Consider the following 72089-nt stretch of genomic DNA (forward strand, 5'->3'; position numbering starts at 1 on the left):
CAAGAGCATCTTTTTCTAAAGGACAATGCCAATGCTGAAGGGGGTGGGGGGGGAGACAACCTACAAGCAGGAGATTCATGACAGCTCCTTATGCCCAATTTACACCTTATGAGTCAGCTCAAGTTCCTGGAGGTTTCTGGAATTGTCCAAAGCCATGTGACATTTCTGACCCTTGAATCTCTTCCTTACAGACCACACTATTGTCACTGTTGCCTACACTTCCTAGTTAAAATGACCGCCAGATTCTATTGTCATTTAAATGTTTTATAAAAGAAAAAAAAAACATACCTCAACCATAAAAAGGGAAAACTGAATTCTTTACTGGTGTTCTGCGTTTGAAAGATGACCAGATCTCTTTTTTGTTGTTGTTGTTAAAGGTTCTTGTAATCGCTTGAGTAAAACATGGCTAAAATAATTTAATAAAAAAATCTGACAAAGATTACCCCCCTTTAGAGTTATTTCCATGACCTCTTTTTAAAACTTTTGACAATAAGCAGAGCATGTAATGAAGTCTTCTACAGAATATTTGCAACTACATGAACTTGGAAAATACTGTGTTGGGCAAAATCTGGTCACTGGGCCATTGGTTAGAAGGCACAAAATATAGCAATGACAGATTACTGTAACCTTTGCAGTTTAAATACTGTTGTTTCAAACCAAAGGTTCTCAAATCAATGAAGTTTCAAAGATGAGGTAAAATGGGAATTTGAATTATGCATTATGTATATTTTAAGTTAAATGCCATTGGCAAATCTCTCAGATGTTTAATCGTGTACAATCTGGGAAACACAAATATTTAATTTCACACTCTCATGTGTTCTTTTTTTTTTTCTTCCATCTACCATAAAATAGAGCCTCGTGAATGGAGAGTTTACCTTTTTTATTACAATGTTAGTTTTTCTCATAGCGATTTTGTGGATCACATTTTCAATAAAATCTTAGAGCATTGAAAGTTATCCTTAAAGGGAAAACTTTAGGGTTAGAAGGCTGTTGATGGTAAATTTCTTTTTATTTCCTAACTCAATCAAAGGATGCACGGTGTTTTAATGACAATTATTTTGAATATAGAAAATATCTTTAGAAAACTACAAACAAATACTATATTAAAACTTCCTTTTCACCACCAAGCATAACTTTTGTAAGATTTGCTTCCTAACTTGTATCTGGAATCTCATCCATTTGCATTATAATGCGTTTAAGATAGTTAACAGCGCCTAAGAGATTTGGATTTCACGTTGTATTTCCCTGTAGTAACAGGTGACACGATCTCACTATTAGGTAGAAACACAAGTCTATCTCTGCACATGAAAATCGTTTCTATCCTATTTGAAAACAAGTGATCAATCAGCCTCCGATGATCAATTGCTCCCCTGGCTGTCCGTCAGCGCGGATTCGCACCCGCGGAGGCACTGAGAACATTTTGCTGGAAGGGGACAGGAAACCCAAACTTTGCAAAAGCATCTTCTGCAGCGTCTCAGACTTGACTGGAACTCTCTGGCTACTCGGGCTGAGGCTCAACGTTCGGGGCCTGGCAGAGGGCAAAGGATGACTTCACTTCGCCAGTGCACTAGAGTGCCTTTCAATTCGGATTGTGTATCCTCCCCCACCCCTCCTTCTATAGCACAGGGGCAGGCAAAGTAAGCCCTGACGAGGTGCATGTGTGTTGTAAGGCACAAAACAAGAGCAAAGTGAGTCCCACCCCAGTACCCGAGGCGGGGACACTATCCCAGCTCGGGCGGGACTACTCACCGCTGCTGGTAGGAGGTGATGCCCTGGACGTTCTGCGGGGTGCCGTTGGCCGCGGCGCCGGCCCTCCCCATGCCCGCACCGGCCGGTACCCCAGCGGCTGCCCCGCCGGCCGCCGCGGCCGTCACCTGCACGCTGAAATCCGGAAAGATTCGGATCATCGCCGCGGCTTGGAGCCCCAGGCGCGGCTGCTCTGGGCTCGGGCTGGCGGGGGCTCGGGCTCGGGTTCGGGTGGCGGCAGCAGCAGCGGCGCGAGCGGCGGCGGCAGCAGCGGAGCCAGGCACCAGCCTGCAATCCCATTAGTGAGCCGCGGCCACTGTGCGCGGCGGAGAGGCGCTTTGATGTGCGCGCAGCGGGCTGAGGTGGGGGGGGGGGTGGCGAGGAGGAGGTGCGGGGGGGGGTGGGTTGCGAGGGACTTGCAAACAGCAAAACGTGTCAGGGTGGGGCCTTTTCTCCCTTTTGGGGGGCACTGTTGCTCCCCCCTCTTTCCAGGATGTTGCTTTCACTGGCTGCTCCAGCAGTGCCGCGCGAGCCCAGCTGAGAGAAGGGGAGGGGGTGGAGGAGGAAGGATGCACCGGGAGGCTTGGCGAGCACTTGGCCGGTGCAAGGGAATAACGGGCAGTGGAGGGTGCATTTTTCCCTCCCTCTTCTGCACACACACACACACACACACACACACACACACACACACACACACACACTGCACTTCCGACCCAAAGTGCAAGACTGTGGTGCGCTCTTTCTCCTCCTTTCTCTGGAGAAATAACCACCATCCGGGCTGGCTACAGCCTTCGGAGGCTGCCAGAAACCAGGATTCCAGCCTGCGGGTGTAGGAATGGGGCGTCAGAGCCTCCTGTTTCAGCCTGGACCCTTCATTGACACTACTCTCCACATTAAGCAGAGCGAGTGTGGCCAAGCGCAAGTTGGGTTCCTGGAGAACTTGATACTTATCTAGAAGAGGTGGTTTGCAAAGGCGGAAGGGGGGGAGGCGGGGGGGGGGGGGACTTGGCGCTTTTGTACAATGGAGAGTTTGGGCCGCTTAAAAGAAAGGGCTCTTCCCGCTCCTGGTGGGCGGAAGAGTTGGTCTTGGGAAACTTGTGAGGTGGGGGTCTCGGTCCAGCTAGATCCTAGTTTGCACTAGTGATCCACCTCTTAACGCCCCCTTTGACCGAGGAAACGAATAAATTAGTAGCCACAATTGAAACGAACTCTGCGAATTCCAACCACCAAGGAAACAAAAAGAGAAAACACGTGCATTTATTTCCTCGCGCCTTCCAGTTACTTCACATTGTTACGCCCGCCTTTCATTAGGGGGTGAAGAGGCATCCTTGCAGTTTAGATGCGTCTTTTTAATGAGACTTGCATTGGGTTTCACTGAGCTGGGGGTGGGGGGCATGGGAGTTGGTCACCTCCCTCTATCCTTCCCCAGGACCCGGGTTGCCCACTTTTTTCCTGTCTTCTGGCTAGTGAGCGGGAGCGGAGATGCGAGATGCAGGCGGATGCAACCTTTGAGGGATGCAGGACTTGGGCTCTGCTAGTGTCCCGCACTCAAAGCCCCTGCCCAGTTTAGCTGCTGTGGCGCTGGCGGCAGCGGCGGCCGCTGCTGGCTGCTGCTGCTGCTGCTGCTGCTGCTGCTGCTGGGTGGTGGAGGACGAGGTGGAGGTGGAGGTGGAGGACGAGGTGGAGGAGGAGGCGGAGGAGGAGGAGGAGGAGGAGGAGGAGGAGGAGGAGGAGGAGGAGGAGGAGGAGGAGGTGGCAGTGGTGGTTCCCTATTCTGGTACTCTCCTTCCCATCCCGCACAAGTCAGGGCCTGGGTACTGCAGCTGAAGGGCTAGGACAGTCGCTGTGCCCTCCAAACAAACCCAAGTTTTAGCTGTGACCACCGCGCCGCCCTGACCCAGGGCCAATCGCGCTTCTCCCGGCCAGGCACCTGCTTAACCCTTTGAGCCTGGGAAGCTGCCGGCCATCAGGATCCAGCAAGACAGGACCCATAGGCCTGAAGTTGCCCAGGGTAGAGTGACAGAGGCTCCCCAGCAGGACAACTCCGCACAGGATCTAGGAGCCAGATGCCCTCCCTGCAACAGCCCCATGCTGTTGTCCCTCCCACCCTGATGATTCTGGAAACTAGAGGAGCTGGACAAAGGCGAATCCTCGCCAGGCCCTATCCCGCTCCTGCCAGGGCAACCTCTGGGCGTCCCCAACTCAAGTGGCTTTCGGAAGGAGCCTCAGCGCCCAGCAGTCACAGGGAGACTGAGGGCGGGGGTGGGGGGGGGGGGAGCCTTGGCTCTCGCTGGCCGAGCCTACGGCGCAGCTGCGTTTCCATTTTCCTCTCAAAGAAAATGCTTTGGACGGCAGATAATACCAGGAGATATGAAACTGCTTCGTCCCCCACATGTTGCACGTAAAAAGAATCGTAATGAGCATCTGTGGCTTGTGCGAAGGAGCCCACGAGTTAGTTGAAGACCGAAGCAAGGTCCTGACTTCACGCTTCCGGGTCATTTTCATGCAGAAGGACTAGACATTAAACGCATCACCTAACTGCTTAGACCCGGGTTGAGCGCGCAGTGAGGGGCGGGGGCTGGTGGGAAAACAGCCTCTTAAGGACCCCTACAGAGGGACCTCAGCCCTCACTCAGCCCAAAGCTCTGGCCTCCTTACCTTGTCGTCCTTTAGACAAAGTCTGAAAGGATCTCATATACTAGCCCTTGGCTCTGTGCAGGCTTTCTACTGAGACAGAGACTTCATGCTCATTCTAGAGAGGGCAGGGATATTTTAGAGCATTTCTGCCTGGGTAAAGGCCAGCAATGCTGTAACCAAAGAAACCCAGTGAAAGACTAAGGAATGAGGTTAATACTGAATTCCTCAGCAAACAGTGGTTTTCTATATAACCGCTTCTGTCTGCATAGTTGGTCCATGGGAGGCACTGGTGCTGATGTAGCCACCTGTAGCTAAGCAGACCAGGTAAGGGAGGCTTCCAATGAGTGTCTCAGACTTGGGGATAGTGGGCACCAGCAGTGTCATGCAATATTTCTAACTGTATCTGTCTGATGCTGAAGCAGTCTCCATGTACCAAGTAAAACAGGAGAGAAAGAAAAACCCTCTTTATCCAAAGGGGGGTGGGAAGAATTGTTGTAAAAATTAGTGTTTCTTTTAAGGTCTTTTTGTACAATCAACAACAAGTTATGTGTTTGTAGACAAACAATACCACCTCTTTAATTGTTTCAGTACCAATTTCATGACACGGTGAGGCGGTGAGGCTGGGAGTGTCTTGCTAGCCACTAGTTATTTTGCAGAATAGTTAGTTGGCCTGCAAATGTGTAGGGCTGTTTTCCCTTCCTTTCTTGGAGAGTTCCCCCCACCCCCAAAGCCCAAGGCACTAAACTATCACAAAAGAAACTGCACACTCTGAAGCCTGTCTGGTTGGATGCTATACTGTTAAATTGGATGCTATACTGTTAAACCAGTTAAATGAGCACATTCAACCTCAAACAATACCACCTCTTTAATTATTAATTATTATTTAATTACAAAGCTTTCAATTACTTATATTTAGAATTAATATGACCCCTGCCCTCCAGAAACTGTTTGCTAAAACACAAAGACAGAAACATACTCAAAGAAGATGTACACATTAGCTTACCTTGGTATTTATGTTCTATCTGTTTCCGTATAATATCCTTACATATACATTATTTCAGAAGGTTGGTTTGCAAATATAGGATCTGCTTATCTTGGTGTTCCCTAAGAATCTTAAGCAAAATATAAGTTTATTCTCTCATTAGTGATTCGGATTCATTACTCTGTTCTGTCGGTTAAAATCTTTACATGCTGGCAGCTGTTTTGAAATATTTTGAAAGTTGTCCTGGCAGCTACCCAAGCAGAAGGACTCCAGTAAACTATACGCTTTCTCAATTCATACCCCTTCCTTCAAATACACATTATCAGTGAAAAGTAGAGATACAGAAAAGGATTGTATGATGTTGTAAGCCCTGAATGCATGCATGCAATACATGTCCACAAATTTACATCCTCATTCTTGTTGTCAGTATAAAACTAAGGCCTTTGCTTCTACGTTAAAAATATCCATTCTCTGGAAATTTGTTTCCATTTAGTTAAGTGCTTTGACTTTGGGTTTTCACTATCTGCCATTGGAAGCTGCCAGTGACAGGTAGGGGAGGAAACGCCTGCTCAGCTTGATTGCATCTAATTTTTGCTTTGTTTTGACCAGACATTCTTCTAAAGAAGAAAAATAAGCTTGGAGACAGAGAACAGTATACAATAAGCAAAATGAGAAATAAATAGAATAAAACCTTATGCACAATGAACAAGTGAAAGAGACGATTTGCTTTGAAATAGGTGGTTTATTGAACTGACGATACTGCAATAGAGGATTTCTATCAAGAAGCTGAAAGGATGATGATATACAACCAGCTGGTCGGATTCATGGTAGAGATGGCCATGAAGTGATGTTGTGGCCCTGCCACACCATGTAAGGAAGATGTTACATTGTATGTAGGGAGGGTTGAGTATCTGATTCAATTTCCCAACTTTGCTTCTCAATCCAAATTGAATTCGGGCTCTTATTGCTAAATTTTCCATGCTGTTAATGTGTTCTTTAATCCATCAAAAAGTAAAATGATAATGTTAGGAAAAGGGAAAATAACACAAACCTAACAATATGGCAATTCTGGATTTTCTAGGAGGGCAACTAAAGAATGAAGACACTATATCTAATAAACCACTGTTTATAATATGTAGATGTTTCTATGTAATATATGAAGATTTCTGAGGATTTTTTTCTTTTAATCCTAAATAGATCACACATTGAAACAGCTTCAGCCATTCTATTATATTCTCAAAGAACCTTGTAAAATATATAGCTATAATTACATAAAATTTAGTTAGAAAGAATTTTTTTAGCTATTTTAAAGACTCAATAACAGGCAGTAGAGAAGGTGTTACTTAGAAAAAAATTTAGAAATCTATATATTTTGCTAAATTTTGTAGCACCAATCACTGAGACGCATTTGCGCGTCGATAGACTATAATGAAAGATGAAGTTATTCTTAAATCTTAAATAGCAGTTCTCTCAATGTGTCACAGTAGTTTGTCCCTAAACAACAAAATGCTGCTTAATTTCTCATGCTAGTGGATTTGATTTTGGAGTTGAAGTCATGCTAACTCTTAGGAAAATGATGTAAGTCTATCTGTAATTATTAGAATGCCCCAGTCCCTGGTTCTAGTTTACTGCTGTCAGACCAACTCAAACCTCAGGGGAGCCTCTAGGAAATATGTTGGTGTTAAGCCTTAGGACCCAGCTCATGTCTGCTCCCATGAAAAGAATAGATCTTCTTAAATGAAACTTTTGTGTCTGATTCTCCAGGTGAACCAGTGGGCTTTTCTTCACAGAATTCTTCTTATTGATTATAAAAGTATTCATTTATGATCAGATTGATTGAAAGACTAGTTAAATTGCTTTGAATTTCTTTTTCAAAATGGAATCAACCACACTAGAAGATTTTTACATGAATTTTTCATTTTGGGGTGGATAGGATATTGTATAAACCTAATCACACAGCAAATCAAACAAATGGTTTTATTAAGCTCCATGCTGAGTCAACCATTCTGTTTTTATTAAAAAACTGTTATATCCTTTCACCTACAGAGATGGTTCTCAGACATTAGTGTGCATCGGAATTAGAAGGACTTATTAAAACACAAATTTCTGGGTGTCATTTGTATTGGATCTTATTCTGCAAATTTACTCCAGGATAGGGACCATAGTCTGCATTTCTAAAAAGGTGTTTGGTGATGATGATGTGTTTGCTTTAAGCACCTTAATTGGGAACTGTAGTGTATTTGTGACCATGGATCTTGACTTTGCTGCACTCTGAGTGAGTGGTGGAGGACAAGTGCTTTAGGCGCTTTGTCCTCAGCCAGCTGATAGATTAGCAGAAGTACATCTGTTAAGAAACAAACTAACAAAAGTATCCCAAGTAAATCAAGCGGCTTCTATATATGTGTGTTTTGGGGATGGGGGTTGGGATTAAAGGAGAGGAGACTATGTAACAGTATAGACAGGGTAACTTTATTTATTCCAAGTGTCAGCTCCTTTATCTGTAAAAGCAGTCACACTGTTTTCAAAGGATTGTCATCACAAAGTACCCAGAACTGGATCCATGTTAATTACTCCTGAAAAGTGGTCACTCCCAGGAAAAGAATCTCTGCGCTGTCTTTCAAGATCTCTGCCATAGAGATGGGAAACGTCTTGGTGATTATCCAGACAAGTTATGAAATATTCACACATTCTATTTATGAATGTTGACACATCTAAACAATTATTTATCCTAAACTCTATGAGATGCTTGAAATCAAAGTCAAAGAAGATACCGGAAAAAAAAAACATTTCAAGTGCTTCTTAAAGTCAGGAGCCCCTTTTCAGAAGCTTGAAGTTCTGTTTTTATTCAAAAGACAGTAAGTTTCAGGCATTGGTCATATATAGGAAGTCTACAGGCATAAAACAAATAAATACACAAATTAGAAGTACAATTCGGGTAACAAATATTCTACCCCCTACTACTGGAAATAAGGCTCTCTGAATTTTATTTCAAATCTGTTTAATTAATCCATAAGTCTAAGGTAACTGTTGTGACCAAGATCTTTGTCAGGACTCCCTTTGTTTCCCTGGTCCTTGCCATCTCTGCTGCAACAATTTAAATGAGACAAACAGGCTGTCATGTAGAAGATAGGCAGAGCTTATTAACACAGCACACTAGTAAGGAGCCAGAGAGGACAGTGGCCAGAGACTTCGTTGTCCTGATCCACTTCTGAGCAAGCATTCTAGACAGGTTTTCTAAAGTCTCTAGTACATGCAGCTTTTCTTGAGGGAGTTTGCTCTATCCAGGTGGTTCCAAGTCCTATTTAGACAGAGTCTTCTGACACACATATCCAGAGGATGGCAGTCTCTGGTCTTTACGGAGAAGCCTGTACACAATACACAATGATCTTACACTGCTCAGGGCTGATGGAGTAGGCTTATGTAATTACCATTTATTGGTCTCCTATACAGACCTGGAAGCCCATTCTCTTCCAGAGCTAGAGATAGGACCCAGTCTCCATTCTTCTGACCACCATACAAATCCTGATTCTTTTGCTGATTGTGAAACATCTTCCAGTCTCAATGTCCACCAAGCTGCCAAGAACCACGACACTCATTGGAGCACTGCTCAGAACTCATAGACATTTGTATCCCAAAGTCCCCTTCAACTCTTGAGTAACAACACAATAATTTGGGTCAGGCAGTGGTGGCGCATGCCTTTAATCCCAGCACTTGGGAAGCAGAGGCAGGCAGATTTCTGAGTTCGAGGCCAGCCTGGTCTACAAAGTGAGTTCCAGGACAGCCAGAGCTAACAGAGAAGCCCTGTCTCGAAAAACCAAAAAAAACAAAAAAAAAAAAAACCAAAAAAAAAAAAAAACCCACAAACCACAACAAACAATAATTTGGATTATTTTCATTCCATTTATCCATACTTACTGCATTAAATTCTAAAACATATGTGCAGAAATTCATTAGTTCATGTAAATTATTGATGGCGAACTAGTTATGTAGCAAATAACATTTTGAAGAGAAATTTGTTTTACATGGAACAAGAAATAGAGGGGTGATATTTTTTAATATCTTGGGTCCTCTTTAATGTCTAGCTTAATAGAAAACTTTAGATGCTTCTATCCTTTCAGTATTCATTCTACTATAAAATGTTGTTCAGGTTGTATTAGAGAAATTCTAGGTCACACAGTTATATAAGGAGGTAGCGATGTTAAATTTTATAGTCTTGTCAGATAAGTATGTATTCCTCTTAGATACTACACAAAAAACAAAAGTTTTATTGTTTATTTAAAAGATTAATTTATTTTCATTTTATATGTTTGTGTAACATCTACATATGTGTGCGACAGTTGGATACCTAGTACTTGAAGAACTCAGAAGAGGGCATTGGTTCCTCTGGAGGTGATGTCAGCTGCCAGGTGGGTGCTAGAATCGAAAGCTGGGCCCCCTGCAAGAGCAGCAAGTGCTCTTCACTGTGGAGCCATCTCTTCAACATTAAAAAAATAATTTCTTAAAAGTTAGTTATGACATGAAATCTAGAATCATATTAAGAAACTTTTTAAAGATCATGGCCATTAAAATCCATGCATATGTTCATATTTTCATCAATGCATAATTTTGTTTTTATACATTGATTATTTTTAAAACTTGGATTAATTCAGTTATGTAGTCTTCTAAATATTGACATATTTTGTTGCTCAATGTGAAAAAATAATAAAGCCATATTTAAAATATCTTTACCAGCCTTATCAGTAAGCACATAGAAGCTGTCAATGCTCATGTTGACAGAAGTTTCCTAAAATTTGAATTTTCGTTTGAAAGCTTAAATATTGTTATGCACAAATAAATATGGTCTGCTATTATCTTTAGAATATAAGAGACACTTTTTCTTTATTTTAAATGTGAGCCAAATGTTAATGGCTAAATACGCACAATTTATCAATTCTGTATTTAGTATGATGAGGGTATTACATGAGAAAAGTGACCAGTGAGCAAAAGTACCATTGACTCAGCCGCCTTAATTTCTGTCAGTCCCACAGCATGTATATCGTCATTGCTTTGATAGTAGTGTAATTTCCCACAATTGAAAATGGCAAATATGCTTCCGGTCTGGGCCAGAGCACTGAGCAGATCTTGGGTGGCAGCTCTCCAAGAACCCAGAGGAAGCAGGGATCCCAGGAGCTCTAACTCGGGCAGTATCTTAGGTGAAGGAATGGGACAAAACCATCCAGGACATAAAAATGGAAGTAGAAACAATCAAGAAATCACAAAGGGAGACTACCCTGGAGATAGAAAACCTAAGAAAGAAATCAGGTGTCATCAACACAAGCATCACCAACAGAATACAAGAGATAGAAGAGAGAATCTCAGGTGCAGAAGATATCATAGAAAATATTGACACAACTGTCAAAGAAAATGCAAAATGCAAAAAGTTCTTAACCCAAAACATCCAGGAAATTCAGGACACAATGAGTAGAACAAACCTAAGGATAATAGGTATAGATGAGAGTGAAGATTCCCAACTTAAAGGGCCAATAAATATCTTCAACAAAATTATAGAAGAAAACTTCCCTAATCTAAAGAACAAGATCCCCATAAACATACAAGAAGCCTATAGAACGCCAAATAGACTAGACCAGAAAAGAAATACCTCCTGTCACATAATAATCAAAACACCAAGTGCACAAAACAAAGAAAGAATATTAAATGCAGTAAGGGAGAAAGGCCAAGTAACATATAAAGGCAGACCTATCAGAATTACACCAGACTTCTCACCAGATACTATAAAAGCTAGAAGATGCTGGACAGATGTCATACAGACCCTAAGAGAACACAAATGCCAGCCCAGGCTACTCTACCCAGCAAAACTCTCAATTACCATAGATGGAGAAACCAAGTTATTCCACGACAAAACCAAATTTACACAATATCTTTCCACAAACCCAGTATTACAAAGGATAATAGCAGGAAAGCTCCAATACAAGGAGGGAAATTATACCCTAGAAAGAGCAAGAAAGTAACCCTCTTCCAACAAATCCAAAAGAAGATAGCCACACAAAGATAACTTCACCTCTAATAACAAAAATAACAAGAAGCAACAATCACTGTTCCTTAACATCTGTTAACATCAATGTACTCAATTCCCAAATTAAAAGACATAGGCTAATGGACTGGATACATAAATGGGACCCAGCATTTTGCTGCATACAGGAAACCCACCTCAGTACAAAGACAAACTCTACCTTAGAGTAAAAGGCTGGAAAACAATTTTTCCAAGCAAATGGTCCTAAGAAACAAGCTGGAGTAGCCATTCTAAAATCTCCAGCCCAAGAACACAAAACAGGGACTCATGACTCCACCTGTATAGGTAGTTGAGGGTGGCCTTGCCAGGCATCAATGGAAGTGGACAGCCTTGGTACCTTAAAGTTTGGATTCCCTAGTGTTGGGGAATTTCAAGAGCATGGAGGTGGGAATGAGAGGATTGTGGGAGCATACCCTTATAGTAATTGGAGGAGGAAAGATGGGGTAAGGGGTTAGGCATCAGTGGAAGTAGAGGGCAGTGGTGCCTAAACTGTGGATCCCCAAGTGTTGGGGAATTTCAAGAGCAGGGAGGTGGGAATGAGAGGATGGTAGGAGCACACCCTCATAGTAATTGGAGGGGGGTAAGGGGTTAGGCATCAGTGGAAGTGGAGGGCCTTGGTGCCTGAAAGATTGGATTCCCTAGTGTTGAGGAATTTGAGAACAGGGAGGCGAAAATGGGAGGATGGTGGGAGCACACCTTCATAGAAATGCCCAGAATTATATGGATTAGACATGATAAAGGCAGGCAACCAGAAGACTAGATTCCAAAATTTCAAACAAACAATTATCTCGATACTAAAGTTTGTTTTGAGAATTGTATATTGCAGAATACACAGCCTTGGTGTATCTACACATCAGGCAAGCTGAGCACACCTGCTCAAACCTCTGATGTCCTGGAATTCCAGCCGGATGCAGTGAAGACACAGTGTCAGAGGCTTATCAATTTATTCTTCCCTCAACCCCTCTTCTAATATCTCAACACCCATAATCAGCTTGAAGAAGTTAATGAAGAGTCGGTGCCCCTATTCCCTGGGCTTGGGGACTGAGGTGGTTAATATTGGGCTGTCTTTCTAGGGAAAATTAGTGGTTTTGGTGGAACAGGGAGGATAAGCTAGGATTTATTGCATAGCCATAATCTACTGGTAGAAATATGCATAATTGTTATTAAGATGGAATTATAATTTCTTAAATGGTACAAAATTTACTTTGATTTCAAATTTAAGGTTTTTATTGGTACGAGCTTCTTATAAATATAAAAGTGAGATGAATATTGTTACTATCATCGGCATTGCGCCTGTATAACACATTTAGGAATACAAGGCTTAGACCCAGTCCTTCTTTAACATTTTTAACTTATTTGAGATGGTTAGACTGTGAGTTAAGGGCCTATAGCAAATTCATGGCTTTGAGTTTATTGTTAGGGAGTTTTCTATATTTTCTTTAGAAATAGCTGAGAGGAGTTAACAGACAACAGCCCAGATTACCTTACATTGATAGTTGGTTTTCAAAACATCAGAAATCCACAGAATTGACGTTACAAACATTTCTATATTAATGTTAATTTTGATTAGAGACCTATCTGCTCCTGACAGCTTCCTGTCTTGGATTCCAAGAAGAAATTGAGCATCTTTGAAGTTATTCCAATTGTGGTGAGACAGCCACTAGGCAAGAATTGCCTCTTTCCATCTACAGACAAATTACTGTCCAGAAAAGGACACACTTGCAGAATAGTCGACTGATTATATCCGCCAAGACAGAGTAATCAGCCCTTAATAATTCTGCATCACTAGGTCTGTGAGATGATCCTGGGCCAGAAGGCTGAAGATCAGATGCTCCAACATTCTGTAGTATAGGGACTGTCCAGGTGTCCAGAGGTCTCTACAAATTGGCTATGTTTTAGAAGCTATGCTTTGTGCTTCCCATAATCTCAGTTAACTCAGTCATTCTGGATTTCTGATGGGGTTGAAAACTTATAGTCTCATAGACAATCCTTGCTATTTACTTTGAGAGAAAACATTTGAGAGGATGGTTTCCAGCTGACATTCATTCTAAAGCCAAGAAAAAAAAGCCAGGTTCAGAACTAAGTCTTTTATTTAGGACAGATGACAGAGGTTCTGCTTAGTCAACAAAACGATGGACTGGGTATTAGGTCTATCTTGCACCTTACTGACATAAATTAGTATAGTTGTGCTCTAACTGTATTTTGAGAGAAAAGTTTTATTTTAACAGGAAGGGTGATATGTAGGAGGAGCTAAGGTAGGAGGAGTACAGAGAGGAGGACTAAGGAGAGGAGGAGGAGAAGGAAAGGAGGAGCTAGGTGATGGAGGGGGGCAGACATGGAGGCGGATATTCACATGTCTTCGCCAGTCAAAGATAGTTGATATATCTAGATTGGGTATTAGGTTACACTTCTGATTGATATTGAGCATTACCAAATTTATAAAGCCTTTGGTTGACATTTAAAAAATTGTATAAAAGCAAAAAGGAGAAGGGGGTATGGGATAGGGGTTTTCTAGGGAGGAGAAATGGGGAAAAAGGATGGCATCTGAAATGTAAATAAAATATCCAATAAAAATTAAGAAAAAAGAAAATGGCAAATACATTTATATTATAAAAGTTTTTTTTTCCTCAGCCCACACTTCAAGAACTGCAGGCTTAATAGTTTATTATAATAATTAAATAAGATGTTCAAAATTCCTCCTTGCATTTTCCCAAAGAGTGATTGCCAATCACAGCTCTGTATTGCTTCATTATCAAGTCATGAATATATAGATATCAGTGTTATACTTAGCATTTTCTTTTTATGTAAAGCTCAGAAATGAGTGTTTTGCTTAGGGTTTGTAGAGCCCCAGGCTTGATCTCAGCATCTGAAAATAAAGAAGGAAAGAAGGAAAGAAGGAAAGAAGAAAAGAAAGAAAGAAAGAAAGAGTAAAAGAAAGAAAGAAAGAAAGAAAGAAAGAAAGAAAGAAAGAAAGAAAGAAAGAAAGAAAGAAAAAAGGAGAAAGGGACAAGGGATATGAAGTAAAAGTCCTTTGCACTTTTGTAGCTTTCGAGTTGAGGACTCAGTTTTGAGCAAAGCAATTGCAGCACTTACCATTGACAATTTGGTGAGAGAAGCTGATTTTTACTCTATTATCTGAGATACAGATAGGCACACAGAGTCAAATGGCCCTCCAGAAAGATGGAATGATAAAGCACATCAGAGACAGATTAAGTTCTATGTCGGAAAGAGGTTGACCATCACCCAAAGAGGGCTGTTTCTGAGACACTGTGCCTTTCTGATGTGTGATGTACTTTGACTGAGGAGAAGACCACATTCTAGGGATGCAGAGGAGCAATTTTATACTAGGTATGTTTGAGTTTATAATATACAGAGACCTCATGTTTAACCATGACATCTCTGTGCTGTGAGCAAAGTGGCACAGTGCACTTCTAATATGGTCTTCATGGGAAAATACAAATAAACCTCCTAATCCTTTATCATGCAGGACTTCAGAGCCCTGTTACAAAATGAAAGGTGAACTGAATTATCATGCAAGGTATCTTCAGTTTCTCTAAAAGGGAATGAGGGAACTATATAATTTTAGGATTTAGAATAATTAATTTTATTTAAGTACCCTGGACAGCTGCTCAAGCTGCAAAGCGAGTAGGAGAATAACTGGTTCTTGGGGTAGAGCTCTGCGTATGAGTGACTGAAAAATCAAAGGCCATCCTGAAGAGGGGGCAAGCCATGGGACATTTGCTCAATTAATATACATTGTATAATCCTGTCCAAGAAGTCTATCCCCACTGTCTGCTCTATACTTGATGGAAGTTACAGAAGAATCAGCCTCCTAAGATACTTATTTTTATAACAGATGTTCAGTGTTCTTAGAGAAATAAAAAAAAAAATGTGTAACGTGGAAATGTTATCCATGCGCATTTTCACAGTGCTAAGACACCACTATCACTCTGCTTTAATTCTTAATTTGTCTGAGAGTGATCTCTTCCAAAAATGATTTAGGTGGCTATGGCCAGTGATCATCATGAGCTTGATGAGGAACCTTGGAGCATAATCATCTTTAAGGCGAGGCATCCAAACTGACTGTTCAAATTTTAACATTTTCCAGTCTTATCTTGTTTGATTTGAAGGAGTGGCACAAACTGTTTTCTCTTGTAAACTTCCTCTCAGCTAAAGATCTCGGCATATTTTGATTTTCACAATTTGAAGTTTTGAAGAAGATATATATCATTTAGCTGTAAAGAAAACCAAAGCTGTAAAACTTGAAGACGGGCCTAGAAAGGATAATATTAAGTGAGGTGACCCAAACTCAGAGAAAAAAAAAAAAACCTCACAGTCTCCTTCATATGCACATTCTAGCCAATAATGTAAATATGAATATATGTAAGCAGGCTTAGACCTGAGTACCTGAGTAAAACCCAAACATTTAGAAAGCAGATAGATAAAGAGATGGGTGAGATTAGGTGCCGGGGAAGCACAGAGTTCAGGCAGAGGATGTAACAGTCACGAAAGAGGATAGAATGAATGAGCCTTGGCTTTGTTTCCACTCCATAGTATCTTGTTTCTTTGTTCATGGTGGCTCTGTGAATTCATCTTTCTGTTTATTAGCATAGCAAGGACTTTTTTTTTTTTTTTTTGCATTACAGAAGAATTCACATGAGTTGTTCTACTGAGGCAGTGATTGGGAAAGTCAGGCTCACTTTTGATTTCCAGTGACCATCAGTGCAGTAGAAATGACATAACATTAGTCACTGGGTTCATCTGTCTCCTCGAGTGATGCACTTACCAAAAGTGATTTTTAGAAACCTGTTTAATCGAAGGGTTCTATGATGTGGTGTGTTTCTCTTTCTGCTATTAAAAAATGGTGCCAGACCCACTCTATTACCGTGTTACCTAGTATGCACATTGTATTGCTATAATACAATAAAATACAGTTTTAAAATTAACAAAAGAAATGTTAAATAGTATAGAAGGTCCACAGTGTGTCAGATTAGCTTTGTATAATGGAAGCGTAAATCAAATAGTTGTTCAAATAAAATAGAAGCTTATTTCTTCTTATGGTAAATACAGAAGCAGGCTACTCTATGCTGAAGAACCTGTCCTCCTTCTACAATGTCAAAGGTACTGGGAATCCTGTCGAATCCTGTCTAAACTGCAAAATGATAGCTACTGCACCCTACATAGAAGTAGCAGGGTAAAGGAACTATAAATGGGAAGAAAGAAGGCATTTATATTCCTCCAATGAGCCTGTTTCGATATTTGAGGTGACAGGACATCAAATATCTTTGGGCAAGAAGTAGTCACATGATCCCTATTGGTCACATGACATTTTGAAGTATAAATCTAATCATGCAGAGAGAGTGGCGGTATTGTGAAAGAAAGAGACCGATGGATTTAAAAATTCACTAGACCTTCAGAGAAAAACAAAATCACTTAATCTGAAGCTAAGAGATTAGAAATTACCCATTTGCAAGTTAATGAGGAGACACCATGGTGGTGGTAGTGGTGTTTACTTATGAATCAAACGCCTTCTCCCAAAAAAGCACAGAGAGATTCACAATAATCTGTGAAACCAAAGGGAAGACACACGGAAATATGTCCGTTAAAAAAAAGGAATATGTTAGATTTCTAAAAATTCTGGCATAAGAAATGTTGTATTGTAAGACATTTTCATCTGATGGGTGACATGGAGCTTAAACCCAGTTGAAGATGCAAAAGTATCTGTGCTGCAATGCAGCTTCCTACTGCTTCTTTCTTCAATGTATATCCAGAACATGAAGGAGGGGTACTGAGGCTCAGAATTATTCCATTACCATAAACGTGTGGGTAGACAATGGTTGGAGTCAACCAAGCTCTGAATGGGAGTCTTTGGTAGGACCTCTACGTGAAGATTACACATAGCCATACAGCTCACCTGACTCCATCCTTTTATCTTCACTATCATTTGTTCCTAAAATCAAAACTATAAATTTTATTTTAAAAATACATTTACCTTCTCCTCTGTGTGTCTGTGTGTGTGTAAATGCCACAGAGCATATGTGAAAATCGGAGAACTAACAGGAGACCGTTCTGTCCTTCCACTATGGGCATGTTCTGAGAAGTGAACTCAGGTCATCCAACTAGGAAACCCTTTATTCACTGAGTTATCTCACATGCATACACCTCCCTCTTTTAATTACACAAGCACCTTCTTTATCAAGTACTTCCTGGTATTATACCACTGTTCTTACCATTTGAGGCTTAACAAAGACCATCATAGACAACCTAGATATCTCTTAAAGGGTTTAGAAAAGTCCATCTTCCACAGTGTATATTAGGAGACAGAAGATAGATAACTTAGATCTAAACACCCAGGTTTTAATAACAGCCAAGAGGGTGGACACATCACCTAACTCCTGAAGGTTTCCTTGCACTGGTTCACTGGTGCATCAACACACTTTGAATACCTACTACATGCCGTGTTTTTATCTAAATATCAGGGCTACAGCAGTGTAAAAAATGAAGCCCTTGTTTATATGGGCCTCTTAATATAGGTACAAAGAGATATCAATAAACAAATACCCTTGAGTTTATCATAATAGTCTAAAATAGTACATATTGCTTGCATTGAAGATGTTGTTTCTCTGGTCTAATTTTTATTTTGTAAAATATTTAAATCCTCAATTTTAATTCCTGTATCATCTAAAAAGGTAGTTCCACATTTAATAACATTTTGTAACTTCCCTTCTATTTCTCTGACGTCAAAGCATAAGAAAAAAAATCTTGCTTTTATGCCCATAAATAAAGGTGTTAAGATGTAAAAAACTGAAAATTTCTTATTTCTTGATCATCTGCTGTTGGATAGTATGCACACACACACACACACAGACATACACACACACACACACACACACACTTTTGTTCCCCACTTAACAGCCTTTAAAGTACATTTTATTAGCCCCACTTTCATGGGTTTCAAAAAAGAAACTCCATGAATTGCTATAAACTCAGTTACATATGATACAGTTAAAGAACTTTCACTGTAGCTTTTATCATTCAGCTTTAGTTTTTATTTTATAAACAATGGGTTACCAATAAAACCAAAGTGGGATGAAATACTTCAGTTATAAACATCAGTCTCGATTCTTACTAATGACATATCTTTACATACATTAGACTATTTAACTTTCCCTGTTAAGTTTGTTTCTCAATAGATATGAAGAAAACCACAGCACCCGAGATAAGTTACAAACACCCACTGGCATCAGTCATTTCCCCTTTCTCAATTGGAAATAGCAATGATATGGAGAAGGCAAACCAGCAGTGACATCCTTACCTGAGAACTTATTAGAAATGCAAATTGTCAGCCATCACATGTTAAAAGACCTAGAACAGGGCTAAGGATGAGTATTTTTAAATTCAATGCAGGCTGTTAGGATGGACTTAGCATGAGCACCTATTGGTACGCAATTAATAAACAGTGCTATAGACAACCCTGTGCTACTTTCTCTGAAGCAAGATCTCTATGGAGCCAAGACAAATGTATGACATTGGTTTCTTGTCCAAAAACGTTAAAAAGAAAAACAAACAAACAAACAAACAAGAAAGGAAAGAAGAAAAAGTTAAAAACCACAAATATCAAGAAATTTCTATAACTAGTGCCGATTTGGGAGCAGCAACGACTCTAAAACTGGAGCAAATATTTCAAAGGCACAGGCACGAAATTTCATTCTGCTTCCGAAGGGACGGGAATATATTGCAAGGACCCGAGATCTTCCAAGTGCTGGAGAGCAAACTCGGGGCAATTGGAGGGGCTCACCCTGGCTGCTTCACGGCTTCCTACCCTGAGGGCTTGCAAGGAAGGGTCCTGTTGCATATGCAGATGACCAGGGAGTCTGATTGGTTTGTTAAACTGCCGCTGAGATTAGAGCTTCCTGAAGCTCCCTTCCTTCCAAACGTCAAGTCAATTTCTTACTAAAGTCTTTCTCATTTTAAATGGGAAAAAGATTAGACTTTTGAGTGCTTGGGGAAAAATATAAAACTGGCTGGTAGGCAAGCTTTCTCTTTAAAAAAAAAAAAAAATCTCTTAGCCTTCTGAACTTGAATATAGCTTAATAAAAGCAACCGGAAAAGACTAAATCAAGTGGGCAGGGCTAAGAGATGAGGATAAAAAGGAAGCCAACTCTCTCTTTGAGTCAGCATTCACTGAATATCACTGAAAGAAAAACGCTTTCAAAGTTTTTGCAGAGAAACCATCGAGATAGAGGAACAACTAACAAATACTTCTAAATAATACGTGGAGTCTTTTAACTTCGAACTGACAGGGGAAGTACTTTCCAAGGATGCAAAAATGTTCCTCATACTGGAAGCAGCCATACCTCCTACTGCTGATTGGCTTGGCTGCTCTCCTGACCACCACATCAGAGAGACTCCACTAGACACCTGGTAGGAGGTGGGGCTGGAAGATGCCAAGGATGATTTCTGCCATCTCTGTAGATGGAACAGACAAAATGAACACGGCATGTGCAGAACTTACCAGATAATTTATTCACCATAAAACTCTGGCTGGTGCTGCGGTTTTGAGAAGAGGCTAACGGAAGATTCAGAGGTTACTGATCTGCTGGACCAGTGCACTTGTTTGGTGAACAATTCCCTAGAACCTGTGTGAAAGAAAGTTCAACTAGTCTTGGAGCAAGTGGACCTGAAAGACTTTTGGCCCCCAAATCAGAATTTTATCATTATTGAGTTAAACACCACACCTGGAAATTGAGTGTTCGTCTGAAGATAGGAAGGTAGGGGTTCTGACTGAAGGAGGCTGGGGATGCCCAGAAAATGGAGAAAAAAAGCAGGCCCTGGCATGGACAGTCATTAGGCCAAGACATAGATCTGAGACTGGTGAAAGGGTGGGCAGGGAGCAGGCCTGGGAGTTGGACTGCAAACACTGGGCAGTCACTGCATATGTACTTAAGGGATTCCATGCTGGGAAAAGTGTTCAGCCCAGGGTTTCATCATTCTCAGTCCCTGATGGAACGGGGGTGGGGGTGTTGGGGTGATCTGTGTCTCCAGTTCAAAGGCTTAACACATTGAGAAGGAACAGGTACTAGGACCCTGTTCGCTTTGTATACTCCACAGAACTGAACAAGAAGGGCAAGATCTTTTTGGAGTCCCATGTTGTGTAAGTCCTTGAGAGCCAGGCACCACTCTATGCCATGAGATCGAACTGTTGCATGCAACTTCAGGAGCAGCCTGGATTTCAGGATTCCATGTGCTTAACACACAGTTCTGGCAACTGGTATCCATTAGTCTCCTCTGACTTCAGTCCTTCCCTTCACTTATCCTCTCTACAGGTCTGGATGGTTTATCTGATTCTGTTTGTTTTGAGAGACATGATCTCACTGTGTAAAACAAACTGCAGAGAACTCCCAAGAGACCTACCTGCCTCTATCTCCTAAGTGCTCAGCAAGATTTACTTTCTTTGTTTTAATTTATGTATGCATAGGTGCCCATGAAGGCCAGGAGAGGGTGCTGGAGTCTCTTGGAGCTAGAGTTACAAGTGGGTACGAGCTTCCAGATGTGAGCTTCCAGATCTAGATGCTGAGGAACCACAGTTGGGTCCTTTGAACAAGCAACAAATGCCCTTACCTACTGAGCCATCTCTCCAGGTCTTTCTGCCCAGTTTTTTCCAAAAATACATCTCTCTACCGTAGAAGACTTAGCTATTTTTTTTTTAAATCATAGGAGCCTGAATTGAGATTCATTCAGGGCTTGCCATAAACTCCACTATGCCTTTATGTACCATTGGCCTCACAGAACAAAATTGTAGTTTCTTCCCCAGAGAGTACAGACAACAGGGTTTCTTACACATGCAAACTGGACCTGGCCCCTAATATTAGGACTTGAGCAGTAACCCTAAATGCAGGAAGCCTTAGGTTTATAGCTTAAAGAAACTTACCAGGCATAATGCTGAAAGCCCAGACCTCCTAGGGTTACAACAGAGATTAGAGAGTCCTGGGACAAAACTGCCAATGTGTATCATTGTCCATATCACATGAATACAGAGATTTCTGCTCCTCTTCTTGGTTAGAATAGAAAAAAGCATGTCTACTAAATAAAAAGGGTACATAGAATGCACTGAGGTCCTTGTCCAGGTATCCTGAGTCCATAAGCTCCTCCTTACTATGTTGGTCTCCTTCAAAACCTAAAAGTTCAACTCCCATTTGTATTTTCCAAGCTTCTGCTGGTAGGTGCTGGCAGACAGAAAACTTCTGGATGTGTCTGTTTTCTCTGTTAAGGGGCCCAGCAAAGATAAGGGTTATATTGTTTACCAACGTGGCAGCCAGATGGTGGAGACAGAGGCTCCTGCTGCCATGCCATGAAGGACCCTGAAGGACCTTCTCCAATAGGGAGAGTTCTAGCTCTCATTAAAGACAGGTAGGTTCTCTTCCCTACATAAGCTCTGAAGGTTCAGAAAACTCTGTGCAGCCAGTATGATCAGACACATCCCATATGTCAGACATCCAACTCCTCAACTAGATCTGTGTACACTGGGCATTTCATCATCCATGAAGCTCAGCAAATTCACGAAGTAGTTTCCAGCCTTTTTCTCCTTTCCCGATGAGAAGGTAAGGATGGCTTTCTATACTGCTGAAGATGCCCACTGGGTTTGCAGTTTGTTACAGGCTTTTAGCTTCCCATTGTCCTTCAGCAGGTTTTATATCAATCAATTATCAGCAAGCTTAATTCACTGTCCTCACAGGCATTATTGTCACCCATCTATGACATCAAATCCAGAATCATAGCAATGATACTATTCCCCTCCTCTTTAGAATTTTTGCCAGGGGAGTCACCACCCTGTGCTAGGAATCCTGTGTGCTCTGTCTGCCACCCAGAGTGGGTTCTCAGTGCCAGATGAGTTTCCTATAAACTGAAGCCATTGTTACATCAGTGGAGAGTCCGGGATACTCATGCTAAGACACAGTTGGAGTGTGCAGTGTATTCTGGGAGGGAAGCAAGCTTAGAAAGACAGAAATGCTTCCAGTCTGGGAAGAAGATGTAGGAGGAAGCACTTGACTATGATTACTAAGAGGGCCCAACAAAATCTTGGCCAACCCTATGGGAGTTCACAATAAAGACTGACTTCAAGGAGTCCCTCATGGGTGGAAACAGCTGCGTCCTAGAACCTCTGGCCTGTGAAGGGATGTGGAGAAAGTGTGGCCTTTGCTTAAGTATGGTGGTGAGTCTCAAAATCAGGGCAGCTGGAACTAGTCATGCCTTCACAGCTGCCATTCCTCATCATTTCCTGAACAAATGTCTCTTCTCATTTCAAAGGACAATGATGGCCCTTGGTATTCAAGGAGCTGTTGGTACTGGAGAAAACTCGTGCACAACACAAAGAAGAGCCCTGAATGCTGGACTGCTCTAATTAGTTCAGCATCAGCGTCTCCCATAACAGCAGCAATAACTCAGCCTATCTCTACGCTTAGGTGAAGAAGCTCACCTTCTCCATCTTCCCTCACGAGCCCAGCCACCCAAGAGGATGTGACTTGGACCTGACACTTTTGCCAACCACCATGTGCCCTTTGTCTTCACTGCCACTTATTGGTGTACAGATACACTGTGTGTTCCTAGAGAACATCACACAGAGAAAGTCTACCTGAAAAGGAAGCCATGACATGGCATGAACGGAGAAAACAATAACAAAACTCCTGATAAGCTGCATTTTGATGTCACATTTTAGAGTTCTAGGATTCTGTCAGAATTCAAAATGTATAAATTTGCTTTTATCATTAGAATGGTTTGAGCTGGGTTTAAGAGGAAGTTTTTTGTTTGTTTGTTTGTTTGTTTGTTTTTTTGTTTTGTTTGTTGTTTTTTGTTTTATTTCTGTGGGAGGGTGGTTGTGGGGAGTCACATGTGTGTGTGAAAGTTTGCTGGAGACCATAGAACACCCATGTATGTCATTTTTAGCAATGCCACCTGCCTCCTTTGTGACAGAGTCTCTTATTGGTCAGGAGCTCACCCATTAGCCTAAGCTGGCTGGTCAGTCAGCTGCAAGGAGCTGCCCATGTCCTCATCTGCAGCCCTGGAGTTGCAAGTGTACACCACCACCATGATCAGGATTTTTATGTGTGTTCTGGGGTCACATTTAATTCTGCTGCTTGCAGAGCAAGCTGTTTACTGACTAGGTGCTCCCTAGCCCTCAAGTGGCAAATCTTAACATAAAATTGGTAGAGGAAGGGCAGAGTCTGGAGCAGGGGTATGTTGTCGAGACAATCTTCTCAGTATAAAACCAAAGAAGGGTCCTGATATTGGAATTAGAAAAGATCTTAGATAGCCTATGATCCAATTCTTTTCTTTAAAAAAACTTAAAAAAAAAAAAAAGATTTATTGTATGTATATAAGTACACTGTCACTGTCTTCAGACATACCAGAGAAGGGCATCAGACCCCATTACAGATGGTGGTAAGTCACCATGTGGTTTCTGGGAATTGAACTCAGGACCTCTAGAAGAACAGTCAGTGTTCTTAACCACTGAGCCATCCCTCCAGCCTCTCAATGGCTTCCTTTTAAAAGCAAGTCAGTTTACCAAATGATTGACTAAATGTGAGCTGAACAAAGATGACATCAATGAACATGCCATGATGGGGAGAAGCCCATGAGGCCTCAGTCCTACAAAAAGAACTATAGACAGCCAAGGAATGCGGAAATGGGAAGACCACATCAACTGATTTTTCAGTGCCAAATTGTGAGCCCTGAAAACATACATACAAGTAACACTGTATGGACTTAAATCATACTCAGGACTATATTTGTATATATGAATATATATGCATATAATACCAATTAATGGAAAAGAGAGTGTGGATTTGAAGGAGAGTGGGGAGGGGTATATGAGGGATTTAGAGGGAGCAAAGAGAAGTGAGAACTGTTGTAATTGATACAAAGGGGGAGGGAAGAGAGTCAGTGAAGGCTGAGTGACTGATCTAAGGTCATATGACCACCTGAGAGCAAATCCCATTTTGCTAAGTCTGCAGCTTAGGTCCACAGTCTCACAGTAACACCGTGTACCCCCTTGAGAGTAAGAGGGAGATTACACAGTGCTTAAATTCACAGAATTCATAGAAACTGGAAAAATTAATTTATAAACAATAGCAGTCATATAATGCTAATTCAGCGTTTAATACCAGTAATCCTGGATAATGGGGCTAGCACCGGAAAAGCGACTCATGTGGGCCTCACACTGTAACGTAGCATTAGTTAAAGACAATTTTTTTTTTTTAAATTGCAGTTTTGAACCAAGTACAAAGATTTCTAATCCTTATTAATTTTTCTTGTGGCTTCCCTGAAACCCTCCTTCCTTTGTTCAGCTTCTATTCTTTAAGATGTATTTGTAAAATTTGGAACATTTTAAGAGAAAACCCACTGTGGAAAATGTGAACTAGCTTTTTCTATCACTATTTACTTAATTGTTGCAGAGAATTTCAAGAGGACTTTTCTACCTCGATACAACCACTACCTTGTGTTTATTTTATAGCAGGGTTTCTTTTTTCTTTCTTTTTTTTAAATCACATTTTTTTGATCCAGCAGTTAAATTAGAAACTACATTTTTGAGAGATGACTGTGTCCATAAGAATGGCCCTGAAAGAGGTGAATCTTTACACATATGAGTAATAGATTCTCTATAATCTTTTATTTTCTAAAAAAAAAAAAAGCCTTATGAAGTATTTGAGAACTTACATTTCAGGGATGACATATTTATAAATTTTATTAGTTTTACACAGACATTATATTTTAAAATTAGATTTTTTTTTCACCTAATAAACTTCGGTAGCATTTCTCAGATTTTTCTTAAAGCCACATGATCATCGGTCACATTCTCAGTATCACATCATTCGCCCACTGAACCAGCTGTGCACAGTGCAGAAGGCAAGCAAGCCAAGAGAAGACCCTACTCGGCCAGGAGCAGAGAGAAGAGGGTATCCCTTTATGGCAGCTTTCAGTGCTTTTGCTTTTAAAAATACATTTGATTTCAGAAAAGTTGTCTGTTTACTTTCAGGGCATCCTTTATGTTTGTGATAGTACAGCCTCAGGCAGATGTCAATGTGTTTTAAGAACTATTATTGTCGGTACAAATGTTAATGGTAAGGAAAACAAAGAGATGAAACACACCCAGTGCATAAAGCCTGAGAATATGCTGTCCCGTCATCCACTGTAAAGAAAACCTAGTTTTCCTCTTAACATGTAATACATTCTTTTTAAAATTCCAGAAATATTGAAACCAGCTGCAGTAGCATGCACCTGTGATTCCTGCACTTGGGAGGCTGAGGCAGAAGGAGCATGAGTTCAAGGTCATTCCAGTTCATGTAATGAGATTGCTTACGAAGGAAGGGAGGAAAGGAAAAATGAAAGGATAAAAGGAGTGGAAAGAAGGAACAAAGAAAAGGGGGAAGGAGAGTATTGGGGAGTGACAGAAGGAAGAGAAGGAGGGAGAGAGACAGGGAGAGAAGAAGAAAGGGAAAGAGGGAGAGAAGGAGGGAAGGAGGGAAGAAGGGAAGAAGAGAGAAGGAGGGAAGGAGATGGAGAGGGAGGGAAGAAAAGAGGGATGGAGAGAGGGGAAGATAGGAAGAGAGAAGGAGGGAGAGAGAGGGATGGAGGGAGGGAGGGAAGAAGAGAGAGAGAAAGGGAGGGAGGGTAGAAGAGAGGGAGAGAGGGAGAGATAGAAGAGGGGAGGTCATTGAAGAACAACTCAAATCTCCTGATAAGCCACAAAATACAGCGGTTCTTATTGGGATAATATTCTGGATGGCTTTGTGGGAAAAGAGTTGAGATCTCTGGAAGCTTTCACGTCATTGGTGAAGAAGAGAGATCCAGGGAGCAAGTGACTGAAGTCAGCCAAGAGACAGTTGGCAGAAATATCTAGAAGGGAATACAGCTGCCACACCAGCACATTCCACCAGAATTTCTTTCAAGATAAAATTGAATTTAATGCCCGATTCAGTTAAGACCAAGATCACCCGTGAGAAACAGTCGCACAGGCAACCTCGACATTGTCTTCTGAGTCTACAGTTCAGTCACACCGTGCCTGGCTGCAAGTGAAACCCAGCAGGCTAATGCTGTTTCTGCCTGGCCGCACTAGGTAAGTTTGGGTAAAACACAGTCAGTATGTGTGTATTGTTTAAGACCGGTTCACTGTGAAACCCTGGTAACTGTGGCAATAAGTGTTTACATTCACCATCGTAACCATGGGAAAATGTGAGTGAGAGCGGTATATTTCTACATATTTTAGAATAATTAAAATGAAAGAGACTGAAGAGACCAAGTACCACCAGCTGTGTTCAGCAAGCCGCGGCCACTGCTGGCAGGTCTGTAAAGTGGCACAGTTATGCTGGGAAGCTTCGTCATCTAATAAATCTGAACATATGCATGTCCTGTGGCCCAGCCATTCCTCCATACTGAAACGGCAGCCGAACGCAGCTCCCCTAACAGACAGGCGCGCAGGAGAATGTTCATAGAATATTCATATGAGTCTCACACTGCAAAGTCCCCCAAAACTATGCACAGAAGAATAATCAAATTAGGACACATTCACAATATAATTAGAGGGATGGAACGTGTACATGTCATGGCTAAGTCTCACCAAGCAATCCTCAAGGGAAGTCAGACACAAAGGGATGTATGAACACATCAATGCATAGAAATAGTTCCGAAATAGACAAATTGGCACTTGTGCTGGTAAAAGTCAGTCAGTGACTGCTTCTAAGTCATTTAAGGGAGAAAGTCTTATGGGAGACTTAAGACTGATGAGAGAAACAATGGCTCAGGGGATGTGGGCAAACTTCTGGTCCTTGACTTGGTGCTGGTTATACAATGTAATTTGTAAAAATGCACACATGTGCTTGCTCAATGGGAAAAGGGATGTGAAATCTCTTTCTACTGACATGGCATGCTCTGTGACTAAGTATTTCTAAACTCACCTGTGTAGTTACCTTCCAAGCATCTGTCTACTCTTGATAGCAGTGAACCTTCTGGATGAGATCCATTGTTTCTGGATAAATAGTAGTTTGTTGTCACAGGGAACACATCTGGGATGCCCTCACTGGTCCTACCTGGCAGTGAACCAGTGATGAAGGAGCACAGAAGAAAGGCACTTCACAGCATTCTCAGTGAGCTAATAATGGTAGCACCTTGCTCTGGGTGGAGGTGAGTTACTAGGAGCCAGCTAAGGGGCAGTTTGTCCTTGATGCTTGTCCTTGAACACATGAAAAATAAGAACCACAACCACCTAGCTTCTTGATTGTGCTGGCAGCACATCTCTCTGAAAGAGTGGGTCTGGGAGCATTGTACGAAATTCTCCTGTGGACTCTGCCCTCCTGCACAGTGCATTCTATTTGATTACAACTTCCTGCTAAGGCAAGTAATGTTGATTTTATTGTAAATGGTGCTTCCTACTATTTCAGCTTTATAGAAGTGTGTCCTATTGCTTAGGCTATCATGCTAAGAATAGCAGTTTTAAAATTTAAAACATCAAGGCAGGAAAACCAATACTTAACATTAGAGAACTTTTAAATTTATATGGAGGTTAGAAACTGGAAAGGTCACAATTGTTTCAAAGACTGTGTATTCTTGATGAGATTTAAAACTCCAAGTTTTTAAATTCATTTTTATTGGATAGCTAACAAACATTCACATTTAGTTTGTATAAAGTCAAAGAACTGAACTGAAAAACATTGTCAGGCTTTAAAGGATACTTAAAATTTGTTAAGCAAATTGTAATCTGTGAGTTGTGTATCTTAGCATCCAAATCTAATTCCCACATATTTTCTTTGTTTCATTTAAATAAAATATGACTCTATGTCTGAAATCCTACGATTTATTTTTTTATACTGCTTTACGTTTCTTTGGGTTGTTGTTGTTTGTTTGTTTGCTTGCTTGTTTTTGAGACACAATTTTGGTTTTATCCAGATTGATCTCCAGATAAACTGGTGTTCCTTCCTCAGCCTCTGGAGTCAAGCAAACAAGGCTGTGGAACAGTCAGTCCTGAGCCACCCCACTGGCTACAAACCACCTGTAGGTAAGGGGAACCCTGCCCAGAACAGCCTGTCAATTATTTAACACCTGCATGTCCAAAAATGTACCTAGGGGCAGAGGTGTTTGCACAACAGCCCACGAGAAGACACTAAGGGAAGAGAGAAAGACAAGGACATTTAGACTCTTGCTCTAAAGAATGTTTTGTTGTTTGTTTGTTTTGTTGTTTGTTTTTTACTATCTATCTATTTCTTTTATTAATTCATTTATTTATTCACTTCACATCCTGATCACCACAGCCTCCCTCCCTCCTCCCAGTCTCCCCTTCCCCACCAGGTCCAACCCTCCCTGGAATATCAAGTTGCATCACAGCTACCCCAGTCCTCTCCCACTGAGGCCATACAAGGCAGCCTAGCTAGGGGAAAGGGATTCAAGGATACACAACACAGTCAGAGACCCACCCCCAATTGAAGACCAAGCTGTACATGTGCTATGTTGAATAGAGCTACTTCATCCTACTGGGCCTTTCCTCCTTCTGCATGTAGTATACACACAGTGAAGGATAGTGTTGTCCAGCTCTGCTCACTTTTGGAGGCCAACAGGGTGCAGCTTAGTGCATTGGATTTACAGGCACCACAATTTCCTTTATATTGGAATCTGAAGGACCCCTTTGCTCTCCTCCTAAGCAACCTCTAGTTTCTGAATTGGGGGGGAACATTCTGGAAACATGCTTCCTCTCATCTTCTTCTTTCTCACCCCACTGTCAAAGGCCCCAGGAAAGTTTTATTCCAAGCCTTTTTTTAACTAAAATTACCATCGAAATGAGAATTCCCAAGTAAATAGCACCTTCTACTAGACACAAACACTGCATGACAGAAAACTTCAATTAAAAGAAGAATGAAGGTTAACGCAAAAAGTATAGTTTTTTTTTTTTTTTTTCCCAAAAACAACCACTAATTCTTTCAGTTTAAACATAGAAGGAAATGAAAGTCTTAGTAAAATGACTAAGGGTTTAAAGTCTCCGGTCAAGTTATCACCGGCACCAGAAAGTATTGGCAAAATGAAGGTGAGAATGAAGGAGATGGGTGTGCCGATGAGACACAGTCTTAAAAATGACCCTCGCTGGAAGAGAGTGGAAAAAGCCAGGATTGAGACCGCCAAACGTTTACAAAGAAAAGGTTGCACAGAACTATGTGACTTAAACAGTAACGTTTTCACATTCTTCTGGGAAGATTGGGTCGATAGCACGGAACTCAAACTAAGACTTGGACTTTGTCCATTCTGTGTGCAGTGAACACATTTTTTTGGCACGCGATTTAAAATACCTCTAGTTTATCATTCAAAAGTACAGCAAGGATGAGCTGTGCCCTGTGACACAACAGAGTGCCTGAGGCAGAGGCTGTATTGCCCTACAAAGAGGTAAGGAATCCCTGTGTCTGGTGGTGGGTGGTGTGTGTTTTCCTCTTTCTGTGGTATATAAGACACACGTGGAAGAGACCCTTTGTAAAAGCGAATCGTTGTGTAAACACACACAAGTGACTTCTGCAATTGTGTGAAGCATGAGGACATTCTAGTACTTGCCCTCTACCAGTATTTGGAGATCGTTCTGATGCCTAAAAGAGACTATGTTGCATAGTGTATTGTATATGTATATTGTGTATATATATACACAATATACATACATATATATATATATATATAGTGCATAGTGTCAACAACAACAATCACACAAGAGAGGGGACACTCTCTACTTGCTTACAAAACCACCAGCTTTTAAATATGCACTATATATATATATATATATATATATAGTGCATAGTGTATATATATATATATATATATATATATATATATAGTGCATAGTGTCAACAACAACAATCACACAAGAGAGGGGACACTATCTACTTGCTTACAAAACCACCAGCTTTTAAAAATGTTTGTAACTGCTAGTGGGAGAACGTGTATGTGCCACACGGCAAACTTCAAATGTTTATAATCTGGTCCTTCATGAGCCTTTCCAGGGTCTGCTCTAAATCTCAACTACGATAGAGATTATTATTCAGGGTAACTGAATAATATAAATGGAATGTTGGCAATATTTAGATTTTCTCTGGGGCTACACAGCATTTCTAAGATTAAACATTGATTTTATAACCAAATTATAATTTCCTACGTAAGTTCAAAGTTACCAAAATATTTATCAAGGAAAGACATTCTGACACAGCTCGTCAGGGCTTCTCTGTAGTTCTGAAGCCCAGTGTGTGACCATTGGGAGCTTCAGAGTGTCAGCAGTGCTTTCAGGGGTGGGGGTAGGGGGCTCACTGTCAAGGAACATCCCTCAGGGCTACAGCAAGGTATCCCTCCAGGGACTCCAGCCACTCTGTGCTCTCTGAAAGTAGTGCTCTGTAGTCGACTTTGAGATAAGACAATAGGAGCCAGTGGTGGTGGCAACTCATGCATACCTTTAATCAGTCCCAGCACTCAGGGGGCAGAGGCAGGTGGATCTCTGAGTTCAAGGCCAGCCTGAACTACAGAGGGAGTTCCAAGACAGCCAGGACTACACAGAGAAACCCTGTCTCAAAAAAAAGTGTGTGTGTGTGGGGGGGGGGCGAGATATGGTGGAAGCCACCAGAGCTATGAAACAGGGGTAGCAATCTTTGATAGTCTTTAGTTGAAATTATTTTACCAAATGTGGGAAATTATCTGTGAAAAAGTATCTGGACAATAATGTGCTTTCATTTTAACAAACTAGCTGTGGACCTTTGATACAAGATACACCCAGGAGAGGTGTAGTCTGGGTGACAACACAGCCATTCAAGTAGTTGAAAAATGTTCTCCAAAGATTTGAAGACCATTTGCAGGTGAACACAAATTGGTTGGGTGACTGACAGACACGGACTGGTAGTACAGGTGATGGAATACTGGCCTGCCATGAAGCAGGAATCTGTTTGTAGGAAAATTCGATTTATTTTCTTTTAATTCTTGACTTAAACGAGGACATGGAAGTTATGCACACCAAATTTGCTAAGGATAAAATTGGGAAGCCAGAGGCTCCAAGGTAGATTTTCCAAATGAAAACTACCACAATAGACTAGAACTAGGGAAAAAAAAAAAAAAAAAAAAAAAAAAAAAACAGAATAAAAACTGATCCTTTACTTCAAGGACCCCCAAACCAGTGCTCTCTCAAATCAGTCTGTGTAATTGATTGTGAGCTTAACTGTATTTTTGGCGTCAGAAGACCAGGGATTTAGAGAAGATCGTGGTGAGTATGGAGGGCAGCCCAGGTTCTTACATACCTGACGTCATACACTTCATTATGGAGGTTTAATTTTTTTAAAACAAAGGTAAAATTGCAAGACAGCATTTAAGTTAAGAGGAGTCTGGCACATAGATTTCTTATTTACTCACCATCATGTTTTAGCTGCATTTTGAACTAGTTGCGCACACTGAGAAATCTTCAAACGTCCCAACCATATCTGGACTTCTAGATCCCCTTGTGCCTTAGTGATATACAACATACTGGGACCGTTCTCAGCAAGGGCATCTGTTCTAGTAAGTCAAGGCTGTAAGCCGTAGTCACCACAACCCTCACCATTCCCTATTGTCTGACACACACCCTGCTGACTCATCTGCTTACCCTGCTCCCAGCATTTGAATGAGTAAGGGTAAAAAGTGATGAAGACTTTTGCAAACATGGGGTGTGCTTCCAGATGTAGCCAGCTACTGCAGGAGGAGCTGCAGGAAGAGCTGCAGGGACTCCAGGCCATGCAGGAAGCATTGTTGAAAGCTTGTACCATAGCTCTCTGGGAGGATTCTATAGCTTTGAATTATTCTTAACCCTTCTTTTAATAATGGTTCTTAAATGTTTAAACCTCCCTCCTAGCCCCATCACCCACCAGAGGTAGTGGAAAAGAAAGGATACCGGGCAAGTGGACCTGTTTAGAAATGGTTCTTTGGAGCAAATCCCATCTGCATTGTCAGGAACTGAATTGTTCAGTTCACAGGTTAACAGGCTGTGGCAGCTCAATCCACTCGAAGACATGATATCCCAGCAGTCCTGTTTGGTGGCATGGTGTTTGGTGGCAAATCAGCAGTGGTGGCATGAGCTAGCAGGACCAGCCAGGCCTATGCCAAATTGACGTGAGTCAGCAGGGATGCCAGGAGAAGTTTTCTCTCTCAACGATCAACAATACCGACAAGCCCCTCTCACAGTCTGCTGTGTCCTATACTCCTTCTAAACATCACACGCTCTCCATGGGTCTCGACTTGCCACGTGCAGCCGTGAGTCTGTCTTAGCAAAACTCCACATTGAGTCTCTCTCAGCTGACATCACTTTGCCCATCAGCCCGAGTCTGCAGAAGCGGCAAGAAGCCGCAGCACACTACCAGGTTTCTCTCTCGGGAGTCCTGACAAATGAAGCTCAATTACGCAATGTAAGGTGAACCAACACATGCCTGTCATTATCGAAGAATCCTTCATCATGTGTTCCTTTAACATGCTTGCTTTAGGAGAGCATTCTTTCACCTGTATCTGATCCGGTGAAACCTTCCTTCACAAGTCTGCCTTAGCAAAACATTCTTTCACCTGTATCTGCTCCAGGAAAACACTCCTTCACATGGTTGCCCCAGCAAAACACCACCAGATACAACTGACTTTCCAAAGAAACCTTAAGTTTCCACTTCAGGATTCCTACATAGAGATGGAGAGCAGGCAAGGTTAATGTCTTTCAAATTTCTTTTTATTTAGAAGAAGAGATATGTGTATCACTTGCTTATATTCCTTTGATTTTAAGGAGTCTTAACCCTCCATAAACGTAAAACCCAAGTAACAATATTATGTTTTAGTTCCGATTCATGTAAATTTCAGATAAAGGCTGGACTTGAAGTTAAATTTCAAAATCATTGCTGCCTAACAGTTCTCCAAAAACCTTAAATTATAATTCCACAGGCTGAGTGTTTACGACGTGCGGACACAAGCAGCATCTGCGCTCTTTTATCTTCTACATAGTTTGGATGAGCATCTTGGCTCTGTGCTCAGCCAGCCCTGCACAGTCAGGGATGCTTCTCATCCTCCAAGATTCCTGGGAGGCTAGGTCAGCACAGGCAGCACTGAGAGAGGAATGAGTTATGTCAATTCATTCCAGTTAGAGATCCTGAAGAACTGGTCCATATTTGAGATGCAGATGTGCACGTGTGGATTCCATTTGCAAACCCAAAGCCCTGACATGTTCCAATGAAGTCTGTGGAGGTTTGTGATGTTTAATGAGTGTCTGCCATCCCTGGAACTAAAAAGTATGTGTAACAAAAAGATGTTGTTTTGAGGAGCATCCAGTCTCCTTAAAGACAAGACACAAACACAAGAAATAAGTAGATAGTAATAGAAACAGCACATTGTGAAATACACTACAGGCTGTGTAAATGCATTGAGAAGGGAATGATGGTAAGCTAACCCAAGATGGGGAATGGGAAAAGAGCATGGATAATCCAGAGGAGAAGGATGTGCCCAGTAACAGCTACAGTATTGTTCAGAAGCATCCTCCTCCCATATAGGAGGCATGCATGGGTATGGGAGAAGCTTGATTCATCTGTGAAATCCTGCTTAGTGACTGAGCAGAGACTGGAGTGAGGAAAGAGGGGGATTAACAAGCTAACAGCAGTGAGGAGGCTGCAGGTGGTTTGTGGGGATGAAGTCACCAGGGCAATAAATACACTGTTTCTAGTGGCAAAGACATTGCAATTAACCACTGATTGGTCTGGTCTGGTGGTGATAGGCTAAGGGAAAATGCCAGATAGAGAGTGAGCGACACTTAGCATACTGAATGCTGACAGAGAACTGGATAGGGAATTCTTGTTAGAGCCTGTTGGATTCCATTTATTACCTTAAGGGATGGAATTAGCCCCATAAGGCAATGGACTTAATTTTTCCTTAAAAAATGAAATAAAAAAGAAAGGTTGGGTAAAGGTACAATTTTTAGGTGGCAAAGGAGGATTTAAGGGAATTTAAGATGCCATGTCTTAATTTCTTCAGGAGGTGGAGCGTCTCTGAAAATAAGCACATGGGATTAGAGATAGATTATGGGGAATATATACAAAGGGGCAGGTAATGGTTTTGCCCAGACACTCTAGAACCTACAGAGGTTGATGTCTAAACAGAGAGGGTGTGGTGTGAATGTGTAGCTGAGTACAGCATTGTGATTTTGAGAACTTTGCTCCTGAACCTTAGATGACAATCCAAAACAAAGAAGACAGTAGGCAAAAGAGACATGGGAGGAGATGCTGAGATCATCGGTGTGGCTGATCACATCCAGGAGTCTAGCGTGCAAGTGGGTGAGGGGTGGGGGAAGTGGGGGTAGGGCATGGCAGGGGGCAGAGATCAGAGCTGTCAGGACCAAGAGGAGAGAATGAAGGCACTGGAGAGCACCACAGAACAGGGAGAATGGAGGGGATGAAAGAAGGGGAAAGGTTTTCCCCCAAATAATAGTAGCAACAACAAGCTCCTGCTTCAAGATTAGGAAGTGGGGCTCTAGGTGACTGTGTCTCCACAGCTGGACTATTGAGGGGACAACACACTTGAGTGATGAATGAGAAGATGAGATATAAGGTGGGGCCATTACACAGATACCAAAAGTACCGAAGCCATGAAAGTGGTCCTAGAGCATAGGCTGTGGAGGACGGTGAGTCTAGTGCCACCATTCTGTGGAGGTTGGAACTGAGTCCATCTGAGGCTAGACTCTGGTGAGGGAGAGACTTGCTTAAATAGATGTCATAGGTCCTGGAAGAGGATTGTTTACTGGGAGCCTGTGAGAGAGATGAGCTAGAGGTTGCAGTGATTAGGGAGCAGGATTCCTATCCATTTAATAGATCGCTCTTCACATTCTGGGCCTCTGATTCTTCCAGGATTGCTGCCCTAACCAGTTTTGCCTAAGTGGAACCTAAGAGCCTCTCAACTAAGCTCCACAACTAGGCTCCTGCTTTCAGCCCAGCAGCAATCCCAACAATGCTTGTGCCACTCGGTCAGGACAGCTATGATCCCAGCTTATTTGGGGGAAATGGTGCTTCTTTCTCCTATCTCTGGGCTGGAGCAAAATCAGGGCTGACAGAGATGAGAGCTTGGGATGGAAAAACGGTTAAATAGGAATTCCCCCCCCCACACACACACAAAATAAACCCTTACTATAAACCAAAACACCACAGCTTGCCAGGGGCTGTTTAACAATTCAGCTCTACCTTTGTCTTTCTCTTCATTTGTTTGACCCAATTGAGTACCAGTTTGAGTACCAGACAGTCTAGCCTTGCTCTGTATCTGTTTCTTGCCAACATACTGATGTCATTCTGCATCCAGCTCTTGAAGTCACTTCTATACACATTCATGCCTTTTTCTTGGTGTCTAATTCACTATAGCTTCACTGACCTTGCTTTCCTTTAAGAAAATACACGGTCAAATCATTCTAAAAGTGTCTAGAAACAAACCACCATGTAGAGTCCTTTAGAGGAGCAATTTAGAAAGTGAATATATATATAAAATGTAACTCAAATACTTGTGTTCTTTAAAAAAAAAAACTTACAGTTCTGACAGAACATTAGATTACTGGAGATTTTTACAGGTAATATCACTTTCATATTTTGCTGGTTTTTTGAAATCTTAAAATTTGAGTTAATAAATAATCAAAACCCTTTAGAGTTTTGTAAAGCTAATGTTTATCATTTTTAGAAGTTTTGGTTTAAACTTTTGGTGATAAGAGGCACCGATAATGAGTTATTCCAAAGAGAAAAAAGAGATGGTTGGGCTCTTTTCTGTTCCTCCTGGGCCATGGCCACTGGAGCACAGAGCTCCCTCCAAACCAGATCATTGGGAAGGCTTGGAAGAGGGAGCCACATATGACTCACATTCAACTGAGCGTCGAATTGTGCTTGGAAAGATTTTACAAAAGACACACATTTGGTTTGGAATCACAGGAAAGTGGGATCAACAGAGACCTTTCAAGTCAACTGCTTCCCATGTCTGCTGCTCCTTCCCCTTCATGCCCTGCTCAGCCTTGCCTTCAGCTGCCTTCCAGAGACTTCTGTAATTATTCCACAGCACAACATAACTGATAAAGCAGTCCTTATTTGTAAGCATCCCGCCCACAGCACATCAGGTATGGTGTGTCTAAAGCCAGGCAGCAATTTCATTCTCACTGCGACCCTAGTGTGTTTCACCCGCCCAGGTTTATAACCAGGGACTCATCTCCTCTCACAGTCCTGCCTTAAACAGGAAATGCAACTTTACATCTTCTTCATCTGGATTCTTCCAATTATGTCTGGGATTCATTTCTAATTCCACTGCCTTTACTCCTCTTCTCTTTTAGCAGATTTTTCCCCCTCTTAATCAGTTTACTGCCCTGCCATCATAGTTAGTGGTGCCAATTCAATTCAACATAATGGAAAACTAACTGTCTAATGGACTCGAATTCACAGAAACCATTTGCTCAGGCACCCCTTCTCCTCTCTTGAACAGCTAAGCTAATAATCAACACTAAGATGCAGTTATTAGCAGATTGTAGGAAAAAAAACCATATAGCTTCAGTGCTCTGCCACTGGGAAGTTGAAATGTACGATTATCTATGTGTCCATGTAGTTAGAGGAAATCTTAACTTTAATAGCATCTATTAGCACCAAATGTCTAAGGAAGTAGACCTGGGTCTATGACCCATGTGCTAGTCTTTGCAGAAAGGGTGAGAACATCGTGTCAGCAGCTCTTGTGGGGCTTAGAGCTGACCCCATATCCCAACCTCCTCTGTGCCACAGCACTCTCTTATACTCTTGTATCTGTGGGGTCACACGGAGCCTGGTATCCTACCGTTGACCATGGAAATTGACTTGGGGATAGTGGGAATGTGACATGGCTCAGTTCAATATGACATGGTCGTGGGAAGTTTACTGAGCAGCACTGAAGGATAGAATTGCTGGTGGCCATGTCGACACCCCTTAGAAAATTCCCGAAAGAAGCCGAGTACCAGCACCAACCAACCAAGAAACAAACAAACAACAAAAAGACTTCCAAAAGATGGAGAGAAATCAAGTATTATGACCTTTGAAAGTAGCAGATGGTTCTGTGACACTGAAGCCAGGTCTGACCCTGTACTTTCTGGGTCTATGGATCTGGCATCTAGGCAGGCTTTATTTAAATGAATTTAGGAGTGTGCTACTGATAATTGAAATGTTCCCGCTAATGTATGTAATTTGTCTAATTACAAGTTCCACCGACACTTTAGATGGGATTTTTTTTTTTTTTCATTCTAGTGCTTCTCAAAGGGAGAGGAACAAAGTTCTCCCTTCTGGGTGGTGATAACATGCAGATTCTGCTGCAGAACTGAGTCTCAGGCAAACTTCTGACTTGGAATTTGAAAAGATCAGGCTCGGGAACCTCATGCTTGACAAACAATATGGTTGTTTGTCAACCATGCAAAAAAAAAAAAAAAAAAAAAGAAAGAAAAAAAAAAAAAAAACAACACTACCGAAGCTATGACTTTCGATTCTATCACCTTAGATGAAGCTGCTTTATAAAGACACCAGATCAGCTCATGAGTTGTCAAACAGCAACTCTGTTCAAATAATTGATCACCAGATTTTAAATGTCAGCACTGATGCACCTAGAAAACAAATTGAATTCTTAAGGGCCTATGAGAAGGGACTGGAGTGGGGACCACCCTGTGGAGACCCTGAAGAGGTTTCTCTTGCCCTGGGACCTGTATTCTAAAGACCATGAGAACACACATAGTCCTACCAGGTTCAAGATTAAGAAACATGGGCAAGGACAGTAGAAAGGGAAAGAACCATGTTTGCCTGGAAAGATGCAGGCAACAAGGCAGACATGGCAGAGGCACAAGATGACATGACTATTGTCAATTTTTATTCTTTCAGAGGTTGAACTTTTACACTACTCTAATATGAGATTCATTTCTCACACTTGAATGGTTCCTCATTTTCCAAGGAGCACAAGGACAAGGAAATATCCCTCATCTGTAAGGTCCCCATGGACTCTTCTACTTCTTTGGACCCTTTCTATCACATTTAAATAAGATGTGCTTAATTAGCCAAATTTTTGGACCAGACATCTTGCAGCTAAAGGAATTCACTTCCAAATTAATTTAGAGGAGACAAACTGTGGGACAACAGTAACATGAGTGATCTACTTATCAAAGGATGGTTATGGAATATATTCAGCAAAGGGGGATGAGTATTGATGCCCAGGATGGTCTCAAACTCATAGCATTCATCCTGTATCTCTCAAGTACTGGAGTTACAAGGATGAGTGAGGTTCCTTGTCCAGATAATAAGGCTAAATTAAATATTAAAGCTATTATTAAATCAAGGTGGTTTAGATGAGGTGGGAACAGATCTTACAGACCAGGGGCTGTAGAACTCAAAATAAGCATCACTGAAGAGACCTGAGCAGCGTGGGCCCGGAAAGCCAAGGTTGACCTTGGAGTACAGAGGGGATGAAGACACTTATATCCAAAAGTAGCAGCTTCCTCTGCTTGGGCTCTGTGACCTTAGGTTTCTACGTAAGAATAAACCAAGCTAGAGGAGGCTCAGGGCTCCGCCTCAGTGTGAGTCATGTGGGAAGACTTAAGATCACTGTTAAGAGCGTTATGACACATCTGGAATGGACCAGGAAGGGTTTACATGAAAGAATGGTAGAACACACAGTAGCATTTGGGGGCTGGAATATATGCTGTGAAACTAAGACATGCTGGGAGACAGGGGACAATTGCTAGTCTGTGCTGGCTAGTTGTAGGTCAGCTTGTCACAAGCTAGGGTCATCTGGGAGGAGGGAACCTTAACTGAGAACCCCTCCCCCCAACCACACACACACCAGATTGACCTGTAGGAAAGTTTGTGATGTATTTTTTTTTTTTTTTTTTTTGATTGATGGTTGATGTGGGAAGACTCAGCCTGCTCTGGGTAGTACCACCCCTGAGCAAGTGGTCTAGGGGCTTTTAGGAAAACAGGCTAATTGAGCCATGGGAAGCAAGCCAGTAAGCATCACAACGGCTTCTGCATCTGCTTTTGCCTCCAGGATCCTGTCCTGCTTGAGGTTCTACCCTAACTTCCCTCTGTGATGGACTGTGTTGTCGGAACTCTAAACTGAAATAAACCCTTTTCTCCACATTCTTTTGGTAATGGTGTTTTATCACAGCATTAGTGACCCTAAGATGCCCTAAAGCAGTGGTTCTCAACCTAGGGGCTGAATGACCCATTTTACAAGGGTCACCGAAGACCATGGAAAACACAGATATTTACATTACAAGTCATAACAGTAGCAAAACTATAGTTATGAAGTAGCAATGAAATAATGTTATGGTTGGGGGTCACCACAACATGAAGAACTGTATTAAAGGGGCGTAGTATTAGGAAGGCTGAGAACCACTGGTCTGGAGGATGTTTATCTAAAAACTAACACCCTTTTATTGGCTCCCATCACCCTTGGAATTCCAAAGATGTCAACAGATTATTTGATCTAGAAGCAAGTTCTAAACTTAAGGATGCTGAAGGTCCATTGACTGACAAAGTTATTCTCTGGATTTTTTTTTTTTTAAGCTTTCATAAAAGGAGAAATTGCTTCTGAAAAATAGGGTATTTGGTAAGTAAATTTAATTACAGTTTCTTTACACCAGAACTTTCCAGTGAGAATGCAAGTTTTTTGAAGTTGTTTTCTAAAGTGCTCCCCCATAAATATTTTGCCCACCAGCTGTGATAACAAGTGAGAGCTGTTGAATTCTGTCCATTTCATGAAAATAACAGTGTGTGCCCTATCACTGGTGTTTTATGGTAGGAGGTGGGACGACTTTTTATTTAAACCTCAATTTTTTTCTTTCATTCATTCACTGTAATAAAAGCAAATGAAGTTTAGCTTTTGAAAAAAAGTAGTAACTCATGTAAAGAAACAATTAGAAGGATTATTAAAAATTCATAAATCATATCAAATTTATAAGAAGCTCTGAGTGCTAATAAATAAGTCGTGTCTTTATCTAGACACATTCAAACTGGGCATTTATTTAAAAAAAAGGGTGGGGACAGGGGAAGGAAAATCCAAGTGGAATGAGGGATCAGCAGATGAATTACTTCATCCTAAATGCTTCTATTGGCTTTCTTTACAGGAACTAATTTTCCCTAGTGATGATAGACGGGGAGGGTCATCAATCCAGCTTTTTACCCTGGGTGGATACTTGTTTTTCTACATGCATAATTTTTTTTTTTCTCCTTGGCTCCAGACACAAAACATAGTATGATTGTGATACAGGATTTATTTGAAGAGATTTCATCTGGAAGGAAGTCAAGCAGGGCGCTAGCAGGGGAGCTTTTACAGATTATGACATGTAATCTGGATAATACTCTCAAACACAAAGATCCGAATGTTGGGATAAGGTTACCTCATATGTGGCCATGAGACTCCCCTCCTGCAACCTCTCTGAACTCACTCTAGAGTCTGAGAAGAGCCCAGCTTGCACATGCTGGAAGGATAAAGGGAGAGACAACACCAACACAGAGGCACGTGTTCCTAAGGTAGCCCAAGACAAATCGCCCAACAGGACTTATGCATTCTGCTATTGTCGCCTGACAAATGGATTGCTTTTTAGATAGGATTCATATCCACAGTTATTGATATAGACAGGGTTTGGGGTTGAGTGCAAATAAGACCTTATTTCCATTCTGATACTTGAAGTTATATAAAAATGATTCTTAACTTTACCTATTCATTTGGAGACCAGTAGATTTTAACACGTCCTCATTTTGGAACTGACTGCTGAAAGTACATCTTCATAACATCCAAGTTAAGTTGTGACTTTGTGAACACAAAGAAGATTCTAGAAGATATTAAATGATTTTTTTTTCTATTTGCAAGACTCTTTCCTGGTTGCCTTAAGATCAAGACTCTCGGCTCCTTCTCCATGTCTGCCTGGGCTCTGCCATGTTTCCTGTCATGCTGACAATGGACTGAACCTCTGGAACCTGTAAGCCAGCCCCAATTAAATACTGTCCCTTTTAACAGTTGCCTTGATCATGGTGTCTCTTCACAGCAATGGAAACCCAAACTAAGACACATTTCTAAAACTTTTGGAAAGGAAAACAACCCCTAAATTTCAGACAATTGATTATACTAACTCTCAGATCTAACCCACTCACAAATGGGCTGCTTCTAGAATTAACTTGTTGTTTGGATTTCGAAGCCAAAGCTAGGCAAAGCAAGTGACAAGAATTCCTTAGACACCATTACCCTGCAGATAATTCTCCCCATTAGCCCCACGGACTATTTTTTTGTTGTTGCTTCACATATCAGCTTACTTGAGAAAAAGCCACATTATTGTTCCAAGTGAAATGCTATTTTTAAAAGATGATTTTATTTTAAATTATGTGTCTGTTTGCTAATATGTGCATGTGAGTGCAGGTGCCCATAGAGGCCTGATGTAGGTGCTGAGAACTGAGCTCAGGTTTTCTGCAAGAGCAGCGCACATGCTCTCTTAAACTGCCGAGTCATCTCTCTAACCCCTTAAATGAAAACTGAAATATGAACATTGAGTGGATCAATGTGGTGATATCCAGTGACTAGCCATGCTCAATTCCTATTACGCAGGCCATCAGTGGTTTTTATTTAAAATTGGGGACAGGGGTTTTCCTTTATGTCTTCTGCTTAAAACTGTGCACAAACAAGTAACATAATATCTACTGTGCAGGTTGGATTTGTGTGTTTAGGAATAATTAAATACATACATATATATGTGTGTGTGTGTGTGTGTGTGTTTAAGAACAATTAAAGATAAAAGGCATGAATTTGAAAGAGAATGCACTTCTCTTTTATGTACATGGGAAGGGTTTGGTAGGAGAAAAAAGAAGGGGTAAATGATATAATTATATTATAATATTAAAATACTAAAAATTTAAAAAGCTATATCAACTCACTGACCATGTTGCCCTATGCCCATCACTCCAGAGGCAGAAGAGGCAGATCTCTGTGAGTTCAAAACCACTTTGTCTATAGAGTGAGTTCTAAGACACCTGGGGCTGCATAGTGAGGTCCTTTCTCAGAACAAAACAAAACAAAACAAAACAAAAACCCATTCTAGGTAGACTCATTCTATTATAATGTTGCTTAGTATATAAGCTGCATTGCTATATGTAAAATATAAAATACAGCCTTCAAATTTAGAAATAAAGCAATATGAACATTAAAAGAAATCCTTGGGTAGATAAGCCAGTGGATACTGACTCTTAATCCTTTGATTAGTCAATAGAATGTTCTGATTTTGCCTTCATTACCCCAAACCAGCATCCAATAAACATCATTTTACAAACTCCTTGCAGATCTTGAACACATAGAGAAGAAAAGACAACAGGGAGACGATGCTTCCGTATGAAGATGACAGGCGATACTGGAACCCAGGAAGTAATCTTTCTGTCCTGTATTTCTCTATGAACATTGCTTCTCCATGCAGTTTCATACTGAAAAGTTAAAAAAAGAAACATTTATTTTAATATAGAAACAACAGAACAAAGTGTAACATGCTGTTAATTAGTTCTGGGACAGAACAGAGTGTTATGTAAAAAGAACGTGCATCAGAGAACATGAGCCCTGCCCCACACAAATCCTCTCCTTCCTCTGCAGACACTGACACACATTTCTGAGCTTCCAAATCAGAGAGCTTTTGATGTGGACGTAGAGCAAGCAATACTATTTTAAAACTACTTTCTTTGTTTGTGAAATGATAAAAATACTGTTTTTCTTACGAAAGGAAACAAAAAAAGTAGAGAAATAATCTAAAAGATCAATGTGTGTGCGTGTGTGTGTGTGTAGTGTGGGTTTAAATCCATACTCACTTGGCTGTGATGATTCCATCCACCTAAGCAGAGAAAGACCAGACTTTCCCTCCTTGTGTTTTACAAGCTTCTTAGTTTGAATGCTGTGTGTTTACTCTGCTCGAAGTCCACAGTACACTTCACGTTGTTCTATTTCACTTCCCATTCATGCAGCCCCGAGAAGTATATGTGCCTTTCACTCAAAGGGAACAGAACAAAAGAAAAACTAGGGTAGTGGAGCCTCAGGACTTTAGAGCCATAGAGGTCAGCCTTGACCCTGGGCCAGCTGTCTGACTGTCTTGGAGCTTTTGCAGTACCCTCCCTGCCAGAGAGGAGATGACTATGATTTGTTTATTTCTCTTGTTTCAGTGTTGCATTGATTCTCTTGAATTGTGGGCTGAGTTCTTGGGAAAGGAGATTATATATATATATATATACAGATATACAGATATAGATACAAATATGAATGTGGGTACACATATAGAGGTAGGTAGATGGATGGATGGGCAGGCAGGCAGGCAGGAAGGCAGGTAGGCAGACAGACAGAAAAACAGAAAGACAGGTAGGTAGATAGGTTGGTAGATGATAGATGGTAGATATAGTCACACAGATATTAGATAGGTAGGTAGGTAGATACATACATGCATGCATACATCCATATGTACATATATATGCACACATACATACATTCATACATATATATATATATATATATACAAAAATATATACATAGGTAGGTGGGTGGATGGATGGATAGATGGATGGATGGATGGATAGATAGATAGATAGATAGATAGATAGATAGATAGAGGCATCCAGCAGGTAAGGTATAGATTAGATATATAGGCATGCATAGAATGTTATGATAGAAGAGATTCAGTTAAGAATTGCTAATCTTAGTCCTTTAATTCCTTCAAATATTTTTTGTAGCCATCAAACAGGGGATAAAAGGAGAGACTGGTTGAATACAGGATGCCAGTAATCATTGTAACAAGTAATGGAGGCAGGGGTGAAGCAGCTGCTCACCCTTTGTTGTCATAAAGTGGCCCATGGTTAGAGATGGTTAGAGCATTAGGGGAGCAGATCTCTGGGGTCTGTGTCCACTGTGACTCTAATAGCATTAGAAGGGGTGTGTTGGTGTAAACAATAACAAAGTTTAGGTTAGTGCAAATGGCTGACTGTTGACTCTGATTCTGAAGAGAGAAAAGAGAAGTTAGACCAAACTTCCTGTTATGCCCAATTTATGGGAAAGTGAGAAACACAGCTGATTCCAGTGAACATGAACAATGGGATAGTGTGCCCCAGATTCTGAAGCCTCAGGATTGTCACCAGTGGAAATAAAATGGCAAAGAGACAGCAAAGGCAAAACAAGCCGTGCCTGTGGGTGTTTGGAGGAAGGTGTTTAACCACAGAAAGGGGCTAGCTGAGAGCCTCTGTACAGGGATAACTCTGTACCCACAAGAACAAAGACTCTGAATCCTGCCTGGTGGGACAGGACATCTGACACCTAACCTACAGTGGCTACCTTATGAAGGAACACTCTTCCCCCCCTCTTTCTTCACAGCATGTCCTTTAGAGAAGCAGACGACCTGGAGTTTCCTGTTACTGGCTGACAATTTAGACCACACTTTAGTGTGCAGGCCGACCCTACCTTCTTTCTGTCATTGTAAATAAAGACCCCCAAATCAGAAGCTTCTCCTTCCAGCTTTTTTTTTTTTTTATTAGTCAGAAGAGAGACTTTTTTTACTCAGAGGAAACTCCCCATTGGCTTTTACAATTATTACCAGACTCCCACGAACATTGTGGCCTCATGAATTTATATTAACAATCTCATTAATTCGGCTATATATTTTTCCGCGGCAGCAACAACAAAATGGTCCTTGTTATAGTCTTATATATGGGAATTCCATCTTCTTAAAAAAAATCACCATGTGATTATAAAAACAAATATGTAAGGGAAGAGAATCTGTGGCCACCAGAGGGAAAGGAGTCACAGCACACTGATGGACCATAATAAAAGACAAATCAAACTTACGATGGAGACTTGGAGGCCTGAGCTTCAGATCTGCACCTACACTCTCTGAATTTTATGGCCTCCCTAAAGGGAAAGGTATGCGGTCTGTTAAATATCATCATAAAATATCTCCTTGAGGCCTTAAAATGTGAGTGTTAGATGCTTAATCCATCTAGTGTGGGACACTTATAAAGCCGAGACACCAGTCCCCAAATCCAGGACAGTCCCCCTAGTATACAGACATCAGAGGAAGGAAAGCAGCTACGAGCTGAGTAGCCATGACAAAGTCAGAATAGAAATGCACTTTTGTTGTATATTGATTAAATGAATTTAATTATCTTATCTATACATTTCTGTTTCTACATGGGAATCCAGGAGAACACAAAATTCTCATCTAACGTCTACTGAGAATGACCCTAGAAGTGCTGTTCAGTTTGTTATATATTACATGATGTTTTTACAATGATAATTATTTAATTATAATAATGATATTAATGTAACAAATAAAAACAAGCCAACAATATGTGGGATGGTAGAGATTTTAAAAATTCTGGTCATCTCAGACAATATCAGTGAATATGACCAATGACTGGGGCACAATCTTATAGCTGAAATAAAAATGGTGATATTGAAGAGTCACTTTATAGTTACTACAGCATCCCTTGTAAATTCCTTATTTGATCTCCATTTTTATCTATCGTTGGCATGTATTTAGAAACAAAAAGCCAGCAATTATCTCTACATCAGAAATCAAATGTATTACTCCAGGTAAGCCATTGATTTATTATTAAGAGCTGCTCAAAACCCGATGAGGGGGGTGTGCACTTTGAAAAGATCTATCCCAATGGCTTGGGAATGGGAGCTCAAGTCCCAGGTACAACAGAAAGACAAGATGGCAGCGTTGGAGAAAGACAGTAAGCAAGCTCAGGATGCTTGGAGAGCGGGAGATCCAGGCACTGACCCTCTGCATCCTGACATGTGCCCCCTTCCCACACTGTTTAGATACTCCATGTCTGAGAGTGGAGAATGGAGCCAGAACTAGCTGGCTTATTTGCAAATATTAAAACAACAACATACAGTAGCTCATATCCTCAAGGGTTGGGAAGGAGAACGGGAGGGTAGGAAGGAGGTTGGAGCGCCCAGAATTGCTCAACAATCTCATTAATCCCATCACTTATAAAGTATATGCAGTAGAGACTGAAGCCAATGAAAGTCTCCGAAATAGAAGATTTACAGAAGAGAGACCCTAAAGCAATTGAACAAGGAGAAAAGGACAAGAAAAAGATATTTCATAAAGCCAGGCCTAAACTAATACTTTCTGCCCTCCACCCCCACAGTCACACTTAACCTAAAAAGATTAAAATATCATAATAATTCTGAGCTTTCTGGCTTTCAAGATTTCCATTATGACACATCAGTAAAGCAAGGCAAGGTGACTGAGGAAGAGCAGCTGGCTTTCATTTCCTGCTCATTTGAAGGTCACTTTTGGAGATAAAGATTATATTTTTTTGCAGAACCAGAGGATACACGATCATTTCTAGAAACTTGTAACATCAGATGTTCTGAAGGAGTGAAGGAAAATGAATGATCCTATTAAGATACTTCTAACCATAAATCAGAGGTGTTAAGCTCTGACCGGCTAAGTTCTGCTTCCCATTTGACTCATTTGAAAATGGAACTGATGTGAATATAGATTGGGGAAAGATGCCTGGTACCATTAGGAGTGGGTCATAAGCTACTACTCACGGATCTGCAATTGAAACACAATGTGCCTAGCACTCAGGGACAAATATTTGCATCGTTTCGTTGTTAAGTGACTCTGTACATGTAGCAGGAAAAATGGGTGTCATGCTTGCAATACAAAAGAAGACCTTGCATTGAAAGTCAGTGTCCCTTGGGGAATGCTGTGAGCGGTTTGCTAATGACTGACTGGGGGAGAGGTCCTAGTCTCCAGAACCGACTTGAGGAACGGTCCTTTTCTCCAGCACCTCTCCTCCTGTTCGCAAGCATCAACCTATCTTTACACAGTGCTTGTGTGACTCCTCCCTCCATCTAGTGCTTGTAGTGATAATTTTTGCTTTATTCTCTGCCTTTGCTGCAACAGTCTCTAAGCGTGGGGGATATGGACATACACTCTGTCACACTTTCTGCCGTTCTCTCTGGAGCGTCAGGTTCCGGGCTCCGGGGCCCTCTGGTTCCAGAGACTTTCTCCAAGTAGCATGGCAAAGTTCTGCCACCCACCCAAGGGCAAGTGATTGAGGTCTTCTGAGCCTCATTTTTCTCATCTGAAAAAAAAATGAAGCTAAAACAACTCTTATCTTACACAGTAGTAGTTTTGAGGCACAAAATTGGATTTGCAGAGGTGTGCAAAACACATGGCAACAAATAGCTGCAGAGAAATGCCCTCTAAGACCAAAGGGTGCCAAAGAAGTAAAGAGAAATCATTTGACAACAAAAGTAGTCAACATCCAATGATGTGTGAACATTGCTGGGGTTTTTTAAAATGTTGTTTTCGCTGTTGAAAGTCTTCATAGTGTTTGGAACTGTCTGCTAATTACATTTGTCTTATAACCATAGCACAAAATGCCTTTTGCTAATACCTACAGACCGACTATTTCCCTGACACACTTGTAAAAGAAAAAAATTAGAAGAGTTAAAAGGTCAGCCAGCACCTGTAACTGTGCATGCGCAGAGGAGCTTATTGAGCACGCACGCACGCACGCACAAGGTGCTTGCCAAGCACCCCTGAAACAGGTGGGATCCAGACTTGACTGCCAAGACAGAACCTTAGAGACGGCTGTCTGCAGATTGTGTTATTATTGCTTTTTCTTCACTGCAAATTTGTAAACAAATATACTTTCTGAAAAAAAAAAAAAAAGTGGAGACACCAACCCAGCCCCAGTCTTTAACAGAAACAAAATGGGCATTGTATATACTCCAGAACAAATACTTAGATCATGGCGACTAAAGGGGTCACTGTGAAGGCAGTTTTACAGCCAATTATGTAAGAAAACCTAAGAACTAAGTAATGGCTCAATTTATACATTAAGACTTTATCACCATATGGGATCTCATCCAGTCTCTTAAGTGACAAGTTATTGAGAAGTGGGGTTAAAAATATTTGTGACACTCCAAGTTTGGATTATACACTACAGTCCTTTAATATTAACACATCTTTTAAAAAAAGAAGAAGGGGAAGGTATTAAAGCGAAATTTCTCCAGTTTTGGTTTAAATATAGGATTTTCATCAACTCTATGAACTTCTAGGAGAAATCCTTCACAGTAATAAGCACCACAGCAAGCACCTGAGGTGTTCTGAGCTGCATGTTTAGTGACTAAATGATCAAATACCATGCTACCAAATTCAAAATCCCCATTTCCAACTCGCTGGGAGCTCCCTGAGAGGATGCCCTGGTAGTGTTGTGTTGTGTTTTCATGTGCAGAGATGGCCTTTGCACCTTGGTACAAACATTGCACTTTTCAAAACTTCAGAAGTTGTTCATTCATTCATTCATTCATTCATATTAATTCATTCAGAGTACGCCTAGATTCTCTTGTCCTTTCTTCATTTGTGTCAGTACATCAAATTAAAATAACTGAAATTTCTAATACTTAAAAACACTAAAATTACTCATGACTGTAGTTTGATTGGGAGCTGTTAAAATATAAAATATGGAAACTGGATTACAGTAAATGCATTCTGTAAGTGTTGTGGCTTTTACTCTTCCTCAACGCTTTGCCTCAACGCTTTGCCTCAATGCTTTTGGGGGCTTAGTGCTCTGGTCAAGAGAGAGAGTGGGGCTGCTAGGGCAGGAGACTCGAAGAATGGAGACAAGACAGGGTGTGATTCAGTCTCTTTCTTTTATCAAGTCTCTTTTTTATCAAGTCTCTCTTATCGAGTCTCTCCTATTGAAGAGAATTCTGAGGTATTTATATACGCAAGCAGGAGAACACAGGTGAAAACACTTTACCACGTGCACCATACAGCTGAGGTCACTAAACAGCAAAACAAGCTATGTGGGATAAACATTTATATTTATCAGAATGTGCTTCAGCTGTTATAGGCTTTTGACAACCAAGTCTTTCATCAGGGTATATGGTTCCAGATGACTGCAAAGTTGATCTAGCCGCTTTCTACTAAAGTCGGCTCCCAACATGTAAGGTTTTCTAAAGTTCATTAAAAAAATTGAAGCTAACATTGTTCTGTGTCTTCATCCCACGTTGTATCTGACCCCATCATCCGGGAGATGCCTGCCGTCTCCCACAGCCCCGTTCATTTCTTCACTCATGTCCACTCCATGTATTTTTGTTGTTTCTTCACTTTACCCTAAGTTCTGCATATAATCATGGATAAATTCTCATGTGTTTTAGAATTTCATACAGAAGAGACACATTAAGAATAAAAGTTCATATGAGCTGAAATGTTACATACCATGTGCTCTTTAAAAGGTATTGGAGCGAGTGCACCCACTGTTTAGGACTAAATGCTCAGCCCTGAAAACATACATATGGGTAATATTATATGGACCCAGCAGGTGATATCTGGGAATATATATGCATATACAAACAAATATATGAATGCAATAACAATTGATGAAATAAGAGGCCATGGGTTTGAAGGAGACCAGGGAAGATTTTTAAAGAAGAAAGGAAAGGGAGAAATGGTGTAATTAAATTAAAATCTAAAAATAAACAAAAACACGGGTGCAGTAGAAACATAACATGGGAGACCTGGCTTAGGTAGGCAGTTCAGGGAAGAGTTCTCTAACGAAGAGTTGGACCAAGTTAAAAGGCAGGCGACAGAAAAGGATAGAAGGCTGGTTCATCAATCCAGCTTTGAAGAGTTGGGGGAAATCTTCTGGTTTGAAGAGAGTAGGAAAACCCCAGTGTGGCTAGAGACTTTGAAGCAATGGTCCCCAACCCTGATGGCACTTAGGAAGCTTTGGAAACATCCAAGGTCCTGAAGTCCATTCCTCAATTTTAATGATGATTAGAGAAGATAAGACACTGAATTTACTCTCCCTAGGTAATTTTAATATGCGACCAAAATTCAAAATTACTGCCTTAAAGACAGGAGATGTGTATCTGGAGGTAAAGATTAGACCATGTGGTTCTTGTCACGGTTTTGATGTTTAGTCTTTTGGCTTATTGATTGCCCTTGAAATTGCCATGTAGCTGAGCTTGGTCTTGAATTTCTGCCTTTCCTGTTTCTACTTTACAACAGCTAGAATTACAGAAATGAGCAACCAGGCCTGGCAGGGTTTTGTCTTTATATTAAAGACAGTGAGAATACTTGACAAATGGGTATGTAAACTTCTCCCAGGCATGCAAGCTCTTGTCATCTTAGAATCAGAGTAGTTGAGATTAGCCACAAGGGACCCTCAAGGCACGAGACTATTGCCATTCTCCTGTGGAGGGATAGAGGTCACAGAAGGATCAAGAGCCCTTCCCCTCTTCTCCCAGGATATATAAGTGGTTATTAATTATTGGTGGGGAGAGGAGACTCTCTGGTGGTATAGTTGCCTATGACCTGGCTGTGACCCTGAAAGTAACCCCCACCCATGTTCCTGTAAGTAATCCAAAATTTGTTGTTTCACCAAGCTGGAGTTGAGTAAAATAATTCTTTGGTGTGACATGGCCTTTAGTATTGATCATCCAATCTGAAAACTGATGCCCATAATTGATTATTTATACATTTATAAATAATCTTATTCTTGGTTGACTATTAGTTTTTTTTTTTTTTTTTTTTTTCACTGTGATAAACATCATGACCAGGTCATGGTGTTGAGGATTTATTTGGCTGGTAAGTTATAGTCTGTCATCAAGGGAAACCAAGGGAAGCTCTCAAGACAAACCTGGAGGCGAGAACTGAGGCTGAGACCATGAAGGGTCACTGCTTATAGACTCCCTTCTCCTGACTTGCTCAGCTACCTTCCTCATAGGTCCATTTTCCCGGGGGGGGGGGTACCACCCAGAGTGGGATGGACCCTTCCACACAAGTCATTAAGAAATGCCACAAGCTTTTCCACAGGCCAATCAGTTGGTGGCAACTTCTCAAGTGAGTTTCCTTCTTTAGTGTGAAGTTGACCTAAACTAACACAGATAACATTGACTTTACATTTATCCCCTTACTATTTGATGTTTATTATCTCCTGACAGTCTGTCCACCTGCCTACAGGTCTTTAGGCATCTGCAAGCTCACAGCTACAGTCTTCTCTGGTGGCTTTCATTTTTGCTGTTATTATCTATTTTCAATCTACAAAACATTAACAATTACATGGTCATATGTCTTGTCATATTTTATCACTTAGTAGTTAAACTCCATTACATACCTCAGGCTTAATAAAACAATGAACTAGAAAGCTATGTTGGAAGAGTATTGGAGCTGAAAAACTCTTAGCCTTGTGTGGAGAAATTTGAAGAGAAATCTCAGCAGATGTCAGAAGAGCAGAAAGAAGTTATCGCCATAGTCCAGCTATCTGTGGTCAGAGTAGGGTGAGCTTCCAGCTATTTATTACAACATAACAAACTTTGCCGAACTCAGTGGCAAAAATAATCACTTAATTCTACTCATAGTCTCCTTGCTTTGAATATGGCACAATGAGGAAGTCTGTTTTAGCACCACAATGTCTAGGATCTCATGTAGGCTCTGGAACAAGGGAGTGGCTGAAGACTTAAGTCATTCAGCACCAAATTCTTTCACAGGCCCAAGCCCAATTTGAGATTACTAATGGGCTGGCTTGGCTGGAACTGGGCACCCCAGGCTAGTACAGCCTCTCTGATTGAGACCCTCCCAGCAAGATGGCCTAAAGTAGCATTAAATTACAGGACTACCCAAGATTCCAAGAGTCAGTGTTTCAAAGACCAAGATGTACTATGTGCACTTTGAAGTTCTTGCCTCAGTAGCCACAAAGCATAATTTCTCCTAGTCCTTGTGAAGCAGTTATAAGTCCATTTGGACCCAAGAGGAGAAGGACAGACTGCATTTCTCAAAGGAATGGTTTCTACCTTGTGCATATAACCCACATGGCAGAGCTGTGTCCCAGGCAAGAAAACTACAACATCTATTTATTTCTTAGCTAAAATGTTTTAAGTGGATGATTTATCTCTATATTGAAAACAAAACAAAACAAAACAAAAAAACCAAAAACAAAACAAAAAAACAAAACAAAAACAGAAATCGGAAACTTAGTGGGAAAACAGATTAGGATGTCCAAATTTGCAAAGAGGACAATTTCCAACTGAAATATGTAAAAAATTTTCAAGATTCAAAAATAAGCACTTTTGTCTCAGCTGCTGAGATGGCTCAGCAGGTAAAGGCATTTGACCCCCAATTTGACAACCTGAGTTTGATCCCCATAACCCACATGAGGAAAGAAGACAACCAACTTCCTAAGCTCTCCTCTGACCTTCATATGGATGCCTCCCTTAGGTAGTGGTCTTTCTTTCTTTCTTTCTTTCTTTCTTTCTTTCTTTTTTTCTTTTCTTTTCTTTCTGTTTTAAAGATCTTTCATCTAAAACAGAGAGAACATAAGGAACGAAACAGAGCACATGGAAAGGATGCACCATCCGTCTACCCATTGTTCACTGAGAGATAGCTGGAGCACACACTGTGTGCCCTGTCTGGTGCTCATCTTGAATACTCACTCTTATAATTCAGTGGGAAGGCCAGTTTGTCATCACCATCTCTAAGTATAACTGTGATGGAGACAGCTGCTTCCTGCTTCCTGCCCTGCTCCTGAAAGGTGTGAGAAAGCAGACTGGATGAGCACTGCTTTTCCTAGGAACCAACACAGGCCTCATCCCTCTATATAAGAAATGGTAGCTACAACAGGGAGATCTGAAGGGAGGGGAGGTGACCATGTATAGAAGCATAGGTGCTTCTGAGTAAGACATAGCACACTTGTTTCCGACAGGCTCTGGCCCTAGCCCTAGTCTCTCACTTTAATACATCCTGTGACCATTCTCAACCTGGCTACCTGACTGCTAAGGACTGGCCAGACTCCAGCGTCCTGCAGTTATTCTGAGAGGTGCAATTATTTCAGGAAAGTTGGGAAAACCATTTTATAGAATGTACATGGATAAATGTTGGAGTTGACTAAAAAACAAACAAACAAACCAAACAACCTTTCGGTGAGATATCAAATCCATCTTTACTGCTGTTTACATGGCATTTTCCAAAAGTTCTCCAAAAGAAACCATTGGAGCTGTTCTCATAGCCATGAAACACCTCTATCGCTCGGTCAGCTGAGTTTATGCAAGTCTCACTACTTGTTAATTGTATTTTGGGTTGCATACTAGTCAAATTCAAATATATTATTAATAATAATCAGTTCCAGGAAATTTTTTAAAAATGTTCATTCAAATTATCTTCATTCACTGATGGTCAGGAAAGTGAGTCATGCTAGAAGCAGGCACTAGGTAAAGAAGAATGGGATAGAGGAAAGTGAGTCATGCTAGAAGCAGGCACTAGGTAAAGAAGAATGGGATAGAGGAAAGTGAGTCATGCTAGAAGCAGGCACTAGGTAAAGGAAGAATGGGATAGAGGAAAGTGAGTCATGCTAGAAGCAGGCACTAGGTAAAGAAGAATGGGATAGAGGAAAGTGAGTCATGCTAGAAGCAGGCACTAGGTAAAGAAGAATGGGATAGAGGAAAGTGAGTCATGCTAGAAGCAGGCACTAGGTAAAGGAAGAATGGGATAGAGGAAAGTGAGTCATGCTAGAAGCAGGCACTAGGTAAAGAAGAATGGGATAGAGGAAAGTGAGTCATGCTAGAAGCAGGCACTAGGTAAAGGAAGAATGGGATAGAGGAAAGTGAGTCATGCTAGAAGCAGGCACTAGGTAAAGGAAGAATGGGATAGTTTCAGGATTCATTATTTTTATATCCTGAGGAATGGCTTTGGAGACGACATTTTCAAAAAAATGTTTCTAAACTTAGAAAGGAAAAAGCCTTAGAAGTTTTTTTTTTTTTTTTTTTTTTTTTTTTTTTTTTTTTTACATAGTTTGATCTGCTATAACAAAGTATAATAAGCTTAACAGCTTCCAAACAACCGATACATGGTTTGAAGTTGTGAAGGCTGGAGTCCTTGCTTGAGAAGTGAGCATTCAGCAAGGACTACTCCATGGCTCTCACACACTGCCCGCACTGCAGTGATGTGTGTGTGTGTGTGTGTGTGTGTGTGTGTGTGTGTGTGTGCAGGCACTCCCATAGGCCTGCCTTTCCATTCCTAAAGGGCGGGCTTTGCTCCCATGCTCTCATTGCCTCATGGGGCCCCACCTGAAGATAAGACCTTCACCTTAGAGAAGAGGAGGAAACATGTCCCAGCTCACAGGACTTTCTTTGAAGATGTGGCAATACTAATTTTATCCAGGTTTAAATAGTTTTCTTATCACCAGAGAAAAAGGAGGAGGAACAGAAGGAAGAGAAAGAAGATGAGGAAGAAGAGAAATAATAATAATAGAAGAAGAAGAAGAAAGAAGAAGAAGAAGAAAAAGAAGAAGAAGAAGAAGAAGAGGAGGAGGAAGAGGAGGAGGAGGAGGAGGAAGAGGAGAAGGAGGAGGAAGAGGAGGAGGAGAAAGAGGAGGAGGAGGAAGTCGAAGTGGAAGGGGAAGGGGAAGGGGAAGGGGAAGAATAAAAAGGGGAAGGGGAAGGGGAAGAAGAAGAAAGAAGAAGAAGAAGAAAAAGAAGAAGAAGAAGAAGAGGAGGAGGAGGAAGAGGAGGAGGAGGAAGAGGAGGAGGAAGGGGAAGGGGAAGGGGAAGGGGAAGGGGAAGGGGAAGGGGAAGGGGAAGAATAAAAAGGGGAGGGGGAAGGGGAAGAAGAAGAAAGAAGAAGAAGAAGAAGAAGAAAAAGAAGAAGAAGAAGAGGAGGAGGAGGAGGAAGAGGAGGAGGAGGAAGAGGAGGAGGAAGGGGAAGGGGAAGGGGAAGGGGAAGGGGAAGGGGAAGGGGAAGGGGAAGAAGAAAAGGGGGAAGGGGAAGAAGAAAACAGAAGAAGAAGAAGAAAAAGAAGAAGAAGAAGAGGAGGAGGAGGAGGAAGAGGAGGAGAAGGAAGTGGAAGGGGAAGGGGAAGAAGAAAAAGGGGAAGGGGAAGGGGAGAAGAAGAAAGAAGAAGAAGAAGAAGAAGAAGAAGAAGAAGAAGAAGAAGAAGAAGAAGAAGAAGAAGAAGAAGAAGAAGAAGAAGAAGAAGAAGAAAGAAGAAAGAAGAAGAGGAGGAGGAGGAGGAGGAGGAGGAGGAGGAGGAGGAGGAGGAGGAGGAGGAATATTTTGAGATTCCTCTCAAGTCAGATTTCATTTTCCCAATTCTGGCTGCACAGCCTCCGAGAGTAATGTCTTTTACCACATGTAGCACTCATCTCTGTCCTGTTGCCTAGTCATCACTTACAGTGTCACTGACATGATTCTACAGGTAAAGGTGCTTGCCATCAACTCTGACAACCCAAGTTGGAGCCCCAGAACCACATAGTAGAAGAGAATTGAGTCCTGCTGGATGTCCTTTCGAATCTACATGCACATGCACACTGTAGTGTGAACGCTTTCTTTCTGTTTCTCCATTTCTCTTTCTCTCTCTGCAAATAAATAAATCTAAAGTCATTTTTTAAACTGGAAAAGCCCCTGAGTAGACATTTCTTTAAAAAAAAAAATAAGACATGTGGATGAATATCTCATTTAAAGAAAGACTCATGAATAATCAGGGAAATTCCAGTCAAAGACACAATGAGAGATACTGTCCACCTGTAAGACTGATGCAGTTTAAAAGATGAAAAATGAACGCTGGCCAGGATTTGAAGAGAATTTTTCTATACTGTGGATGGGGATGTGAACTATTGCGGCCATGGAAAACAAAAGGGAGATTCCAAAACCAAACCAAACCCAAAACAGGAACAAACTGACCTTATGATCCCCCAGACACAGGAAGACAACTGCTGTGGGTTCTTCCTTATAGATGGGACCTGAAAGCATCAAGCCACAGAGGAGAGCCGAGTAATGGCTGCCTGTGGTCGAGCTGGGGAAGAGGGCCTCGGGGGGAGGCTGGTCAAAGACTATGAGGCTTCAGATAGACAAGACAGTACCTTCTGGAGAGCTTTAGCCTAACCCAGTAGGTGAGTGAAGTTAATAAAGGTGCATTGTTGCTGAAACAGCAGATGTAAAACCTCCTCGCCATAGAACAGTGAGCATATGAGATGGGCAGCTATGCTCATCAACTCAGTTCAATCATTTCATTATGTTTGTCTGGACCAAAAAGTCAGATTGTACTGCACACTCTCTATAAACACAACTTACTCGTCAATTATATCCTAATAAAGTGGGAAGGTCTGAATATACAAGAAAGGGAAAATACAAGATTCTCATTAATAAACGTAAAGACAGTTATTCTGCATTAATAGAATTAGAGTGTTAGTATTGCTGCTAATTCACATGCCTCCACCAACAGATTATTTGCTTTGCACCAGATCTTCATGTCATCCTAAAAAAAAAGTAGTTTAGAAATACGTTAACAGAAAAACGGAAGATTTCGTTCATTTCTACCTGATAAATTAAGGCATTAATGAAATGCTAGTGAGATTACAGTTTCTCAGGAACACGCCATTAAGGTATAAAGGATGGCTTCATTGGGTCGTGCATGCCTATGATGCTAGTGTGTGGAGGATGAGACAGAAGAAGCAGAATTGCAGTCAGCCTGGCTGTATAGAGTCCTCCATCCCCAAAGAGGGACAGGGTAAAGAAAATACACACACACACACACACACACACACACACACACACACATGCACACGCTTTCTATTTCTAGAACCCATGAAAAAAAGCCAAGTATGCAGGTATGGTGTTTTACACTTGGAATTCCAGTGCTTAGGAAGTGGAGAAAGGAGAATTTCCAGGCTTGCTGGCTCTCAGCCAAGCCTGATTAGCCAGCCCAAGTTCTGGTGAGAGATTCTGTCTCAACAGGACAAGGTGGACAGCTCCTCCTGGTTAAAAAAAAAAGGAAAGATTGACTCTGGTTTCTACATGCAAGTGCACACGTACACACACGCACACACACACAATCAAAAGAAACACTTCACCAAAATTATACACAGATGGTAAAAGCAAATGACCATTAGGAAAATTCAAATGAAAGCTGCAGAGAGGACAAGCCCCTCGGTATAGCTAATCTCTCAGAAGATGACAGGGAGTTGAACAGGCCTTTCCCAGCAGTAATCCCAGCACTTGGGAGGTTGAGGCAGGAGCATCTAGTCAGAGGACAGCCTGAGATGTGTAAGAGATGCTACTGCAGAAAAGGCAAAACCCCAAATAAAAAGTGTGTCCACATTTAGACAAGGACTTGTTCTCACAGGAGTGGTAGACAGTAGTTTGGTATTTTCTTATAATGCTAAGTATCCATTTAATATCACATCCAGAAGTCCTGTTTTGGGTTTTCTATCCTACTCAAAATAGCCAATAGAGGTAGATGTCAAAACAGACTGAGTTGGGGTAGGGGGAAACTCAAATCCCCTGTGACTCCAGATTTGAGCTCCAGAACCATAGCACCAGCTATGGCAGCTCAAAAGTTATTTGGGCCAGGGAAGGGTTGGACATGAACACCCCCCCACCCCTCCCCCCAGTGAAGCACTATTCCTTAGTTGCAGTTGTGTTTGAATGGCCATCCATATAAAGTTAAAATGGGTTTATCATACTGCAGCTCGATTATAAATACATAAAACTGGTGCACGCTTAAGCACCACTTACTGTGAGTGTACCGTTTCCTTTCTTGAAAATAAAAGTCCATAAATTTTTGCACCGGTCCACTTTATGGCCCAAAGTAACCACAAATCCTCAGAAGAAATTATGTTTGACTTTATTTCACATTTAATCCTTGGTTTTATCCTTTTAATTGTCCCTGTGACTGATTGCATGTCAAAAGAGCCTTTTACATTTGAAAAGAACCCTGATTTTCTTTGAGGGAATGGAGCAAAAAAGAAAAAAAAAATGGAGTTCCTGGGCAAAGCAGAGATGAGAAATGAAGATTGATTTCACTTAGGGTCCCCACGTAGAGAAGCACAAAAGCGCTCTTGTGATCCAGGAAGTGAGATTTCTACCGAGAAAACATTTGAAGATTTATTTTACAAACAAAACAACCTCTTGGATAGCAATGAAAAACATCTTCATTCTGAGTATGGGATTCAGTGATTTCCACAACCACTGGCTCTGCCACTTACTTACCGACGACAGGCTTTCTGTCTGGACTCCTCATTTTGAAGCTGTTTTGGAAGCACAGTATCTTGCTTCTAGACTCTCGGACAGCAAGACAATAATGATCAGTGGTGTGCTTGGCCCTTGCTGACTGGTTCGCAGGTGGGAACTACTTATTTTATGTGCTATTGGCAGTATTTATATTATTTTCCTACTGTGTTGTAAGTTAGAAGACTATTATTATTAATCTAGTATTTTCTCTCTTGTCTATTCAATGGACATTTAGTTTGTTTGAATGTTGAGGCAGCAATGGTAAAGAAAATCTGCAGGATGCCAGCCCGCAGGCAGCTTTCAATGCAGCAAGGAAACATCAGTATACAGGAAAAGAGAACCGAGGAGACGAATTGCTGAAGTGGATATTAGTCTGAGGGGACGGTTTGTAATCGTTGGCTACAAAACTGAGAAGGACAAGAGAAGGGAGGAGCTTGATCTCAGAATACAACTAAAAGAAGTTTACCCCATCTAAAGTACAGGGGCGCAGACGTGGGGGAGGGGTTCCGGGAGTCAAGAGCTTGGTATGTGAAGAGACAGTGGGAGATCTGGAAAGAAAGGCAGGTCAGGAGACAGCTCTGAGACAGAGAAGTCTCGCAGCTTCCGCGGTCTTGGAGATGGCCGAGGACTTCGGTTATTTTTTTCTAGATAGTGTGGGAAGCCACGGAAGCATAGCAGGCAGCGGATAGCTAACGTACAATTTATAAAGCGAAAAGCCAATGGCAAGCAGGAGTGAATCATGGGCCTGGGAGGGAGTATGGTAGTAGAGAGGTTCACGGGTGGAACCCCACATCTCTCAGTCTATGGCCAGGATCGCTTCCCTGCTTCCCTTGCCGTTTCTCCCTCCTCACTTCCCACATGGATATGCTTGTGGTCTCTGTGGCTCTGTGCGCTTTCTCTTTGCCTGAGGTTCCCTTGACTAGTCGCTGTCTGAATGGCTCCCAGGTCTCAAACTGAGTTGCTTTCCCAGTAGGATTTCACTGCTTCTTACTAGACATCTTGGCTAGTGGGCACTTATGCTGAATTGCCAATTATTCGCATAAAATAAATTTCCAGACTAAAAAGCTAGATATGAATATGAAATTATGAGTAGATCCACCTTATTTCCAATTTAAGACAATTTTAACTCTGTAAATGTATGTGACTGTGTGTGAGTACATGCAATTGAGTGCAGGTGCTCACAGAATCCAGAAGAGGGTGTCTGGTCCCCTGAAGACTGAGTGGCAGGCAGTCGCTGGGTACTGAGAAACGAGCCCTGGTCCTTTGCAGAGCAGTGCATGCTTTTAACTGCGGAGCCGTCTTTCCAGCCCCTACTTCTATAGTTATATCATAGAAGCTGGACATTTCAAACACAGCACCAACACAGTCTTTTCTCCCCTTCTTGGCCACTAAGTTCCCTCGGGTCCTCTCCACTCCTCGTTCCCTCCAACCTCGGTACAGAGCAAGTGGCCTTTGTCTCTGATCTGTTTGTCTCTTCTTGTGTTCCTGTTCTCTAGAGCCTGCATTCTAAGTGGACTAAGGTGCTGTGTGACGAACTGATGACGGTTTAGTAACATGGGTAGTCAAGGTTTTGGAAGTTATAAGATTTGGACTTAATCAAATTGGCTTTCTGCTATTAATTAATCTCAGCAGGATTTGAAAACTTCCAGACGAAGATGTCTTTCTTGAGTGGTAAGTAATCTTGACAGGATTTGCTAACTGAAACCGGCACACACACTTTTCATTTGTTGTTCTTAAGCATTGCGTATATTTCAGAAGAGACTTTTGTTGTTATTTATTTGTTGATCTTTGCCTTACTTAATTGGTTAAAAGTTCTTAACTACATTTGTGTATAAGTAAAATAAGCAGTTTTCATAATCTTACGTTGCAGTGTTAATGGTATAATTATACACGTGTGAACAACACACACACACACATACACACACACACACACACACACACACACACACACACACACACACACTGGTGCTGAGGACTGTACCCAAGGCTTTACACTGGCATAGCACATGTTTTACCACACCTTTGGTTTTAATAAGTACAAATTGCTATTCTGAGTCGATGTGGCTTTGAGTCACAAAATACACTTTGATCTCAAATTACATCTAAAATGCTTATCTAGGAGTGAATATTCAAGTATTAATAAGACTCACTGATTTATATCATCCTACTGCTGATGTTGCTACTGACTAGTTACTCTGGAGAGGTATACGATCACCCATCAATAATTATTGTCAATTTGTAGGACAGAAGAGTGACTTTGAACTAGTCGTTCAGATATTTAGCTGTTCAGAGGCTGAATCAAAGACAAACAGAATACTTTTTTTTTTTTCCTAATGTGAATTTCCAAGCTAAAATTTAATGCACTTCTCCTTACAGCAGACCAGGCCCAGAACTCAGCTTTATAATTAGTGGTGTGCTCAGCACAAACTGGCTTGCCCTCCTTTAAAGGACTTTCATATTTAAAAAGTTTCCAAATGCTTCCTTCAGGATACCATTCCACGGGACTAAGAATCCTGTCTTCTTCCGTAATGCAGCTCTTACTGGAGAGGATCCACCCTGAATGTTTGTTGCAGGGTCACTGTGTTCTCTGAGTGAATGAATAGATGGATTTGTGAAGACATCTGGCTGTAGCACCAGAGGAAACAGTGGACGGTGAGTGTTTGCAAAAATAAATGGATGAACATAGTAGGTTGTTTTTGTAATTTTAATTTTCTTTTCCAAATATAAATCAACAGAATCGCCTAAAAGGTTGACATCAGAGGGGTGGGAATGTTCTTAATCAGAGCTGATTTCCAGAGTCCTGGCTGGAGAAAGGGGTTGCCTAGAGTGTTCAGCATTTCCCCTAATGTGGAGTAAGTGCCTTCAAATGCTTGTTAAATTGGTAGTTGACCTGCGCTTGGACTCAGATAGATTAAATTAGTAGCTTTGAAAATGAGAAGTACCTGGGAGTAGTCCGGACATGATTTTCCTAAATCATGCCTCCACCACTGACACACAGTGTGTATGTTCTTGTCTCTGTAGGTGAACCATGGAGACAGAAGACACGTTGCCCTCACTGGGCTGGAGGGAGATACAGAAGAGGTGTGGTTATCATTTTTTGACTTTGAGCTTTAACCAGGTTGTGCTAAAGGTGAATGGGCCGCAGCTTTGCAGCTCCCCTGGAGAACTATGTAGAGCAGTAATTCAGAAAAATATGGCAAATTCTCAGATTAATTATTGGAACAATATCTGAACCATGAAAAGTTCCGTCTCCAGAAGAAGATTTAAGGAGGGCTCACACCACTAATTGTCATAGACTCCTTGTTACGTTTATGGATTTTTTCATTTTGTAAAGCAGTGATTCATTTACAAGAGAAATTTGAACAGTGATTCTAGCAAAAACGCTAAATTAATACAGACATTAGCCCAGGCTCTACATGTGTGATGTTGGCAGGCTGTGTGCAGCCTTTGTTCCTGTGGACACTGCCGATGGGAAGACAACCTCCTTGTTTTCTTCTCCTCAAGACGTTTACCAGAATGTGAACCCTGATGTGTCCTTGCCCCTGAAATTCATTATGCGGCCTTCAAAGGCCTGCTGGCCCTCTAATTAGGCAAGTTTTCTTGCCTGATTTCTTAAGAAAGGGACAAAGCCATCTGAATGCAGCGGCATCTTTTCACAATATGGAGTCTTTATCATTTTCCTTTCTCAATGATTTCACAAATAATGATGTGTAGGGGAGTGGGAAGAAAGGCACGCCAGCGTATACTCGCCAATCATCCTGTATTGTTTTCAAAGAATGGACAGGCGTTATCCTACACTTTGGGTCAAAGGAAAAGATTTTACAACTGTGCTAGGATTGTAGGCATGCCCATGTAGAAAAGTTTCAGTTTTAGAGTCAACAAAAATCATAGCATCTCCTCCCAGTTGGCTTGTTACATCAAATCTCTTTAGGCAAAAAGGCCACGGAAATCTCATATCCTGCCATCCTTCCCCAGCCCCTGTGTGTGCCATGCTTGTTGGTTCTATGAACTCTAAGCAATGGGTAGGGCAGTGCAAGTGATGTCATCGCAAGTGATGTCAGAGGAAGAAGGCTAGGCTTTGAAGAGATGTTCTGGTCTTCATGTGTTGGCCCAGCCTTACCACTCACTGTCTTCATCTGTGAAATAGATTCACTTACAGATCCTCACAAGTGAGCACGAGTCCACTATACTGGAGATGGAGTTCCTTTCATGTGATAGACAGTCACAGCTCCCACTGCTGCTGCTTATGCTATGGCATAAAGTCTTGGAGTGGATGTCTCTCCTTCAAGTTCTGCTTTTTGAAACTGTCTCATAGTTCATACATCAAATGTTTCCATGCCTTTCCTCATTTACTCATTTTATAAATAGGAACTGTAGACTTATGTCTAAGTCATCCTGATCTGACACTCTCCCTCTTCTTGGAAAACTACATCAAAGTGCCTATTGGTATTTTTTAAAACTCCAGTATCCTTTACTTACTGTGTCCACATTTTACACATGAAACAGAAGTGAATACATTTTTATAGCAATAGCAATGTAGGTGTCTCTGTTTTAGAGCAGTATTAGTGTTAGCAGCCAAGATACAGACCACTAGATATCAACACTCTGTAACTGAAGCCCATGAGCTTAGCTGGCTTAAGGAACACATTCTGACTTTAGGTCTGCCCCACTGTGGGTTATTTTCTCGACTGTGGAAGGCCATCTGCGATCTGAGGAACCACGGAAACAGGAGTGTATGTATGTGGCATGTCCTCCATCTTGTATAAGACTGTAAGTTTTCAAACAGTACAAATATACAATTTTTGTGTTCTGTGGAGGACCCAGAAGAGTCAGATTATCAAAAATAGGTAATAAAAAAAAAAAAAGCCCCGCTTTACATGTGACTCAGCTTTGTGTTCTCTGACTCTCTGAACTTTTGAGTATTAGTAGATTTCTGTAATCACTGCTGTTCTGGGAAGTAATTACAGTCTGTGTTTGATTCTCTAGGGGATTTTGAGATGGAGTGAACCTTGATATCCAGGCCCTACAAATCGTATCTGCAAGCTCATTTTAATCCAAAGTTTTAACGTTTTCCCCTAGTGGGCTTTCAGCAAGAACTAATGACAAATAGAAAAATGGAAAACAAATGGTATTGAACAGGAACCCACAGGCCTTTAAACAACTGTGGTAGCAGTGAGACTTTCGGGATGTAGAAGAAAACTGATGTTTTGGCCATCTCAGGAGACTGAGGTTGTTGCCCTGGGGTCCGTTCTTCACAAAGGCTTGTAGACTACAGAGAGAGCCAGGGATGTCTGCAAGGCCCAGCAATTCACATTAGGAGTAATCCCAGCATGCTTTGTGAGGTTAACTTAATGTTCATCCTAGAGAGATTGATTTAGCCTTCTGAATGTTCACATTATGTTAACATTCGCACAGCTAATTCTTATGAAGCACCTACTGTGCTCAAGAGTGCCGCGCCTACTGTGTTCAAGAGTGCCAGCCTGGCCCTGTGGTCTAATGTTTTGCTTGTCCTTCATTCCACTGTAATTCTCCTTGAGTGGCTACCAGCAAAATCTTCATGTTCAGAAAAGGAAAATGCTCCATTTGTCATTTTGGAGCAGAACTGTGCCCATCAACCTTGAATCACTGGAAGGGCCTCCTGCACTCAGCTATTGCTTACATCCCGTTGTCATCATTATTCCAGGCTCCTGAAAGGGAGCGGAGAGCGATTCTCTTAATGCCAACTGTGATTTGCATGTTCATAGAAGGTTTGAAGTTTCAGAAATTAAATGTCGGGGTGTAAAATTTTCTTGAAGGAAGCAAGTATGATTGCATCGAACTTTCAAAGTACAATCAAAGTCTAAAGGAAATATAATTATTATTGTCGGTTTATCACCTCAAACATGTTGTTGTAAATGTCATTATATCAGATGAGTTTTGGAACAGGTTTTCCATTTTGCACTTTATTTGACAAGGTGATTCATTGTTTAGTGCAGTTTAAGATGTCAGTCCTTCTGGAAAGAATTGAGCTGAGCTGATGTGCATAAGAACATCCTTCCATCAAAGTATATGATTAAGGAAGGGTTAGGCTTCTAAATATTGTTTCCAAACTTACTTTGAATAAGAGTGCTTTCTCTGAGATGTAATTTGCCACAGCCTTCTCCATCTGGGAGAATATGCGAAGACTGCATAACTATGTATGGTGTTCTCTGCACAGCTCTAAGCCTGATCAAGATAACCCTTCCTTGGGTGAATTTGTTTCTACCATGGACTCCTATCCAGTTACCGTTGTTATGGTTTTATTCTCTTTTTAATCAGTGTCTAGCATCTCACCAAGGTGATAGAGTGAGCTCTTCGGCCCAGCACTATTGCATGCACTATATAGGGATACCACATATCAGTCAAACAATACTAAATACTTTGTAAGGCTCTAGAAGAGAACTAGAACCTTCTTTTTACTACTTTGATATTATTGAAGTTAATTTATTATGTCAAAATTGTAAAGAACATAGATATTCATACCAACAGAGAAAGCCACTACATCTTACTAAGGATCAGGAACTAACTGGTCTATTCAAAGCAATCTTATAAATGATATACATGCCATTGCATGATTAAGGGACACGAGACTGTGAAAATGAGTAATTTGCCTAAGGACATTTAACAGCAAACAGTAGAGCTGGGATTTCCAAATGAAGTGCTGACTCCCATACCCAGAGTTCTCCTGTGGTTGGTATGTGTAGTACATACATACCATACACACAAAAGCCTGGATACCACAGGCTGAAAAATTAAAAATCCAAGAGCCAGGAGTATTCAGAGATTAAAGGACAGCACTCTGAACTGGGTGGATGAAGAGCTGTCTTCTCAGTTCTATTATGCAGAGAATAATGTTTCTGGAAGTAAGAGCCAGGAATAGGTTAGTTGCTTTGGCGCTCTTGGCCCGTGAGGTCCTCTAAACCTCTCAAACACAATAGGCTATTGCCAATATTCTTGGTTTTCCTTCTGAACTTGATGATAAGACCACACTGTGGAAGATACTGAGTACTTAAGTCATAGAACATGAAGAAATTAAACTGTCACTGACCTGGGAGCTTCATCCCTACTGGCTAGTTTTTGTGGTGCAGGAAAAGGCTATGCATGCTACTGGAGAAGAAAAGTAATCATTACTCCTACCCGACTGTGAACCCTGTGAGTAAGGGAATGACTGGCCTGCTGTGGCATGCCCATGTGTACAATGGAGGCATAAACAACATAGGAACGACCAACCACTTTCTGATTTGATTTAAGGACCTCTCCACAAGATGAAACTTATATCTGGCATCATTATCATGCCAAGAACTTATGGCTAGATAGGTTCTAGGAGAGAAGCTACAATGGTTATTCTATGTGATGGTTTAAATGAGATGTGCCTCATAGTCTCAGGCATTTGACTATCTGGCCTCCAGATGGTACTGTCTGTAGAGTAGTGGTTTAAATGACAATGGCCCCTGTAGAATCACATATTTGAATACTTGGTCCTCACTTGGTGAGTCTGTTTGAGAAGGATTAAGAGATATGGTCTTGCTGGAGATGTGTCCCTGCTTTGAGGTTTCAAAAGCCCTTGTCTTTCTTACTTAACTCTTTCTGCTCTATAGCTGTTGTCTCAATATGTGAGTCCTTAGCTTCTGTTCCAGTGTCATGCTATACCTGCTTGTTGCTGCCATGCTCTCTACCATGATGGTCATTGATTCATCCTTTGAAACTGTAAGCCCAATAAGCTTGTTCCTTTATAAGATGCTACGGTCATGGTACTGTGTCAAGTACATGGCACAGCAAGTACTTGACACAGAAAAGCAACTAAGACATGGAAGGTTAGGAGGTGAGGCCCAGTTGGAGGAAGCATGGCACTGGGGGCCAGGCTTTGAGAGTGTAATAGACTCATGTCATCGTTTTTGTTCACTATTCCTTTTTTGTGCCTGTGGTACAATGTATAAGAGTTTGGCTTTCACTTCCCACTGTCATGCATTCATTCATACATTATGGCCTTTAACTCTCAGCATAAGCCCACACTAACTCTTCCATTAACTACCTTGGTCATGATGCTTTATTGCAGAACAGAAAAGTAGCTATACAGTCAGCAAAATGGACTAGTATTAAACTGATTCCTAATGACGTTTTGTTATGCCCATAGATGAATGCATCTCTTAACTGTCATCAGAGAGTTTCTGTTTGCAGTATATGTAGATTGACACAGAGACCTACAACTGGTATAAGTGCAAAGAATGAGAGACTACAGATGCTCAGCCCTAAATAGGACATCTGCATCACAGCCTCTCCTCCCGAAGCCCAGGAATGGTTGCAGAATGGGGGATGGAAATAGTGTGAAAGCCAGAGTTATAGATGACTACAGGAAACAGTATCTTCTAGACATATTAGGGCAGCTCCACATATGAACTCACAACAATTATGACAGCATGTAAAAGATCTGTACAAGCTCAAGCCAGACCAAGTCACAACATGTCGACGGAAGTGGGCATGTAGTCTCTCCCAGCTGAGGAGCTTTTATATTGCAAGCAAGAGCTGATGGGTGAGCGAGAGTCAGTTTTCTCAAAGATTATAGCCCCTGATAAGTTGGACACACTTCAGTGGGAGACCACACATCCATAAATGTATGGGCAGTACAAATTGGACTTAAGCTTTTTTATTTTTGGTCACCTTGTTAGTAAGGGTTTCTGTTGCCACGATGAAACACCATTATCAAATTATCAAATTATTAGCATTATCAAATGCTCAAAAAAGCATTTGAGGAATAAAGGGTTTACTTTACTCATGGTTCATAATCAAGGGCAATTATCGTAGGGACTCAAGCAGGCCAGGAACTCGGAGACAGGAGCTGATGCAGAAGTTATGGAATAGTGCTGAGAACTGGCCTGCTTCTCATGGCATGTTCAGCCTGCTTTCTTATCTATCCCAACTCAGGAGTGTCTCCCCACATGGGCCCTCCCCAACATTCATTACATAAGAAAATGCCCCACAGGTTTCTCTGCGTGCAAACTGATCTTATGGAGGTGTTTTTACAGTTGGGGTTTCTTCAGCTCAGATGACTAGCTGTGTCAAGTTGACATAAAACTAGTCAGCACGGACACAGAGTTGGATGGGTAATAAATCAGGGGTAGATCTGGGTGGAGTTAGGTAAGGGGACCGAATATGATAAAAACACAAAAATTTATATGATAAAAGCACAAAAAATAACTAATAATATTTTTTAAAGCATGGGTTAAAAAAAAACCAACATCAAATTTATCCCTTTTCTCATGTGAAGCCGATACCTGCTTGCAATAATAGTCCTTCTTTTGTATACACACTTCTCTGTGTGGTATTTTTTTTAAATCAATTCATTGTATTAGCTTCTAGCTTCTGATTTTAGATGCACTTGAGCTCAAATGTAAGCTGCAAGAACGATATTCTTTTCTTCTTCTTCTCCCCACACTGAAACCTGTGCTGGTTTCAACAAAGGTTACAAAGTTCCAGAAAGTTATATGCAGAAGAACTTTAAATATCTTGCAAATTACATTACTTAACAATAACCAGGTAGAGGGTATCATGTGCCCAAAATTCCCGCTTTAAGCTGAATTTGAGAAGACTATTTTTTATGAGAGATTCAATGAACAGTGGTTGAGGATATAAAATAATGGTGAGCTATTTATGTAGTTGCCATTAAAAAATGACAGCTATGTCCTAGCTGAATGGTATCCTTTCAGTGGTGAAGCAGAGGTGGACTTTATACTCACAAAGATTCAAGGCTGACAATGGTCAGAGCCTCAGTTTTCCTTGAATGGGGGGAAGTCCAGGGTAATATGGAAAGATCTCAGTTCCAACTCAGTCCAGTTGCTTAGCATTTGAGTCAAGACACCAGATTTAGCATTCATTTGAAACTTGCAATATGCCATACTAGGCGAAGTGCTCTCATGACTCTGTTCACATTAGCAGCAACACCAGAAGATTTGTGTGTGCACTTGAACATGGGGTTTGACCTCGTAAGTCACTGCACGAAGTATCTCTTGAGAAGTGAGATCAGCTTCCTTCTGAGACTTAGAAAGAGTAGATCTGTACATGTATAGCATCCATCCACGTCATTTGCATATACGGTTTTAGATTTATAGAGCTAAAATGCTCACCATACATTTCTTAAGTGACTTACTATTGCTCAACAAGAAACAGATTTTGTCCTTGGTCTCAGATGCCCAGGTTTAGATTCAGATTGTAGCCCTATACTGCTAACAGTGCCTTGGCCAAGTTATGTATATTCTCTGTTCCCTGATCTGTCCATTTTTCAAGTAGTACTTAAGGCATGGGTTCTTGTTTAGAAAGCACCTAGCCTATAAGAACAATTATAAATGTAGCAAAAGCTATGCAGTATTTGCTTAGTAACCTTTTTCTAAAAGCAATATGCTTATACTGAGTAGTAAAGTAATCCTATAGAAGCATTTGTCCTTGTTTTGAGAAATGGTCTCACTATGTACTCCAGGCTGGCTTTGAACTCTCTGTGTGGTATTCAAATCCATGAGCATCCTTCCTTACCTACTGAAGCACTGAGGTCACACCTGTGCTACCACATCTGCTTCTAAAGCATATATTTGGAGCGTTAACTCTTGCTAGTCTTCAATAAAATTTGAAGTTTAAAGTCCCCCTTTATATTAGTTTAGATTTTTATTGTTTTTTAAATGTATAACTGCTAGTTATTTATCTTTTGCTACAGGTACATGCCATGTTTTATAGGCAACAGTCTTTACAGATGTCTTTTAAAGCAAACACCAGATTATAGCTTGCACTGTAAATTCTGTACTTGGGAGGCTGAGGCAGGAGGATTGCCAGAAATTCAAGGCTAATCCAGACTATAAAGATGCTGCCACCACCAAACAAACAAATAACAACATAAAATAAAGCAAACAGGCATGTATTCTAGGGTAACTGGAGAAGGGAACAGAGCAATGATTTTGTTATATAAGTACCTTATTCACATTATTTAACGAGCTATCCATTAAAAGCATATGTAAATGGTATCTGTTGACTCTATATAAAGAAATTAGAAGGAATCAGTGATGGACTCTCGTAAGAATCATGGAGACCCAGATACACACAGAGAGCAGGGCGAGATTTCATAGCACTAGTTGTCAAAATGTGAGTTCTGTATTCAAAATATGTGGATTTCTGTGTTATAAATAGCCTATATTTTATAAATATGTGGATGCAGGTCAGCAAGATGAGTTAATGGATAAACATGTACTCCAAGCCCGAGGACCTACCTGGTGGAGAAAACCAAGCCCTTGCTCGTTGTTTTCTAACCTCTGTAAATGCACACACAAAGTAAACAAATGTAACAAAAAAATATGTGGGCGGGCTGGAGTTCGTGACTAACAGAGTGCTTGCCCAGCAGCCATAGGGCTTTAGGTTCCTTTCCCAGTTCCACACCTTTATTTTTTTTAATTGAGAAATTATAGTGAGTTTAGAGAATTAAAATGATTAATTAAGATGAAATATTGAACAGACAAAAACCCCTAAGAAAAATGATAAAAAAAAAAATTGTCCCATTTACATGGGAAAACAAAAAACAATCAAACAAGCAGTCTCATTTATGACTCTAGAAGACAGTTAAGAGACTTGATTTTTATGGATAAGAGAGAGTGGGGAATGGACTGTAGCGCGGAGAGCAAGCTGGGTGACATAAGAGTTTCTGCACATAAACTGTATTCCCTCCACAGGACAGTCTCTCAATAGAAGCATTGTATACATAACTTCTAAAAGCATTTACGCATGGCATCACCAAGCACTGATCCGGATGTTTAAAGTGATTAACTAATCCTGAGGCATGACCAATGACCTGATAACCACTTTTTGCATTGTTTATTTTGTGTACCGCTGACCAGAGCTTCTAACGGACATGAGAGAACAGAGCTGAAGTTGGCCTGTCAGTCCCCAAGGTGGGCTCTTAAAATGGACGATGCACAGAAGTGATTATAGAGCCACTACTTTCACTTGCGCCACAGTATGATGTCATTACTTTGTGTGTGCCAGGATGTGAGACAAAGCTAAGGAGTCATGGACTTCATTGTGTAATATTCTGAAGGAAGGTTGGCACAGAAGCACTCGGATCATCAATCACTTCATCAGAACTCTTTCCGAGGCTCAGTTCCACATCAAGCTACACACAGAAGCCAGACAGAAGTGGGAAGTGCAAGAGCCATGGCTTGCATTTTTCAGTCTAGTAAGATGGTCTCTGGGGACTTCTCTCCTAAGGGAAAAGTATCAGAGAATTCCAAGCAGAGTGTTGCAGTGCCTTGTCTCTTTCTCCGTGGAAAGCGCCCATGGAACCTGTGCATTTTCAACAATCCTGATCTCAAAACCCCCAAGGGGCATGACTCCAAATCCCCGTGATTGAAGTTCAAAACAACCTTTTGAGAGAAAGGGCACAGATCATATTCATATTCATCTTCTTCTTTGACTTTGCAGCTCCGTTTTCTGACTCCAGATAATTTCAGTTGAAACTTTACATCTTCAAATTAGGAAAAACAACTCTATTGCTTACTCAGTCTCTAGTCTTTTATTTAGTAAGCACTTAGAAGATGCATGTACTTATAGAATGACTGTGTAAAGCTTTGGAGGCCCCTATAGAATGGAAAGCTTTAAGTGTAAGACCTTTATAAAACGGGCATGAATGTGTGTACAAGAGGAAACAGGGAGGGTAGACTAAGAAAATAAATCTTTGCCAATTGGAAGGGAGCAAGGAAATTAGCATGCAGCATGCGGTTTTGAGGAGAAAATGCAGGTTTTCAATCAGATGCACTTTAAGACTTTTCATGGAACTTACTGATTTATGGTTGGTTATTGAATTCATAAAGAGATCTTAGTCGATGATCTTAACATAGGTCTGGGGCTTATAATTCTTTTTTTAAGCCATTACTACTGGCTAGTATGACACAAATCCACAGGATAGGAAAGGTCTCTTTGACCAATGAAATGTAGCATAAAGCAGGCGTGGGCCCCCAAATATCCGTTTTTAAATTTTATAACTGAACAAATTGTTTGTCTTTTGATGATCTAGCCACAGCAAGGTAAGTACCTTTCGTGTGTTGATGACACATCCTCCTGTATGGTGGCAGAAGATGTGTTGACAAACAATTCAACTCGTTAGCCAATGTACATCAAGAGAAATTATAATTATCATTTCTCCAAAACTCAAATAATAATTTTCAGCAGCTGCATTTTGATGTCCAGATAGTGTGGAACTAGCCTGCTTATGTTTCTTTCCTAAGGTAGACATATGTATTTCCTGAGGGGCCATAATTTGTGATTCCTTGGTTATAGCTAGAGTTGCAATTAATTTAAATTAAACATTTTATAGGCATGATGTGAAAGATTATCTGTGGTCAAGACAGAACTTTAATACTTCTTGTTCATGAGACCTTCTTAAATATTTTATCTTTTTCACACCTGCCAGTACAAGGTTCTGTTGCTTCCATGGGTAAATGGTACAGATACTGACTTACACCTTTGATCTCTTTGAAAATGGTCATGTGGTTCCCTGTTTTCACAGAAGTGAAGCAACTCTGAATTAAAATAAAAGTA

The 72089-nt window shown here is 41.1% G+C and overlaps 1 protein-coding gene and 1 long non-coding RNA gene across 6 annotated transcripts in view; one reads left to right on the forward strand and one right to left on the reverse strand.

Moving 5' to 3' along the window:
- Positions 1-1981, reverse strand: part of Npas3 (neuronal PAS domain protein 3) — an 807361-nt gene extending 805380 nt beyond the window's left edge. For 3 of the 4 annotated variants that reach the window (XM_034514128.2, XM_034514127.2, XM_034514126.2), the window contains exon 1: positions 1750-1981. In XM_034514128.2, coding sequence (XP_034370019.1) covers positions 1750-1907 — 158 coding nt within the window. In that variant the 5' untranslated portion in view covers positions 1908-1981. The remainder of the gene's footprint in view (positions 1-1749) is intronic. The other variant, XM_076941869.1, reaches the window with a different exon arrangement.
- Positions 1982-29685: 27704 nt separating this feature from the next.
- Positions 29686-60161, forward strand: LOC143443848 (uncharacterized). Of its 2 annotated transcripts, none has more exons than XR_013113161.1 (4): positions 29686-29854; positions 41324-41432; positions 42781-42862; positions 59999-60161. It is a non-coding gene; the product is annotated as an uncharacterized LOC143443848 (long non-coding RNA). The 2 variants fall into 2 exon arrangements; XR_013113160.1 differs by lacking the exon at positions 59999-60161 and adding an exon at positions 44837-44922.
- The last annotated feature ends 11928 nt before the right edge of the window (positions 60162-72089 follow it).

Source organism: Arvicanthis niloticus, chromosome 11 (assembly GCF_011762505.2).
Source record: "Arvicanthis niloticus isolate mArvNil1 chromosome 11, mArvNil1.pat.X, whole genome shotgun sequence".
NCBI lineage: Eukaryota > Metazoa > Chordata > Mammalia > Rodentia > Muridae > Arvicanthis > Arvicanthis niloticus.